Source organism: Lontra canadensis, unplaced genomic scaffold (genome assembly GCF_010015895.1).
Source record: "Lontra canadensis isolate GAN:19392208 unplaced genomic scaffold, GSC_riverotter_1.0 scaffold1, whole genome shotgun sequence".
Lineage (NCBI taxonomy): Eukaryota > Metazoa > Chordata > Mammalia > Carnivora > Mustelidae > Lontra > Lontra canadensis.
The window spans coordinates 11,082,614-11,154,702 of record NW_022630995.1 but is presented as its reverse complement, the minus strand read 5'-3'; the positions used below and the strand labels follow the sequence as shown (position 1 = coordinate 11,154,702).

The 72,089-nt window shown below is 38.8% G+C and overlaps 2 protein-coding genes across 2 annotated transcripts in view; both read left to right on the top strand.

Moving 5' to 3' along the window:
* The window catches only part of AMTN (amelotin), a 14,304-nt gene extending 7,672 nt beyond the window's left edge, over positions 1-6,632 (top strand). The window contains exons 6-9 of the mRNA XM_032863036.1: positions 1,292-1,327; positions 2,631-2,657; positions 5,578-5,842; positions 6,525-6,632. Coding sequence (XP_032718927.1) covers positions 1,292-1,327; positions 2,631-2,657; positions 5,578-5,842; positions 6,525-6,535 — 339 coding nt within the window. The 3' untranslated portion in view covers positions 6,536-6,632. The remainder of the gene's footprint in view (positions 1-1,291; positions 1,328-2,630; positions 2,658-5,577; positions 5,843-6,524) is intronic.
* A 43,694-nt stretch (positions 6,633-50,326) lies between these two features.
* AMBN (ameloblastin) lies at positions 50,327-58,971 on the top strand. Its single transcript, XM_032862909.1, has 9 exons — positions 50,327-50,411; positions 51,693-51,740; positions 52,240-52,350; positions 53,805-53,996; positions 54,890-54,928; positions 55,193-55,252; positions 55,346-55,390; positions 55,787-55,831; positions 57,962-58,971. The coding sequence occupies exons 1-9, from the start codon at positions 50,391-50,393 to the stop codon at positions 58,496-58,498; spliced, it is 1,098 nt and encodes a 365-aa protein (XP_032718800.1). The 5' UTR covers positions 50,327-50,390; the 3' UTR covers positions 58,499-58,971.
* Positions 58,972-72,089: the final 13,118 nt, after the last annotated feature.

Here is a 72,089-nt window from a genome sequence, read left to right as displayed (position 1 = left end):
GTGTGGTCAAATGACATCACCACTCCGTGGCTCATTTTCCTCATGATTTAAAATAGTGATTAAAGTAGAACCTACCTCTAGGGTTGTTCCAAGGATTAAATGAGCAAATAAACATAAAACACTTAAAACAGTACCTACCACATGGTAAACACTCAGTGTTAGCTATTTTTACTTCAAACAATATCTCTACCAAAAGCTAATAAAAAATTTTTCTCCTTTTTGTTGTGTCAGTGAACAAATAAATTATCTTTTATTCCACTTTTTATTGACACATTTGTGGTTTCCTATTTGTATCTTTTTGTTCCTTTGAAATGGGCTTTAAAGAACAAATCTCAATTATGGTTTTTTTCCAAATCCTCCATGCCCCTTCCCTTCACCCGACTTTCCGGTCACCATTCTAAAGACTGGTTGGCTTTTTTTTATTGTCAGTAGCCAAGGATCTGACGGACAGTAAGGCTTTGTCTTAAATGTGTATACTTAAATGTACGTACCTTTTGGCATTCTGGGTATTACTGAACAAACTGTCTTGGGAAATAACAAAACTAAGAGTCTGTTTCTTAAGACTTTCACATCTTTTGCATTGGTTAGTGTTAGAATTCCCATTTAGATGACTTTCATGGCACTAGGAGAATGTCTATAGAAATAAAAATAAACTTTAAAACACTAGTTCACTTGGACAAACTCTAGGTTAGTTCTTCGAGGACTACAGCATGCCAACACCTCACCCAAACCTTTTCAACTAAAACTTCATAACATTTAAGTGGTTCTCAGTGACCAGTAAAGTATTTCTCATTTAGTTCTAAGAACACTGCCAGTATCAAGATGATAGACTATCATCCATAATTTTCCACCAGTTCTCTATTTTAGCAGCAAAATATCCAAGTAATCATTATGAAACTAAACATATATGCTTTGATAAATCTTTGTATTTCAAAAATCCATTTTTAACATGTCTTCTACTGTCATTATTACTTGTAATAACTTTCAGTTTGGAGATAGCTTGAGACCAAAATTATTTTTTGCCCGTCCAATTCTGTAACTTCTACCTCCTGAATGTGTTTCCGTGTACTAGTTTTAAATCTCTCTGGGTCTAAACCTGCTTTTTACAAATTGGTTGAGTTCCAATTCCCAAGCAACCCTGTGGGTTTCTATCTATGACTATAGCTGATACATTGGTAACAAATACTTCTTCAGTGAATATCGTATGCTTTTAAGAAAATCTCAGTATCTGTGTCATCTGCTAGAACTTACCTTTGGATATATTTTAATTGAATTTTTCACTCTTTTTCAGATGTTACCAGTTATTGTAGCACACGTTGGAGCCCATGTAAGATTATTTTGTGATATGATTTTTATTTTAAATCATCTTAGTTTGAAATATGTCATCCTCCCTCAATTTACCAGATAATTGCCAAGTTTTCTATTTACTTTGCACTGTGTGAACTGATAATAATGAGCTAGCCCTTACTGAACATTTACTAAGCACCAGGCACTATTGTAGGTATTTTATTATTTGTTACATATTATCTCTTTATTCAAAACAACTTTTGAAGATAATATTTTTTGAAGATAATATTTTTATTTCTAATTTGAAGGTGAGTAGTTGGAGATACAGTTATTCAGTTACAATCACAGTTAGTAAATGTCATGGGTAAACCAGTCAGTCCTTCAAAGCATACAGATAATAAAAAAATAAGTTAATGGGACTGATCTAATGATTGATGATTTGGGGAATTTATTTTTTAATCTCAAATCTATTTATTAACTATGTATCTTTTCCCTAAAAATGATACAAACATTTTCCTCTCTCCCTATTTGCTTTTATGAAAGGCAATACTTGAGATCATTGACAAAGTTACCAAGGGTCAAGATCATATATGACCTGCATGGGATGGTAGCTTTTACTTCTGAAAGCAGAGTCAGATATAAAGTTCTTATCAATTCTTAATTCCACAGCTGGAAACACATCTCAGTGAAATAATCTGAAATACAGCAAAGGTCTACATATGAATACATCTCTCAAAATAATATCTGTGGTAGAGAAAAAAAATTGGGTGCCACTTAAATTTAAACAAAAGGAAAGTGATTGAGCAGATGGTGCAAAAGTAAAAGCAAATATTTTGAGAACATTCAAATAGTACATTTATTTGAATTCATCATTACTAAGGTTAAATGATTGTGGGTATATTATTAAAAGAAAAAGTAAGACCCAAATTATATGACTTTATAAGTTATATAAATAGCTTCCATTATGTAAAAAAGAAATGTGTGAAAAACATCTGGAGGAAAATCCATCAAACTCTGTATGATGGGATGGTATTTTTTTCTTTGTTGCCTTCTGCATTTTCCAAGTTTCTTCCAATATGCATGTATTACTTAACAATAGAAAAGTATATAACTTTTAAAATGCAGAAGATTTCACATCACTCAGATATTAGGTATTAGTCCAATATCATATGCTGACTTGAATTATGGGAAACAATCATAAAGGCAATTAAAAATTTTTTTTAAATTTAAAATGTCTCTTTACAAATTTTACAAGTGTTTTAAGCTTTTAAATTATGTTATACATATCTTGCTTCAAAAAGGTTAAAATTTGTCTAATAACTTGTGTATTATTTTTCTTTTAGGGTGCTATCATAAGCTCAGAAGAATTGGTAAAAAGAAAATTAATTACTGGCATTTCAAATTCTTCTCACTGCAATCACAGTCTTGCTTTCTGTCCCCACACAGTCTCTTTTGACCACAACCCCTAAACCTGATGCCTGCTATAAACTGAACTTTTTTATAGATCTTTGCATTAAGATACCTTTGTCTAGTTGAGGATTTCACTCTCCTTCTACAACTACTTTTCCGTTAATTTGACTTAGCTTTTTTTTTCTATATATTGATATTAGATTCAGTTCTATCCAGAAATTCAATGCATATTTTTAACTTTATATGATTAAAATCTAGGATTATAAATTATTTAAAAGCATACGATGTAGAATAATATATATATTGGTATTTATTGCAGGAAAGATTAATTTTCTTGGCTTAATTTTTTTTATTTTTATAGGAAAATATGTTCTTTTGTTAGCAACCCATAGTGACAGATGAGCTTTTCCTGCACACATGAATAACTAGAGGGCTGAACTAAATAGTAAGACTCATCTTACCATTATCAGACACTTCTATACATTTTCCCATAAGTCATTTTTAGGAAAAAAATGACTTGAATTACTGTGGTACCTTAACATGACACTGAAGTTAAGTCAAGGTAATATCTGGGAAGACAGGTTTGTTTTTAAATCTTTCTATTGTGAAAAAGGTAGAGATTTGCTAGATTGTTCACAAAATCAAGCAATGGGATTGTTTTGCAACAATGGTACATGAATGCCCACATCTACCACTTATTTAGCCAATTTTGTGTAATAGGCACCTTGGTAGATCTTTTACATACATTGCCTTTAATCCTCACCAAATTACAAACTACAGATTTTTTTTTTTAAGTAAACTATGCCCAACGTTGGGCTTGAACTCATGACTTCAAGATCAAGAGTTGCATGCTCTACAGTCTGAATCTGCCAGACACCCCACAAAGCACAGATTTTTAACCCAGCTTTATAGATAATAAAACTGAGGCTCAGAGAACTTAGGCTACTTAGGTCCCAAGGTCAAGAAATAGTAGATTCAGATCAAAAGTCATTTTTCTATCTGCTGTACCAGTGGTTCTCAAACTTTTTTTTTCAATTTTATTTTATTTTTTCAGTTTTCCAAGATTCATTGATTATGCACCACACCCAGTGTTCCATGCAATACGTGCCCTCCTTAATAACCATCAAACTTTTTTTAAGTAAAACCCACAGTAACAGTTATTTTTCATGCAGCTAACATACACACACACACACACACACACACACACACACACACACTTCCTGAAATAGTATTTACCCTTACCACATAGAATACACTCAGTAATTTATAGTCTATTCTTTATGTCTTATTTTTTAATGATGGGCATTACCACCTTCTTTATTTCAAATCTATAAATGCCATGACCCCCTGCTTGAAAACATCTATATTCCACTCCTGTCTCTCTCTGGCATAAGTTTAATTCTAGCTATAGAACCTGGTAAATCTAAGACAGTGTTTCCCAAACTTTAGTCTTGGACCACCAAATCGAGACAACTTGGGGTACTGATAAAAAATGCAGATATCTGGGGTACCTGGGTGGCTCAGTGGGTTTAAGCCTCTGCCTTCGGATCAGGTCATGATCTCAGGGTCCTGGGATCGAGGCCAGCATAGGGCTCTCTGCTTAGCGGGGAGCCTGCTTCCCCCTCTCTCTCTGCCTGCCTCTCTGCCTGCTTGTGATCTCTCCCTGTCAAATAAATAAATAAAATCTTAAAAAAAAATGCAGATTTCTGGATCCTGCCCTAGATCAGCTCAATCAGAATCTCTCTAGCAGTGAAGCCTGGGAATTACCTTTTAAACAAACGTTTCAAGCAGTTCTTTTTAAAAAAAAAAAAAAAAAGATTTTATTTATTTATTTTAGAGAGAGACAGTGAGAGAGAGCATGAGCAAGAAGGTCAGAGGGAGAAGCAGACTCCCCATGGAGCTGGGAGCCCGATGCGGGACTTGATCCCAGGACTCCGGGATCATGACCTGAGCCGAAGGCAGTTGTCCAACCAACTGAGCCGCCCAGGCGTCCCATCAGGCAGTTCTTATACAAAGTAACAGGAACCATGCCCAAGGAAACTGAACTGTATCTTAACTGGGAGATCTCAACCCTTTTTATTCTATTCTGTTCTATTCTTTTTATTTTATTTTCAGTTCTAATGAGAACTGAGGGGTTTCAGAGAACAAGTCCCTGCCTGAACTTTTTCCAAATCCAGTTTACACTAAATTATTTCTTCTTAAGAGGAACTTCTCATGGTAATTTATTCCAGGAAAAAAAAAATAAATGTAGGCAGCAACAACATTTATTTCTAGTATGCAAATCATTGACAGACCTACACAGAGCAGTTCACTGAGTAACCTCAAGGAATATACAAGTTGCTGAATTGATAAGAGAATTATTTCTGCCTGAATATTCCAATGCCTTCAAAAAATAAATCAAAAGAAACTTGAAGAGACGCAAATCATAGGATGAGGGTTGATTGACTAATTAATTTTCTATTAATTTTTAGTTTTTTAAATTACTTTTAAAAATTCTGGGCAAAAGAGAGACTATAATTTGGGTCAATAGCAGAGAGATAACCCAGCATAAGTGTATGGATTTCCTGCCCTCATTCTACCTCCAAATACACCCAAGATGAACAAATTATTCATTATTCCTTCTCCCATGATTGTGACTTCCTTTCTGAGAGAAATAAAATACAGCATCGAATTGTAGTCATGAAACCAGCATCAGCTTGCTCAGGAGAGAGAGGAATTTCTTCTGAAAAATGCCCAATCTTTATTATTTTTCTCTAACTCTATCCTTTCCATCCTACCATTCCTGTCCCAACTTGCTGCCCTCAAAGAAGAAAAAGCTAGTTGACCAGCATTAAAATGTGTCCTTTTGACTTTGTTTGCCTTTCCTTTTTCTCCTTCCAGCCGGTGGCCCCACAAATCTTCACAGGACTCCTTTTTCAGCCACTGTTCCCGGGATCCAGCCTGCCTACCAGTCCAGCTAATCCAGAGGCCCAGAATGGAATCCTTCCTGCAGGGCAAGCCGGAGTGAATCCTGCCGTCCAGGGAATTCCAGAGGGCTTTTCCACAACTCCCAGTGACATAGACGATGACTTTGGAGTGACCGCCCCTGCAGGCATCCAAAAGGGCATGCACACCACCCAGGAAACCACCACTGGGTCTCCAAATGGTAAATTCTCTGAGCCAGGAAAATGCCTCAGGAAGGTCACCCGCAGCGTGGAAACAGCTCCTTGTCTTGCCTTGCCCAATGCAGATCCTAATAAAATCAAGGATTCCTTTTACTTAACACTCACAATCGATTCCTGCAATGTGAGGGAATATTTTTACTGGGCCACCAATCCTACTGTATCAACCCAGAAAGGAGACACTTAATTGCTGGCATAAGATATTTTCTATCTTACGTTGGATGGAGACGTCTTTGAAAACAGACTGTGCTCTCCTTTCCTCATCGTCTTCTGACCCCCAAACGTATGCAGGCCCACAGCAGAGACAGTTAATCAATCATTATATTCTTGTCCACTCACTGATCATGGATCAGCCTAAATCTTCTTAACATACTGTTGCAAGCAGCCACTAGTCATAGATGGGAGTTAGCACAGTAGGGGAACACATGTGCCATTCTCCTGAGATGGGACTTAAGAAATGTTGCAAAACTAAGCTCTTTAAGCACCAAGAAGCAAAGATAATCATTTAACATGCAGGGATGTCTAGAATCAATGTCCTTGGAAATAACAAAAGAATGATTTGATGTTGATACTCTTGCTCTTAGGAAAGAAATTTGATCTCAAGTAAAAATGTTTAAATCCAATATACCCTTACCTACTTTTAAAAAATGTTTTATCTTCTTCCAGGAATTCAGTAAGCTGTTTCAAGTTTTTTCAACTAAGCCTCCTCACATGTGGTGATACATGAGAATCTTCCTCACTGATCATGTCATGGAGACACACTAGAGAGTATCAGAAGAAACTCTTAGTTTACCTAACATTCTTGAAATTTCAGAAAACATACTCTTAATTAATGACTTCTGAAAAAAATAATTAAATGGATAAATTTGCCTTTGAAATGTAACATTATGCCACCTTGGATCTGGAAGATAGACATATTAAACATATTTTGAAACTGACCCTTTCTCTTCTTTGGGGATAGAATGGCAGACCCTTGCAGAAACTACATTCCCCAAGGACACTTAGATCCTGCTGCAGGTGGAGGACTTTCTCTGGAGCAGGGAGCAAGGCAGTCATGGAGTGGATATCCAGCAATGTAAGGATAATTTCTGATTTCTTCAAAACCAACAAATTACCCACTCTTTCCCATAAGCTTTAATTATCTATAAGCACATCTAAAACGGGAAGTGGAAACAAAGAATTATAAATCATACAGCCTGGCCTCAGGTTGCCTATATACAGAATTAGTGATTTGGGCATGTAATGCTTAATTTGGGTATATCTAAAACTGAGAAATGACATGAAATAAACACCAAAGGTGATTCTTTTGCTCCACATATCTAAAAAGTAGAATTTAATCCTATTTAAGTTTATCATTCAGAGTGGGAGGGAGTGGAAGGGATTGACACAACTCCAGTAGAACTCTCACCAAGGAAAGACATGGATAGGTTTAGCAACATTCCTCACTATGGGGCACCTGGGTGGCTCAGTGGGTTGGGGCCTCTGCCTTCAGCTCGGGGTATGGTTCCAGGGTCCTGGGATCGAGCCCTGCACTGGGCTCTCTGCTCAGCAGGGAGCCTGCTTCCTCCTCCCTCTCTGCCTGCCTCTCTGCCTACTTGAGATCTGTGTCTGTCAAATAAATAAAAAATAATCTTAAAAAAAAAAAAATTCCTTACTATATTTGAATCAGCCCTATCAGTATGGAACAAATCCAAATATACACCCACAAAATATATTCCATGTTAAGTTTTTCAGGTAAAGATTTCTTAAATTTTTAAATTTTTTATTTTTTATTAACATATAATGTATTGTTAGCCCCAAGGGTACAGGTCTGTGAATCACCGGTTTACACACTTCACAGCACTCACCATAGCACATACCTTCCCCAAGATCCATAACCCCACCACCCTCTCCCTACTTCCTTGCCCCCAGCAACCCTCAGTTTCTTTCATGAGATTAAGAGTCTCTTATGGTTTGTTTCCCTCCTTGGTCCCATCTTGTTTCATTTTTTCCTTCCCTACCGCCCAAACCCCACACATTGCCTCTCAAATTCTTCATATCAGGGAGATCATATGATAATTGTCTTTCAAAGAATCTATACTAAGAAAACTATAAAGTACTCGTGAAAGAAATTGAGGAAAACACAAAGAAAGGGAAAAATGTTCCATGCTCATGGATTGGAAGAACAAATACTGTGAAAATGCCTATGCTACCTAAAGTAATCTACATGTTTAATTCAATCCCAATCAAAAAACCATCAATTTTTCTCAAATAAATGGAACAAATAATCCTAAAATTTATATGGAACCAGAAAAGACCTCGAATAGCCCAAGGAAACTTGAGAAAGATTTTCTAGTGGTTAAACGTTTGTTAGCCACAGTGTTTCAGGTTTGCAGAATCTGAATGGCACATTCATGAATTGTCAAGATTTTCATGGCCAAATGAGAGTAAATCAGAATTCAATTTTCCAAAAATATTTTTCCATTAGTGTCATGTAATACTAATTCAAAGTGCTATCAAATGTTTTCCTAGGGGCGCCTGGGTGGCTCAGTCGATTAGGTATCTGCCTTCAGCTCAGGTCATGATCCCAGGGTCCTAGGATTGAGTCCTGACCCAAGCAGGGAGCCTGCTTCTCCCTGTTCCCCCCTTCCTGTGCTCACTCTCTGTCTCTCTGTCAAATAAATAAAATCTTTTTTAAAAATAAGATTTCCTAGATGACCCTTTATCAAAAAAAAGTTTCTCTGAGCCTCCTTTTTCTCATCTATAAAATGAGAACAAAAACTCCTTTTATAAATGTCCCATAGGTTAACACAATTATCGAAGTAGGTAGTGCCTTCAAGTGCTCTGCAAACTCTGCCCCACTATCGAAAGTCATTTTACTGACTTTCAGTAGCCTTCTAACCAACTGAAATTACCTGTCCCTCCAGCCCTACCCTTCATTCCTATACTTCCTCACTGAGCTTTAATTACTAGCTTAGGTGTATGATTACCAGCTAGACCATCTAGCCCAGGTGTCTTCCTGGAGCATGCTACTCCTGAGGGAACCTGAAGACTTTCCAAGAATTACAGGCAAACAGATGGTTTTGAGGGCACAATCTCCATTCTTAACCCCCATGAGTATACTTTCCAAAGACTGACCTTGTCCAAGAATGTCTCTTCTTCCTTCTCTCCTTATGTAGCCTCTTTTCCAACATCAAAAAAAAAAAAAAAAAAAAGCCTATGTCTCACCTACCATAGATCTTACTGTGGAAAATTAGCCATAGAAAATCTCCAAAACACAAAACAAATGAAGAATTTCAAATATCAGTGCTGGTGTTGAGAATGAAAATAACCTTTGGCAACTCAGTAGTTTCTCATTCTTAGCTTTCAACAAAATTAAATGAAGACCTAATGGAGTTATCGGGTAATTAATCATTGAGAACATTTTTGATAGTAGAAACTAAGAATGCAAAATTTAAAATGTTTAGTTATTCATTCATTTAAAGATATCAGTAATAAATAAATTACATTTTGATAGGAATAACACATTTTATATTAAAAATACTGTTTTATAAAATTCAATGAGAATGCTTAACTTAGTTAACAAAATTTAGTGAGAAAAAATGGGTTTATCTTTGAAATCTCCCTCATGTCTGACTTAATAGAAGATAGGATTCTCATATTTGCTTCTGCATTCAATCTGTACCTATCACAATATCACAAGCTGTTGGAAAATTCCACTATATACTCTTCAGAAATGAGAATGAGAAGGCAATATAAGATCTTTACATTATTAGAAGAGTAATCCACTGATACACCAAAATTATATCAGGGACCCCCAAGAATCCTCACCACACTTTAAGAATAATGTTGAGCAATGTCGCATCCATTTTTTAAAGACTTCTCCCGGGAAATATACTGAAAATACATGGTGATCGGTCACATGTGTGTGACTTCCAAAAGAAGCCTTCTTGTTCTTATTGTATTGCTTCAGTCTGTGCCCTACAAATTCATTATGATACAATCACTTTCATTCTATTCCCACCAAAAAAAAAAAGAAAAAAAAACCTATAGTAAATGTGTAAATGTATGCACTGTAATACAGAATATATTCCTGGCAGAACAGATCTTAACTCTAAACAAGAAACCGATGAAAACTGAAACATCCACTTGCAACTTTACTGTCTGATTGGTAGACTTTTCCACAGACCAGCTTCTGGCTTTAAATATTATATAGAGCTTTCTCCTCTCCAGTTACCACATACTTATGCTTCCAAGCACCACGAGACAAGTTCATATTTCAATACCAACTCTTGCCTTTCACTTTAGTGTCCCAACATTTGGGGGGGGTGCGGTGAGGAGTATTCCCAAGAGCCATTTCTGAAATGAAACAACCAGAGCAATTTCATTATTCACAAACCACATAAATATACCCTGCTAAACCTAATTTCAATGTGTCCCTAAATCAACCTATCTTAGGCAGATCCCAAAATTGCCTGTGATCACCCCGGTGCCATTTGACAGAAGGTAGAGTAAGACAAAAGGAAAACCAAGGTGGAGAGAGTCAGATGTTTTCATTGGTTGTGGTTAAAGCATCTTGCTATTTCAAGAGCTGCGAAATACAAGACCCTCTGAACACATTACTAGCATCTTCTTAGGGCCTTGGAAGGAACCCACACAAGTGAAGAGCACTAAACCTTAAACTTAAACTTCATTACCTCTATCAGAAATACATCTCTGCCTCCCCACTTCTACTCAGATCTAGACAAGCTCTTTGCCCTGTATTTTGTGTTATTTTTACATTAATCCTCTTTATGTCCTTATTAAAAGGCAAATTGTCATCATAATATCTATCTTGTTCTAGTTGACAAATCCTACTTAAAGCCCAAAGAAGGGGGAAATAATATGTACTATGTGGAATTCTATGTGGAAAGTACAAAATATTTTTAGAAAACTGAATTCTAATTTACTCTTGACATGATAATGGATACCAAAGTCTAAAGAAATAACACCCAATAGAAATACAACATCAGCCATACATGTAATTTTAAATTTTCTAGAAGCCACATAAAGGACATAAAAAGAAGTAGGTGAAATTAATCTTGATAATACATTTTATTTAATGCAATGTATATAAATATTGTAATTTGACATACATGAAATACAAAAAAATAATTATCTGCTTTAGATTCTTTTGGGGGGTTCTAAATCTTTATAATGAGTATTTCCATTTATATCTCAGTTTAAACTAGTTACACTTCAAGTGCTCAGTACCACATGTGGTAGGTGGCTACCATATAGGCCAGTGCAAGTCCAGATTTAAGGAAAGAGCCACAGGTTAAAAGTGGAACTCCCATTTAACTGATGAGAAATCTAAAGCTTGATAGAAGTCACATATCCAAGGTCACGGAAGAGCTAGCATTTGGTGGAGATGGCATTTGAACTTGGGTTTGCATAATAAGTTACACAGTTGAGAGAAATTTTTTTAATTTCCAAAAATAAAATTTCATCAATAATGCTAGAGGAAAGACCAAATAATCTTTCTATTCTCTCTATAAAAAAAATTTTTTTAAATGGTACTATAAAAATCATTGTCACATAAAAGACAAAAAAAGTCTGAGGTAAATAAGGATGATCTTTTCGGCAATGGGGCTGGAGCAACTAAGTTATCCATAAGCAGGAAAAAAAAAAATTAGACACTGACCTTACAACTTTCACAAAAGTTAACTCAAAATGGCTCATCTACCTAAATATAAAATGCAACACTATAAAACTCCCAGAATATAAAAGCAGAAAATCTAGGTAACCTTGGGTATGGTAATGACTTTTTAGATACAACACCAAAAGAACTATATGAGAGAAAAACAAATAAGTTGAACTTTCATTAAAATTAAAATTTTCTGCTCTCCAAAAGACAATGTTAGAAGAATGAAAAGACAAGTGATAGACTAGGAGAAAATAGTAGCAAAATTGATAAAGGACTGTTATCCAAACTATACAAACTACTTATAAAATTCAACAAGACAACAATCCAATTTTTTCGTGGACAAAAATTTGAACAGATATTTCACCGAAGAAGGTATACACTTGCCAAATAAATATATGAAAACAGGAAAAGCTCAACATCATATGCATGAAATTACAAATTCAAAAAACAGTAAGATAGCACTACATGCTTATTAGGAAGGCTAAAATCCTCAACATGGATAATACTAAATACTGGCAAGTATGTGAAGCAACAAGAAATCATATTCATTGCTGGTGGGAGTGCAAAATGGGATAGCCACTTTGGAAGACAGGTTAGTTGTTTATTCCAAAACTTAGCATACTCTTAAATGACCCAGCAATTACACTCCTTGGTATTTACTTAAATGAGCTGAAAACTTAAGAATCTTCATACAATGTTTATAGCAGCTTTACTCATAATTGCCAAACTTAGAAGCAACCAAGATGTCCTTCAGCAGAGGACTGATAAGCAAACTGTGGACCATCCATATAATGAAGTATTCTCCAGCTATTAAGCCATGAAAAGCTAACCTTTTGAAGGAAACTTAAGTAAAAGAAGCCAATCTGAGAAGAATATATACCATGTGATTCCTACTAGATGACATTTTGAAACAGACAAAACAACGGAGACAGTAAAAAGATCGGGATTGCAGAGGTTCAGAGGAGGGGAGAGATTACTAGGTGGACCACAGAGGATTTTTAGGACAATGAACCTATTCTTTATCATAAGAGATGATAGATACATGTCATTAGACATTTGTCAAAATCCATGGAATTTACAACATAAAAAGTGAACCCTAATGTAAACTATGGAATATAGTTAATAAAAATGTATCAGTATTGGGGAGGCCCTGGGTGGCTCAGCCAGTTAAGCAACCAACTCTTGATTTCAGCTCAGGTCATGATCTCAGGGTCATAACATTAAGTCCCTCATTGGGCTCTGTAGGAGCCCTGCTTCAGCAGGAAGTCGGCTTGAGATACTTTCCCTCTCCTTCTGCCCTCACACACACTTTCTCTCAAATAAATAAATCTTTTTTTTTTTTTTAAGTATCAGTATTGGATCATCAATTGTAATAAATGCACCCACCAATGTAAGTTATTAGTAATAACATTAATGGTTGGGGTGAGGGGAAAAGGACAAATGGGAAATTTCTGTCCTTTATCCTCAGTTTCTCCATAAACCTGCCACTTCTTTAAAAAGGGTCTATCAATGTTTTAAAGATACCAAGAAAACATTTGTTGGTATTTTAAGATATTAACCCACAGGTTTGCAAATTGATAGAAATGATCCAGCCAAGAGATAGAAAATACCTCCCCCTAGTGGTCCTGAGACAGAAAAGCTAAAAGTATAGGGAACCAATAGCCCTTTTAGGAAACAAGGCACTTTTAGAAAAAAATTTAGTCTCTAATCTGATAACCATCCATAAAATCCATGTTAGAACTCACACAGTCAGGAAGAAGGTAGAAGAAAGACAACACCTAAGGAAAATCAGAGAATGTATGAGCAAAATAAGTGATTGATGCCTTATACCACTGTGAAGGCCAAGAAAAACAAGGTTGTATCCACCTCGAGTCTAGCCCTGACATAAGTGCACCCATCTTGATGTTCCAGATTATCACAAAATATTTCTTGGGTTCTGATCTACTCAGGTTAGCACTTTAAACAATCCCTCTCTCCTTTAATGATTGATTTAAACCCCTGGACTGGAAAAGGGTTTTTTGTCAAATAGCAAAAAAAAACTTATTTGAGTTTCATTTTCTTTTTGTAACACTAATCATGTTTTGCTATTTTCTCCCATGTCTCCTCACCTGACTCAACTCCTTTGCTGTCATAACTTCCACAGATGATCCTTTCCAGTTGGGAAGATCACCTGAGCAGCCTCCCCTGGACTCAGCTGCCTCTGTCTTTCATAACTCCCCTACACATTCCCCAACTGACCAGTGTTGACCTGAGTAGGTAAGGACAACTCTACACCCCTATTCAGCAGGAAGAAGTTACAGAAGATGAGACCTTCCACCTTCAACAACCTTAAAGATTTAAGGGTCAGAATTGTTCAGGGTGGAATGATGTGGGAAACAGAAGCAGAAGAAAATCATTAAAATTCCTTACCTCCTGACAAGTCCTTGAAACAGACAGAGTGGCTCTCCCCTGGGGACTCAACTGTCCTCACCTTGAGGTTTTACTAAGGACAATCCTAGCCTGACCAACCCCCTACTCCAACAGGTCCAACCAGGATCCTGTAAGTCTACTTTAACAATTCCTTTAGGAAACTTTATCTCTAAACCGCCAAGATAGTGTCAACAATAATCCCCAAGCATATAGCCCACTGATATACATCTAAAGGGTCTCACGAGAATGATTTATTACTGGTAATGAATAACCTTTTCCCCAGACAATAGCTAGCCCCGCAAGGTCCTAGAAACCTTGCTTCCAAAATTCCTTAGAGTCTTACAACATCCCTAATCCCCTTTGTCCTCACCCACCACCAGGTCCACCCCTACTCTGCTTTTAAAAACTCTGACTGTAATCTAGTTCAGAGTCCAAGTCCCTACTCCGCTATGTCGGGTATACTTGGGCCCAAGCTTAAGCTTGTTAAATAAACCCTCGTGTGATTGCATCTGTGTTGGCTCCTTAGTGGTCTCTCGGACACGAAAACTTGGGCATAACACATATGTGTGACCTGGCAAAGAGGAAACAAAATTCCATAACTCCTCCAATTATCTAAATATCCCTTGGGTAGGAAGATCCCTGCAGGTCAGGAAAAGAAATCACACTAAAAGAGCATAAACAATGAATCTTGGAACACTATATCAAAAACTAATGATGTATTGAATGGTGACTACCATAACACAATAAATAAATAAATAAATAGGAAAAAAATTTTGAATAAAAAAAAATAAAAGAGCCATAAAAATTCAGGCTTATTCTCCCAATGAAATATTGGCAGACCTCACCTGTAAGCATCTAATCTAAAGTATTAGAAGTCACATTCAGGAAACTTACCAGAACTAAGCAAGCATAGGTTGAACTTTCAATTATTAATATAATTAAAACTTAAAATTTGTGAAATTGAAATTATATACCTAGCATGAAATGAAAGTGTGATAGATTTTAGACCAACACATAGGACAAATAATTACAATTATTTATTTCAGACTAAAACTTAAGAGAGAGAAACAAACCAAGAAGTAGATGCTTAAATACAGAGAACAAACTGATGGTTACTGGAGAGGAAGTGGGTGGGGGGATGGGTGAGATAGGTGATGGGGATTAAGGGGGCCACTTGTGATGAGCATCAGGTGGTGTATGTTAGCATTGAATCACTATTTTGTATACTGAGACTAATATTACATGTATAGTAATTAACTGGGCTTTAAATGAAACTTTTTAAAAAATTTAATAATTAACAAAAGAAAGAAAAAACTAGTTTGAATTAAACTTCCTTTAAATTTATAACCACAAGAAAACATCACATTAAGAACATCTCAACAAGTCGTGAATTTATGTCCCTTCTGGAATCTACTAAACATTTTTAGAAACTAAAAAGCCTATACCATTTTATTTTAGTGTCCCTGTGTATCTGAGAATAAGACAATTTGAAAAGTCATAGAAGACAATCATGGAAGGAAGTTAGCACATATAAGATCACCTTCTGTGGTCTGCAGATAATCACACTCCTACCCACCACCATTCCAGATGGATAGTCACCACTGGTTTGGGTGGATGCATTCATGTTGCAAGTTGTATCCTCAGCACCTTGGGGGCAACTTCCTGAATGGCCATATGTATTTCTAAAAATTCTCAATGTCACCCTACATTCTAACTCCCTGATCTATGTTTCATTTATTAGGGCTGGATTGTTTTGTTTTGCTTAGGTGTATCTAATCTACAGCTGAACCCGTCTATTGTTTTCTAATCCCGTTTACTGACATTTTTAATTGCAGAATTTCTGTTTGGCTCTTCTTGAAATCCTCTATACCATCTTTATAGTTTCTGGTTCCTTGACAAATTTTATCTCTTTGAGTATTGTCTTAGTTTTTTTTCAAAACAAAGTATAATCCTAGTTATAGTGATTCTAATTTGGTCTCTCCTATTTTGTTTTTCTTCTCTTTCTTACTCATGTGATCTTGCCTCCTATTGAATCAAGTTATCTTTGATAGCATGTCAAATGTTGTTTCTAAAAATGTTTGTAGAAACAAGGCCAGAGGGTATTTTTGTTTGTTTCTGACAGGAGTCCAGGGGAACATCAATTTGGAGCATCTTCGTTCAGTTTTAGAGTTTGAGATTTTTCTGGTCCACTCAAATGATAGAAAACTTGACTTCAATTCTCCCAGGACTTGCTTCCTTCTAGCTCACCCCAATTGAGCCACTACAACAGCCGACAGTAGCTCTCCAAGGCTCCCAACTTTGGTGGGCCCTAGACTTTGACTGCTGTCTGTCTAGCCTAGCCAGTCTATTGAACATGCAGGTCAGCCACTTCTAAATTAGCCACTAGACCCAGGGCAAAATGGCTCCAAATATTGGACCTCCCCCCCCCATCCAAGATTTCCTTTCCTAGATCTTGACCTAGTAATTCCTCACTATGCAATTAAATCTTTGATGGTTTAAAATTTTTGCAATATATCATTCATGTCTTTAGTTTTCTCAAACAGAGAGAATCTATCCAAATGACTTAATCTACCATTACTGAAACCAGAAATCCATTTCCAGTCTTTATTACAAATCCATTCGACAGTATCTTCAACAGGGGAGAGGTCTACTAACAATCAAAAGGTGTATAGTGCTCATCTACACATTCAATGTGATCCCTATCAAAATATCACCAGCATTTTTCCAGAGCTAGAACAAATAATCCTAAAATATACATGGAATCACAAAATACCCTGAATATCCAAAGCAATCCTGGAAAAGAAAAGCAAAACTGGAAGCATCATGATTCTAGACTTCAAGCTCTATTACAAAGCTGTAGTAATCAAGACGGTATGGTACTGGCATAAAAACAGACACATAGATCAACGGAACAGAATAGAAAACCCAGAAATGCACCCACAGCTATCTGGTCAACTAACTTGTGACAAAGCAAGAAAGAATATACAACGGAAAAAAGACAGTTTCTTCAACAAATGGTGATGGGAAAACTGGACAACAACACACAGAAGAATGAAACTGGACCACTTTCTTACACCATACACAAAAATAAATTCAAAATGGGTGAAAGACATAAATGTGAGATAGGAATCCATCAAAATCCTAGAGGTAAGCACAGGGAGCAACCTCTTTGACCTCAGCCACAGTAGCTTCTTACTAGACACATTATCAGAGGCAAGAGAAACAAAAGCAAAAATGAACTATTGGGACTTCATCGAGATAAAAAGCTTCTGTACAGTGAAAGAAAATAAAACTAAAAGGCAGCCTATGGAATGGGACAAGATACTTGCAAATGACACATCTAACAAAGGTTAGTATCCAAAGTCTATAAAGATCTTATCAAACTCAACACCCAAAAAACAAATAATCCAGTTAAGAAATGCACAGAAGATATGAATAGACCTTTTTTTCAAAGAAGACATCCACATAGCTAACAGCCACATGGAAAAATGCTCAACATCACTCATCATCAGGGAAATACAACTCAAAACGATGTTGAGAGACCACCTCACACCTGAAAGAATGGCTAAAATTAACAACGGAAACAAGAGATATTGGCAAGGATGTGGAAAAAGGCAAACCCTCTTGGACCGTTGGTGGGAATGCAAGCTGGTGTAGCCACTCTAGAAAAGAGTATGGAGGTTCCTCAAAAAGTTAAAATAGAGCTACCCTATGACCCAGCAATTGCACTACTGGGTATTTACCCAAAAGATACAAAAATACTGATTCAAGGGGGTACATACACCCCAACATTTCCAGCAGCATTATCAACAATAGGCAAACTATGGAAAGAGCACAAATGTCCATTGACTGGTGGATGGGTAAAGAAGATGTGGCATATATATACAATGAGATATCATTCAGCCATCAAAAAGAATAAAATCTTGCCATTTGTTATGACATGGATGGAACTAGAGAGTATTATGCTAAGCAAAATAAGTCAGAGAAAGACAAATACCATATGATTTCACTCATGTGGAATTTAAAAAGCAAAACAGACAAACACATGGAAAGGGAAGAAGAGAGAGGAAAGCAAACCATAAGAGACTCTTAAGGATAGAGAACAAACTGAGGGTTGATGGAGGGAGTGGGTGGGAGATGGGCTAGATGGGTGACAGGTACTAAGGAGGGCACTTGTTACAATGAGCACTGGGTGTTATATGTAAGTAATGAATCACTGAATTCTATTCCTGAAACCAATATTTTACTATATGTAACTAACCAGAATTTAAATAAAAATTTGAAAAAAATAAGAAAGGTGTATAGTTCTCAAGGGAGTAGCTATCTGGTCCTGATAACTGATGATTGTCTGAAACAAAATTGTAGATACTCAGCTTCTGTTCTCAATTGAGGCTTAGTTGCTAATTCTGATAAAGTAGGAACAAGCCCCACATGGTACCTCATCTGATACCAATTGAGAAGTGATTATTGATTAGAAATACAATGCGTCTGAGAAGCAGTCAAACTCTCTCTTCACAGATAACATGATACTTTCTATGGAAAACCCAAATGACTCCACCCACAAACTACTAGAATTCATACAGCAATTCAGTAATGTGGCAGGATACAAAATCAATGTACAGAAATCAGTTCCTTACTTATGCACTAACAATGAAAATATAGAAAGGGAAATTAGAGAATTGATTCCATTTACTATAGCACCAAGAACTGTAAGATAGCTGGGAATAAACCTAACCAAAGAGGTAAAGGATCTGTACTCGAAGAACTACAGAACACTCATGAAAGAAATTGAAGAAGACACAAAAAGAATGAAGAGAATTCCATGCTCATGGATTGGAAGAATAAACACTGTTAAAATATCTATACTGCTTAGAGCCATCTATACTTTCAATGCCATTCCAATCAAATTTCCACCAGCGTTTTTCAAAGAGCTGCAGCAAACAATCCTAAAGTTTGTATGGAACCAGAAGAGACCCTAAATTCCTAAGGAAATGTTGAAAAAGAAAAACAAAACTGGGGGCACCACATTGCCTGACTTCAAGCTTTACTACAAATCTGTGATCACCAAGACAGCATGGTACTGCCACAAAAACAGATACATAGACCAGTGGGACAGAGTAGAGAGCCCAGATATGGACCCTCAACTTAGTGGTCAAATATCTTTGACAAAGTAGGAAAAAATATACAGTGGAAAAAAAAAAAACATTCTCTTCAATAAATGGTGCTGGGAAAATTGGACAGCTATGTGTAGAAGAATGAAACTTGACCATTCTTTTATACCATACACAAAGATAAACTCGAAATGGGTAAAAGATCCCAACGTGAGGCAGGAATCTATCAAAATCCTAGAGGAGAACATAGGCAATAACCTCTTCGACATCAGCCACAGCAACTTCTATCAAGACATTTCTCCCAAGGCAAAGGAAACAAAAGCGAAAATGAACTTTTGGGACTTCATCAAGATCAAAAGCCTCTGCACAGCAAAGGAAACTGTCAACAAAACAAAGAGGCAACACACGGAATGGGAGAAGATATTCACAAATGACACTACAAAGGGCTGATATCCAAGATCTATAAAGAACTCAAACTCAACACACACAAAACAGACAATCATGTCAAAAAATGGGCAGAAGACATGAACAGACACTTCTCCAAAGAAGACATACAAATGGCTAACAGACACATGAAAAAATGTTCATCATCATTAGCCATCAGGGAGATTCAAATCAAAACCACATTGAGATACCACCTTACACCAGTTAGAATGGCCAAAATCAACAAGACAGGAAACAACAAGTGGAGAAAGGGGAACCCTCTTACACTGTTGGTGGGAATGCAAGTTGGTGCAGCCACTTTGGAGAACAGCGTGGAGATTCCTTAAGAAATTAAAAATAGAGTTACTCTATGACCCTACAATTGCACTACTGGGTATTCACCTCCAAGATACAGATGTAGTGAAAAGAAGGGCTATCTGTACCCCAGTGTTCATAGCAGCAATGGTCACAGTTGCCAAACTGTGGAAAGAACCAAGATGCCCTTCAATGGATGAATGGATAAAGAAGATATGGTCCATATATACGATACAATGGACTATTATGCCTCCATCAGAAAGGATGAATACCCAACTTTTGTATCAACATGGACGGGACTGGCTGAGTGAAATAAGCCAAGCAGAGAGAATCAATTATCATATGGTTTCACTTACATGTGGTGCATAAGGAATAACATGGTAGACACTGGGGGATGGAGAAGAGAAGTGAGCTGGGGGAAATTGGAGGGGAAGATAAACCATGAGAGACTGTGGACTCAGAAACAAACTGAGGGTTTTGGGGGGCTGGGGGTAAGTCTGGTGGTGGGTATTATGCAGGACACATATTGCATGGGAGCATTGGGTGTGGTGCATAAACAATGAATTTTGGAACACTGAAAAAGATAAATTAAAATTTGAAAAAATCAAGACAAAAAAAATACAATGCGTCTGGAATTTTCACAAATTAAACATTAATGGTCCCTTCTTGTCCTGAATAAAGAAAAAAATTAATAAGACTTTGATAAGGAGGGTGTGTATATCTGTATATGTGCAGACTGAACTTCAAATATTATACTAGTTATTCTGCTTACTTTGAATATGTTTGTGCGTTTTCATTTTAAAAGTAAAAAGCAAAAAATTATACCAGGACTGTAAAACTATCCCCTGTGTTTTGGAGCTTATGCACTTTTTCCAATGATGACACTTTACAGCCAGTCACCAATTGATTATTGTGACTTTGGGTTTTTTTTAAAGTGGAAGCTGACAGAAAATTTTCTAAATGCAGAAAGTATAAGAAAATTAGTCACTCAAGTGGTGCTCGGTCAGTTAAGTGTCTACCTTCAGCTCTGATCATGAACCCTCAGCAGGAAATCTGCTTCTCCCTCTGCCCCTCTCCCTGCTCATGCTTGTGCTCCCTCTCTCTTTGAAATAAATATGTATGTATTTTAAAAGGAAATAAGTCACTCGAATTTACCATTCATCTATTGCCATTAACACTTTGATGAATATTTTCTAGTCACTTTTCTCTGTATATATTTTGTGTATTTTTTTTCACAAAGTTGAGTTTTTGCCACAGTAGCATATACTATTATGCTATTATGTAACATGCTTTTCCCCCCTTACCTATATATCATAAATGTTTTTCCCCATCATTATTTTGCCCCAAAACCCCATCCTCTATTCCCATAGATTCTTAAAGGGACTTTGTACCTTAAGAAAATCCTTAATTATCTCTGTTACCTACATAAAAAGTGGAATTGGAATTCCCTATCACTGTGAGCACATTTTGCTCCTTCTCCCTACCTGACACTGGTTATCAGTGGGATGATAGTTGGAATTTTCTCCTTCATCCTTTCTCCATGGCTGTGACATTATATATATGAAGAGTAACAGAGTAGGGATTTGGTAAGAGAAGGAAGGGAACAGAGGAGAACGATAATAGGAATCATATCAACTGAAAGACAGAGTATGATGTGGTCCTTTCCGGCAGTGTGAAAGGTCTGACTGGCTCACAGCCCCTCACCATGGGACAAGATCCCCCGTCAATTACCCCCATCCTGGGAGAAAATCAGATGGAACTAACAAACAGTTCTGCAAACTTGGGACCAAAAAAGGTGAAACCCTACATTAAAGGAATCTAGAGGCCACAGGAAAGATTTAAGTCCAAGTGGAAGGTTTGTTTTCTCTCCTACAAACAACTATAAAGCAATATGGAATCATCAACTATTATTTCCATGAGATATGGAGGGACTCTTGTCTGTGAGTAATAGTGTTGACTGCAACCCACACACTACACTAGTGGGTTGTAGGACTTGACCCTGACCAGGACTGTTTTGTACATTCTTTGGAGGCTGTGTATGTGCTTTCTCGGCTGATGTTGGATTGCTCAGTAACATACAGTCTCTCCCCACCCTCTCCCACTCTGAGGGATGTAGTTGTGGGGTTGCAGAGGGAGAAAACTCATATTCTATAATAACTATAGACCCGTTTCTTTATCATTGCACAAATCAGACTTGGTGTCAGCAACCTTTTCCTAGTTAATTATCAATCATCTCCCCCCCCCTCCACGCCCCGTCTGCCCCACACACTGTAATTGCAGTCTGATTCGCCTCTCAAAGGAATGTCTCACTAGACTAATTGAAGCTAGTTGCACCAGTGCAATCCTCAGAAACATGCGTATGGAAGCTTTTAAACCATGCCAGGCAAGAGGCTACTAGACAGGTTTGCTGGAAGTTATGAGCTTACATTCTCTTATCTGATCAAATCTCTGAACCATTATAATGGCATGCACATTTAAATTTTTTTGAATCATAACAAATTAGTCTAAGTGCTCTAAGAAGTCAAATAAGGGCACACTGTAGAGTTCAGAGTACGCATACGACATAAACAGAAAAGAAATCATCTTATTTCATATTCCTCTTTCTTGCACCCTCTATTTTTGTTAATGGCACCTCCATATTCCTGATCGTCAAAGCTGATAACCATCCTGACCCTTTATGATTCCCTCCTCTCCTGCCAATCATATCCAGTCAGATGCCAATCCTCTCTATGTCTGCCTCCACCTGCTTGAAAAATCATAAAGAAGATTACGTGAGATTACCTATTTAGAAAACATTCCACAAACTCTCTAGGATATTGTATGAATGTAATAAAGGGGGTGCCTGGTGACTCAGTTGGTTAAGCATCAGACTCTTGGTTTCCATTCAGGTCATGATCTCAGGGTCGTGAGATGGAGAGCCCTGCGTGGAGCTCTGCGTTCAGTGCAAATCTGCTTGGGATTCTCTCTCTCTCTCTCCCTCTCCTTCTCCCCCTCTCTTCACACATGCTCTCTAAATAAGTAAATAAAATCTTTTAAGAAATGCAGTAAAGTCTGGATAACAATGATGATGATTGCATAAGGATTACACTGTTTTCTGACCTGTACAGGCAAGAGAAGTTGACTCTCCATTTTCACTTCTGGAGAGTATAGGAAAGTGTCAGTGAGGTAGAAAGGAGTGCCAGCCAATACCTAACTGTGGCCTTAGAACTTAGAGACCATCATAGAGCCTTTATTCTGAAATCTATTAAGTAGAGATGCTAATAATGATTACCCTATCGCTTACTGCTGGTGAGTATAAAGTGAGATCTAAATATAAAACTGTTTTTCAAAGTATAAGATGATATATAAACATGTACTCTTATTTACATGCTCTTTTTTTAACTATAAAATGAAAATAAGCAGGTTGGACTATGTGATGTTCCAGATGCAACTATACTGATTGTAAAGAGACATTCTGGAAATGCCTATGCCAAAAGTGATTCAGTAAATTGTATAATTTTTGTTCCCTGGAAACAGTGCTTTGCAGACCTGACCAGGAAGGAGAGCCGATATACAGCCAAGGCCTCTGTGTTCTGTAACAGAAATGATGACTCTTCACAAAAGGAAAACCTAATCATATTTTTTTTTATTTCTTCTTTTTTATACCAATGGTTAGGGTCGCAGTCATGGGTTGAGAACTGAATCAAGATGAAGAAGCATACATTTTTTTCTTTTGTTGTATAAATAGTTTTTTATGTTGCAAGTTTTTTTAGAACTAATTTTAGGCTTATGGAAGTATCACAAAGTGAGTTTCCAAATACTCGTCCACCAGTTCTGTATAACACCTTATGTGACTATGGTACGATTATAAAAACTAAGAAATTAAGATTAGTACACTATTATTAACTAAACTACAGACTTCATTTGGGTTTCACCAGTTTTTCTACTACCATTCTTTTTCTGTTCCAATTCAATTCAATTCAAACCAATCAAGGATCCAGTTCAAATTCCACATTTCATTTAGTTGCCATGTTTCCTTAGATCTCCGAAGATGGGTGACATTCTTCAGCCTCTCCTTGCCCTAAGCCCCTTTAAAGAACTTTTGCCGTGTATGGGTAGATATTTTGTAGACTATCCCTCAACCAAGTTTTTCTGATGTTTTCTCATGATTAGACTGACATTATAATTTTTTAATTTGCTTTTTGTTATTCCAGTATAACTAACATACAGCACTTTATTCATTAGAGATGTACAATATAGTGATTCAACAATTCTATACATTAATTAGTTTTCATGACAGTAAGTCTAGTCTTTAATCCCCTTATCCTATTTCACCCAAACCCCCCTCACTATCCTCTGTAACCACCACTTTCTCTATACTTAAGACTCCATTGTTTTGTTTGCCTCCTTTTCCCCCTTTGTTCATTTATAATGTTTCTTAAATTCCACATCTGAGTGAAATCATATGGTATTTTTCTTCCTCTGACTTTTTTCACTTAGCATTATACCCTCTAGATCCATCCAAGTTGTTGCAAATGGCAAGATTTCTTTCTCTTTTATAGCTGAATAATATATATAAAAATATATATATGTGTATATACATATATATATATATACAGATACATACACACCACATCTTCTTTACCTATTCATCTATTGATGGACATTTAGGCTGCTTCCATATTTTGGCTACTGTGAACAATGTTGCAGTAACCATAGGGGTGCATATATCTTTCCAAATTAGTGTTTTCACATTCTTTGGATAAATACCTAATAGTGGAATTACTGGATCATATGGTAATTAATTCTATTTTTAATTTTTTGAGGTATCAGATTGAGTTTATAATTGTGAGGCAGAATACCACAGAGGTGATGTGCCCTCCTCAGTGCATTATTCAGGGATGAATGATATCAATATGTCTTACGTGATGTTGAACTTGTGTCTGTTAGGTGTCTCCACCATAAATTTACGATTTTTCCCTTACTAAATATTTGGGGGAAATTATTTTAAGCTATCCAGATATCCTGTTTCCCCTTAAAATTTTTACCACTAATTTCAGCATTTATCTGTGGATTTTTCCCACAGCAATGGTTACTGTGAGATTCTAATGGTGAATTTCTCTTTCCTTCATTTCTTCTCCATTTTTTTAATTAGAATTCTTACCTAAGACAATGTTGTCCTTTTCTACCCCCAAATAAACTTTGGTTTGTCACCAAGAGCAATCATCCTTCAACTCTTCACATGGTTTATGATCCAAATGTCCTGACCAGCTTACAGAGTTACCATGAGAACTGAATGAGAAAGAACATGATAGGTACTCAATGGATGTGAGTCCCCTTCCTTCCACTACCCATTCCTTAATGAATGCCCAGAGGAGCCTAATGTCTGAACCATCCAGTTAGCACTCAGTCAGTCAAAATGAACAAAACTTTTTATCATTAGTTAACTTTGCATACATGTAACCAGACCAGATAGATTATAAGGCCCTAGATGATCAAACAGATTTCTTTATGGGCACATAGACTCATAGCATTATGAGTATACCATATAAAGTATACCATATAAAGATAATCCAAGGGGCACCTGGGTGGCTCAATCAGTTAAGCAGCTGTCTTCGGCTCAGGTCATGATTCCAAGGTTCTGGGGTCAAGTCCCACGTGGGGCTCCCTGCTCCTCAAGGAGCCTGCTTCTCCCTCTGTCCCTCTCTCTCTCTCTCATGAGTGAATGAGTAGATAGATAGATAGATAGATAGATAAAAATCTCGTAAAAAAAATAATAAAGACAATCCAAAAATGTATTGAATGAATGGATGACTGGGTATTTGATGAATGCTAAGAGAGATACAAATGCTAAGGTCCCTAAATAAGGATTAGCTTGACTATTCTTCCCTCACTCAGGACATTCTCCTCTATCTCTCTTTGGTGTCATTCACTTCTAGTTAGATTTGAATTTCAATGCCAATAGATCTCTACTTCATAATTCAGTCATGTCCCTCATTAAGTCATCAGTTTTTTCATATATCCAAACATCCGAGAAAACAGCCCTAATTTAAAAACAGGCAAAAGATGGAAACCGACAATTTAAAATGATGATCTAGAAATGAACAATAAACATATGGAAGAGAAAGTTTAGCCTCAGAAATTGAATTCCTGCAGGTTCAAATAAAAGCAACTACTATTTTTGCCTTATCAGAGTATAAGAAAATGTATTACATCAGTGCATCTCAAACTTTAATATGTGTTCAAATCACCAGAGGATCTTGTTAAAATTTAGATCCTGATTCATTGGGGCAGAGAAAGAGCCAGAGAGTCTACTTTGCATTACCTCCAAGCGATGCCAGTGCTGCTGAGCCTGGGGGCCACACTTGGAACACTCAGGCCGTCTCCAACCGGAATGATGACGAATGGTGGAAGCATCTGGTGCTCCTTGTCACTAATTTGGTTGTAAATCAGTACAACCTTTTTGGAAAGTAGTTTGGCTGTGTACCTTACAGCAATGCTTCCCAGGTCCTAGCTGTACATGAAAATTTCCTGGCGAGGGGCGCCTGGGTGGCTCAGTCTGCCTTCAGCTTGGGTCCAAATCTCAGGGACCTGGGATTGAAATGCATCGGGCTCCCTGTTGAGCCGGGAATCTGCTTCTCCCTCTGCCCCCCCTCCCCCAGACATGTGTGTGTGTGTGTCTCTCTCTCGCTCACTCTCTCTGTCTCTCAGATAAGTAAATAAAATCTTTAAAAAATAATAAAAAATAAAATTTCCTGGTGAACTTTACAAACTATCTATGCCCAGGTCCCATTCGAGACTAATTAAATCAAAATCTCTGGGAATGGAGCCTAGAAGTGAGTATTTTCTTTCTTTCTTTCTTTCTTTCTTTCTTTCTTTCTTTCTTTCTTTCTTTCTTTCTTTCTCTTTTTAAGGTTTATTTATGTATTTGACAGAGAGAGAAAGAGGACACACAAGTGGAGGGAGGGACCCTCAGAGAGAATCTTTGAGTGGACTCCCTGCTGAGTGGGGAGCCCAATGTGGGACGGCAGCCCACAATGCTGACATCACAACATGAGCTGAAATCAAGAGTCAGAAGCTTAACTTGACTTGACTGAGCCACCCAGGTGCCCCAGTAGTGAGTATTTTCAGTCAAAAGATAATGAATATTTTACTAAATAGATAAAATTGTGATCCTATGGATAATTAATGAAATATATATGTGATAAAAATATAAGGTAGGAAAGTGTTTACAATATAATGATGAATTTTTTTCATCTTTATGGAGGTGAATTAACCTATAGAATTGTAAGATATTTAAAGCATACACTGTGGTGATCTAGTGGACACACACATTGTGAAAGAATTCCCCCCACCTAGTTAATTAGCATATCCATCTCTTCACATACTTATCTTTTTCTTTCTTTTTTTGTTGAGAACAGGTAACTTTACTCTTTTAACAAATTTCAATTATACAGTACAGTGTTATTAACTATAATCACCATGTTTTACATTAGATCATCAGACCTTATCCATCTTATAGCTAGAAATTTGAACCTTTTTACCAAGCTCTCCTAGTTTCCCCTCCGTCTACCGCTTGGCGACTAGTTTTCTACCCTCTATTTCTGTGAGTTTGATGGGTTTTTTAGGCCCCACATATAAGTGATACCATGCAGTATTTGTCTTTCTCTGTCTGGCTTATTTCATTTAGCATAATGCCCTCCAGTTCATCCATGTTGTTGCAAATGGAAGTAAGAAGGATTTCCTTCTTTCTCGTGGTGAATAATATTCCTTTGTGTGTGTGCATCTCACATCTTCTTTATTCATCCATCCATTGATGGACAATTTAATACCAACTATATTAAAGTATAATTTTAATTACTGGTTAATTAACTCAACAGCTTAATTATTTAATGCCTATATGTGCCAGACAGTATTCTAATAGGCACTTGGAATAATTCAGGAAATAATACAAAAATCCCTTTCCTTAAAAAGCATACATTCTATGTAGTATGTAACAAAGGTAAAATCAGAGACAGTTAAATGTGAGTCAAAATTAGTTTTAAGCAATCTTTATTTTCTCCTTTAAACTCTCTGGGAGCTCCATGTTTCAAAATCAGATAAAAATATTTTCCTCCAATATATTATCCACATGGTATCAAGATTATTTAGCACCCTAAGAATGATATATTGTTGGAAGACTTAAATTAACCCCTGTTGGCAACTTCAAATTATGCTTCCTTTTTTTTGACTGTTGCTTTCCTATACTAAAAATGTCCTCCTTTCCCCTTTTATTCTGATCCTGACGTGGATCTTGGACACCCTCTGGTGGCCAGATGGCACTGGAGAAGAAGACAGAACTGAGAACAAACCTGGAAAATCACAAAGCACCCTAACCACCTTACGGGTTTCTCCCTCATTCACTCAATCCAAAGACACTGATTGAATGCCTACTATGTACCAGCTAGGTGCTGGAAACATAAATAATAATAATAATAATAAGTTGCAATCCCTGTCCTTGAAACCCTCCTATACTTTTCTCCAAGAAATTACCAATTCCAGAAGATTTCTTGTGCATAGACTCAAGAAAAAGCATCCACTCTCTGCCTAGAAAGGAAGATTGGTATGTATTCATGCTGGGTTATGAAAATAACTTACATCTCTGTGAAAATCAGGGACAGCCTTCTACAATACTCTCTAGAAGGTACGGAAATACTGAAGCTTCGATTTGTTCAAATGATAGCAGTCAGCATGAGGTAAAAGACCTAGACACTAAAGGAAGGGATCCCAAACCATGGAAGGCTGGGGTAAAAATGTGCTCAGTTGTCCCAAGAAAAACTGGGTATGTTCTTTTTTCCCCAAACTCAGACATAAATATTTGCATTGTTGCAAAGCTATAAAATTTCACAAAATGAAAAACCTAGCACTCTCTCCTTAACCCCTTCATTACCTGACTGGTAGCGATCGATTTGATGTGGTAAGAAGACATGGTATTCTAGGAATGACATTCCTGAGATGAGCATTCCCTGCAACTGATGTTTTAGCCACAGATGCCCATGGCAGACAGCTGGGCGTTGAACTCTGCTTAAATATCTATTAGCGAGTCAGTAAAACTTGAAAACTTATTGTTTTTTATCCAAGGAGTTTGATCCTTTAGAGCTGTGATACTATAATAATTACAAAAACATGAAAAACTACAGATGAACAAATTTTAGACTCACTTAAGTCATTAGAACATTCCAATAACTTCTCAAGACTTTTTTTTAAAGATTTTCATTTATTTATTTGACAGACAGAGATCACAAGTAGGCAGAGAGGCAGGCAGAGAGAGAGGAGGAAGCAGGCTCCCTGCTGAGCAGAGAGCCCAATGCAGGGCTCCATCCCAGAACCCTGGGATCATGACCTGAGTCGAAGGCAGAGGCTTTAACTCACTGAGACACTCAGGTGCCCCACTTCTCAAGACTTTTGAATAAAATCTGTAGCCTTGTGTTTAAAAGTCTCTCCCAGTTGGCTCTACCCAACAGAAGGTCTTCTCGTTCCCCTTCAAATCCACTGTACTGCATTAGTTTTAAGTATAACATAACTCAGCCTAAGCCTTTTCCATTGCTGTCTAGTGACGGAATCTTGTAATGGAGATGGGAAATATGAGGGTATTTTGGCAGTTTTGCGGGCATTTTTCACTGTCATACGATTGAAACTGCTCTTGCTGGGCAGCGTCAGGGGACAAGTCCTGCTAGACGTCCCGCGGTATGTGGGGACATGCCCAACACAGAAGATTACGTTCACATACTACAGGACTTTCAAGCCTCCCACCAGATTTTCGTGGGAGTAAGTAAAACAATTTGCATATCTAAGCCTAGGAGTCGACTCTTTTTGATATATAACACAATGTATTTTTTGCACAGTGTTAACATACACAGACCATTTTAGGCTGGCAACTTCCCTTTAGGCATGAAAATGGTATACTTCGTTTTTGTTCAAATTTGTCCCAAGGTTGCTAACCACATGGGAAATCTTGTTCCTAAATACAAGCACCACTCATGGCATTTGAACCCATGGTCCACACTTGTACCATTTGCATTTGTAGTTGGGGGGTGGCAAATATTTAACAGGGACGATTTGAGGCAAATATTTACATTAATTGAAATATGTGAAATGGGAGCGCCTGGGTGGCTCAGTGGGTTAAGCCTCTGCCTTCAGCTCAGTTCATGATCTCAGGGTCCTGGGATTGAGCCCCACATCGGGCTCTCTGCTCAGCAGGGAGTCTGCTTCCCCCTCTCCCTCTGCCTGCCTCTCTGCCTACTTGTGAGCTCTGTCTGCCAAATAAATAAGTAAAATCTTTGAAAAGAAAGAAATACGTGAAATGTAAAGACCACACCACATTTAATAATAAGTCTATTACTTTAATTTTTGGCATAATGGTTTCTTGTTACTTATGTTATGAAAATTGCAACTTGAAATTTCTTGAAATTGCTTGCTGTTCTTCGATCTCACTTTCTTTTCAAATTTACAGCCCCAGAGACCCACCACAGTACACCTGGATTGTCCCTTGAATTGCTGTTTCTTTTTTCAATAGATCTCTCATTTCCTACTGACTCTCAGAGCATCTGGTCTCTGTGGTCTCTTTGGATAGCCTAGACAGAACGTACACCTCCGCATGTGGTCTCATGACAGAATTTATTTACTTCAAGATTCTGTCTCGCCTCCATCCCACGCAACACAGGGAATTATTTTCACACACACTTATAAGTAAGGTCCTGCTCATTTGCAAGAGTATCATACTTCCTCATTTTCTCACATCAACAATCTATGATTTGTCTTGACGTGTTATCCCTCCTGCAATTAAGGGTATTTCCCTCTTTCTCTTATCCTATAGAGACAGGTCTGGTCTGTCATTAGCTACCCGGGAACTAGTTTTTATTCTCTGTCAACTTTACCTCTGCTCTTTCATTTGCCTCCACTTCTCGCTCAGCCTGGCTTCTAATTTTGCTTTGTCTACCTTCTCTCTTAGTCATTACAAGTGGCTGCAAACCCCTGACTATTCCATTTTGGCTACTTGTGTAGTCGTGCTCAAGGGTGATATATTGAAATGTATACCACTTATCATACTTCTCTTTCTCCTTTAAATTACAGTAAGAACATTATATTTGCATTCAGTGTACTGTCATTTTTAAACTTGCATGCATATAGGTTACAGAATGAATGTAATTTCAGAAAAGGAAATATTTATTACAGGAAGGGGGCTTCAGGTCTGAAGAGAACGATGAAAGTACACGGTTTGCCACCGCCGACTCTTGGATACCTTATCCCTCCTCTCCGTCCTGTGGTCCTATCTGGTCTTCAGGGCTCATTCAAGGGACTTTGAAATTAGGTTTTTGAAACTGCTCTTGCTTATGGAGGTCTCTCCTCTGAAATACTATGGTTCTATTTATGATAAATAGAATTTAACCTCACACTGCCACGAACTCCCACTGCTGATCATTGGTGTGTGTGTGTGCATTATTACCTCTCCAACTAGACAGTTATCTTCTAGAAGACAAAATTAGTTGCCATTCCCTACACGCACTAGCACTATATTTTGCACAAAGTTGAAACTCAATAAATTCTGGTTCGGTAAATAAAGCAACTTTTAAACCGTACACGGTAGCATAGCTCTTGGCACGTCCCTCTGCTGTAACACATACCAGACCAAATTAGTTCTTTATGTTGGACTCTCTCTAGCTCCTTGAGGAAAGGGACCGTGATTCGTCACCTCAGCATCTGAGGTGAGATAAGAGATCTGAGAGACGACATTCGTCACTCAGCATCAGAACACACTGACTAGTTCGTAGAAACCATCCAGGGAGTGTTTGCAAATGACCAGATGGAAGCATTCATTAGGTCCACGAAACAGAGTCCAGCGTGATTGTGGGTTATGTGGAAACAACTGAATGGGAACGAATACAATTAAGGTCACCGCCACAGAACATCCCAGAATAGAGTTTCCCAGAATTTTATTTTTAGATTCAGTATCATTTTGTCATGATATCATGCCTAATATTCAATCCTTTCCTCTGCAGAAATTTTCTAAGGGAACTCCTGAGAAAAATCTGAAAGAAAACAGAGGGGTTGTGTGTGTGTGTGTGTGTGTGTGTGTGTGTGTTACGTTAGTCACCATACATTGGTTTTTGATGTAGGGTTCCAAGATTCATTGTTCATATATAACACCCGGTGCTCCGTGCAATATGAAAATAGAGTTTTAAAATAAAAATAAAAAGGATAAAGCCCACCCCGAGTTAGAAAGCTTTCATTATTTGAATATGAGAAGAATGTATTTTGTAGAGTTTTGTAAAACTGAATTTTGTAGTGTTAAAAATACCTAAGGGTTGCCGGGTTGCTCAGTCATTTGAGCTTCAGACTCTTGGTTTCAGCCCAGGTCACGATCTCAGGGTCCTGGGATCAAGCGCTGCGTGGGGCTCTATGTTCAGTGGGAAGTCTGCTTAAGATTCTCTCCCGCTCTCACTGCCCCTCCCACTGCTCTCTCTCTCTCAAATAAATAAATAAATAAGTCTTTTAAAACAATAATAATAATAATAATAATAATAGTAATCCTAAAGGTCTGAACAAGTTTATTCTGACAGTCATAAACCTTTCTGGGCGCTTCTTCAAAATGTCTGCCAGGCCTACCTCCCCTTGTAAAAGTTTCCTTAATCAGGCCCTCCTCCATCTTTCTCCCTGCCTCCTGGGACAGCACTGATCAGACTAGGGATGGATACTTTTCTGGCCATCTGTGGAGTGAACTAAAGTCAAAAGCTCTGCCCAATGCAAACCTCCCGTATGGAGAGATGACTAATGGAATCAGGTCCTATCAGGAAATCCACACTGGAGACTTTGGAAGAGAGGATTAGTAGCGGCCAGATCATTCAGACAATAGCTATGTCTCCCTGCAGGTGATTGCTACTAGAAGAAAGAGCTAGAGTGACACAAAGTCTTGAAACTGCCAACAGAAGCCAGAGCAATCACAGGCTGTAGGATGACAGCCCATCTCCGTGAGCCCTGAAAATACATCTGTTCCTACTTTGCTTTCATTACTTAAGAAGCATATTTGGGGGACGCCTGGGTGGCTCAGTGGGTTAAAGCCTCTGCCTTTTGCCCAGGGTCCTGGGATCAAGCCCCACATCAGGGAGGGGAGCCTGCTTCCCCTTCCCCCCCTGCCTGCCTCTCTGCCTACTTGTGATCTCTCTCTCTCTCTCTCTAATAAATAAATAAAATATTTTTTTAAAAAAGCATACTTTGCTCTTATGGTTTACAGCAGTGTAAGCCATATTACACTGCAAGCTCCATGAGAGTCCAAAGACAATTTAGCTATAGTTACCCTGCATGCTGCCGTGAAAATCCCTTCAGGTTTAGAACAGGCATCACAAACCATGATGCCTTCGTAGGCAAGACAGGTAGCATACACGAGAGAAGCCAGCCAGGTGTAAGACGGAACAGGAAAGTGCTTATCCCATCGCACCCCATCTTAGGTCAGAGCGGTCATTCAGAAGGAGAGACACTGTTTGCTACAACTTCCAACAACCTATGTCTGCCTAGCGTATTGCAAGACCTCATGAATATTCATTATTATAGTTCTATGTCCTTTAAAATCATTATCAGCCACCACACTTCTCTGGGAATCATCTGGAGAAATGAAACAACATGGCAAATGTACATTTTTGAATTCTTTAATGTGTATCTCAGAAATATTTTTAGGTCATGCTCTTTGAGAAATACTGCTCCTGTTTTAATGGGTCTCTTAACTGAATCACAAGAAGCCTAATATTTAAGGTGCGCTGACTCTACTGGTTTACTCTCTGTTAATGACCATTTCTTTGGTTTTTTGGGGAAAGATGGCCTATCCATTTCTTGGTTTCTCTAGCCTATGTTTTCCCCGGGTAATTACCCCAGAGACACCTTCAGACATTGCCTATCAGACAGAAATGTGGATTGAACATAATGTGATATTCTCCAAGTTGGTTTAGGCCTTTAATCAGAGACGGCCAGTTCTGACCAGCTCTTGCAAAACAAACCAGTACATTTTCCTGCCTCTGAATGACAGGTACAAATGATGAAGCTTAGCTAATGCACAAGGAGGGGCGCCTGGGTGGCTCAGTGGGTTAAGCCTCTGCCTTTGGCTCAGGTCATGATCTTAGGATCCTTGGATCGAGCCCTGCACCGGGCTTTCTGCTCAGCAAGGAGCCTGCCCCCCCCACCCCGCCTCTCTGCCTACGTGTGATCTCTCTCTCTGTCAAATAAATACATAAAATCTTTTAAAAAAGAAAGGAGGAAAAGAACAAGGAACCCATACCTGTAACACTAGTATGTCAACACAGCATCCACACCTGCAGACCTCTATGCCATCACTTGCAACTCCACACATTAGTGTGGTAGAAACTGCCTGCTTTTGTCTTGTTTTCTTAAAAGAAGAGAAGAAAAGAAAGGAAAAAAGGAGGAGCCCATTACCAAAATGAAAGTAATTCAGTCAAATGCCCTAGGCTTCCTTCTGTTTTAATAACTACTATGAATTAATATTGTGAATTAACATTATGAATTAATATACAACACCTCAAGGCATGTTAAAGTCTCAATGTAAATAATGCTGCATTAATATAACCTATTGAGGTCCAGTTTCCTCTGGGGCAACAGCACCGTGTGAATTTGGGAGTCCAACTGACCTGGATTCGAATTCTGACATGCTTATCAGATAATGTATCTTTAGAAAGTCCTTAACCTCTCAGAGCCCATGTTATCACCTCTAAGGCTGGGGAAAATAAGGCTTACTTTATAGATCCGATATGAGAATTACATGAAATAACCTAGGAAAGCACCTGTCCACTTTCCATCATTGAGCAGACATTTAACAAGTGGTAGTTTTTCTCGTTTCTATCCCCTCTTCCCCCAGTGCAATGCAAGGATCAACCCGGTTGCACACGCACAGGAGACAACACAGAAGTGACCAGACGTCACTTAGACACAAAGCTGAGGATGACGGAGAAGGACCTTCGCCCTGATGCCTTGCTGCCCCTTCAGCTGAGGCAGATCTGTCTGCAGCAAGAGTGGCCAGATATTAGTTTATTTGTTGGCTAAATCGTTTATTTAACAAATATCAAGTCACTGCTATTAAGTCACTGCTACATATCCACAGTGAGAGAGCTGTGGGCTTCGGACCCAGATGAATCAGCAATTTGATTCTACAATTTATCGGCATGGCCTGGAGCTCCTTGATGCTTATTTCTATATCTAAACAGGGACCATAAAAATACTGTCTCCTGGGGTTCTCGTGAAGAACGAATATAATATAGGGACAGTACGGGGCAAAGAGTGAAAGTCGAATCTAACAGAGAGTCTTCCCCTGCCCCCCTCACTTGACGCTAGATTTTGTAACATCCTGGGAAGCACAGAACAACCGGTCAGGGATAAACACATCCTGTGGTTTAAGGAGCAAATACATGTGATGCATCCTGTGTACTTCCTCTATTATTTTTGAGAGCAGTTTTGTATCTCTCTGCACTTCTGTGTTTCAACCAGAAATGCTGAGACAACAGAAGGAAAGCAACAGGATCTTGGTCTTGTCTGAATACAAAACCCTGGTTGCCTTCTGGAAAAAGTCGTTCTTACACTTGAAGGTCAATTGGTTTCGAATCCAACTTTTTTTTTTTTAAGATTTTATTAATTCATTTGACAGAGAGAGATCACAAGTAGGCAGAGAGGCAGGCAGAGGGGTGGGGGAAAACAGGCTCCCTGCCAAGCAGAGAGCCCGATGCGGCCTCGATCCCAGGACCCTGGGATCATAACCTGAGCCAAAGGCAGAGGCTTTAACCCACTGAGACACCCAGGCGCCCTGAGTCCAACATTTTTACCAATATCAACCAAACATTACCTATCTCTATCTACAATTCAATAAAATCCTCCAAACTCTTCATTCCTGGGACTCCTATGGTCAGGAAATTAAAAAAAAAAAAATTAATGACATTTAACCCAACATTTCATACATGCTGTGAAATATAGTGTCTTAGAGTCAGAATAAGATTCCTGAATCACTACCATAATCCATATCTGTCTGGAAATAGTTGAAATCACTTCTCAGAAATGTACTTCTCTTTAATTTAAATTAAAATTAAATCTGGAGTAAGTAATCGTGTGAAACACAAGTTCTCATATACATCACAGAACCAGGAATGCTGCATTCTTTGGGCTTATCAGAGAGGGAGTTATGTCCCATGAGTGTGTTTTCAAATAAGTGAAGTTTACAGTGGTCCCACTTCCTGCTCCACTCACCTCAACTTATTTAGAAGTGAGATCTAGAAAACGGAGAAGAAAATGCAGACGTGGGGGAAGAGGGGCAAACGTGACATTCCAAATACAGAGCAGTATAGACAGGCTGAAAATGGAGGTGTTTCGAGCTGGAAATTTCTGTGACATATTAGTCTATAGTTATTGACCTAAAACTGAAAGATTTTTAAGAACTTAGTCTTACGAGTCTCTGCGGCATGTGCAGTCCTTTAGAATGTGTCCGTAAGGGACTCAGAACAAAGGAAACAAGGAATTCACTGATATGCTTGCTCTAGTTTCCAATTTTAAAGAAAGGGGGAGTTAAAAGAGTCTCGTCAACTTCTTCTGGTTTGTTAAGCCAGCCAGGGATGGAAAAGAGATCATAACTGGAGGCCCAAGCTCTTTTTATCTACTAGAATGTTGCTTGTGGTTGCCCTTCAAATGGATAAGAACTCCAATACATTCCATTATTTTAGAGGCGAAACATCTATAATTCTACCTCTCTGCTTCCTAGACTAAAAGATAAAAATACTATCTAACCTAATTGTATGTCACAGTGACGATTACAAACACGTGTTCCTGTTTCAACAGGGGCTTCTCAAGCATTAAGAAACAGTAGACTCTGTATCAGGTGTCCCCGGGCTGTGTTTTTATGTTTTCGTTTTGTCTGTTTTTTATCTTCATTGTTGGTCTCAGCTATTATTTCTGATGACTCTACGTGTCTCTAAAACTAGAAATATCTCTCCACCCCTTCTGATTTTCTTACGATCTGAACATGATAAAATGGTGACATGTATTGGAACTGTAACTCATATTAGGATAAAAGGAGCCAACAAAATCTCTCGTTAAGTACATGGGCTTTAGCACTACGTGCTCTCTGTTTTGGTGGCTTTGAAGAATTTTTTGTGTATTTCTCCGTTCTTGAATATGTTATGGATAGTTGCATTTAAAGATAAAAAAATGCTTGAGTTAGTGAAATATGATTCCACTGGATAAATATCACGCTACCCTTTGTTTGATTCCTTTCATTTTCTCACATCCTACATACACTCTAACAGAGGATTCTATAAGCTTTACCTTGAAAAATATCCAGAGCCATGTTTCACCACTTCCGCAGCTACTATCATGACCCAAGCCACCACCAGCTCTCGCCTGGATTACTGTAATCTCTCCTACCGTCTCTCTGTGCCTCTGCCTTTGTCTATTGAACCTGGCCAGAATAGTCCCAATCTGATGGCAGACCATGCCCCTCATCTGCGCAAAACCTCCCACTGGTTTCCTACTTCACTCAGAGTAATAGGCAAAGCCCACGACCTACGAGTTCCTACATGACTTTTTTGCGACTCTTTCTCAACTCAACCAACATTGACCTCTGTCACCTGTCTTTAAACACACCCAGAAAAATTGCTCTGTGCACAGGCTGCTCCTCTGCCTAGAATGGACTTCTCCCTCATTTCTTTCTTCCTCATTTCTTCCTCAGATGGCCTCCTCACACGGAGGCCTTCCATGGCCACCCTACCTAAAATGTCAACACACTCCTAGCGATTTTTATGCTCCTTTCCTGCTTAACATCTAATTCTTTCTCCTTGACACTTATCTGAATTGTATGACTGACCCGCTAACAGGTGAGCTCTGTGAGGGATTTTTGCTGGATTTGGTCATTCTGTGCCCAAAGCGCTGCCTGGTACACGTTAGATGCTCAGTGGTTGAATGTGTAAGTGAGCGATTTCAACCTCTTATTTAAATTGCAATGGAATTCAAGCATCCAATTAATAATAATTCATCTTTTATATTCAGCTCCTTTTCACTGAGAAGTTTTAAATGTTTTGGTGCAATTTGGCACCAGCATCAGACAGATATGGATTGCATCCAAACTGCCACATATTAGCTGTATGACTTTGGGCAGTTTACTTAATCCCACTCAACTTAGTTTCCTCAACTGCAAAATGTTGACAATAACAGCACCTGCCTAATGGAGTTGTTATAAGTACAAATGAAATAAATGTCCAGGGCCTTGGACATAGAAAAGACTTAATAAATATAATCTATTATTTTTGTATGCATTAACTTTTATCATGTGTGTATCCAAATATTAGATGTTTACTCCGCAAGAATGCATCTATAAGTCTCTCCCGTTCTAATAACCTCCTTATATGACATTCCTTTAATATTTATGCTACATCAGGAATATTTTGCATTAATTGCATGTTTGCAATCTATCAGACACTGTTCATTTTCTACTGTGTCAATTCCTTTACTGACAGTCTTTCATGGATGTGTCAATTCCTTTACTGACAGTCTTTCACGGATGAGGAAACTGGGCCACATAACGCTGAAGTAACTTGCGCAAGACACACAGCTACAGAATCATGAAGCTCTAACCCAGTTTAACCAGTCCAACCCTGGAGCCCACATTCTTTGCAGTTAAGCACTTTGTAACTTATTTCCTCTTACATGATAAGACTTTTCATAATAAGGCTCATGCTAAATCATGGATCAGTGTCAAGTATGGTTTCTTCAACTGGACTATAACTATTTTTGAGGAACAAGAGCTTGGGTGTCTCTTTATTGTCATTGAATTTAATGTGACAGTCTGTTCATAGTGAGACTTTAATAAATATTCTTTAACAAACTCAGCAACTAAGTGACTGACACAGAATATTTTCCTGACTTGCTTTCCAATGATCTATACAGAGACTTCTTTGCGCAGGGTAAAAAAATTGCCATTTCTGCTGGAAAACTGACTCTGATGTCATCAGGCAAGGTCAAGTTTTGAAGAGCTGAAGTCATTCTGTATTGGCTAGTGGTCACCTTTCTCATTCTTCCAAAATCCTTCTGAAGTGGGTTTATAATGGTTGTCAACTGGCAGATAATAATCCAGAAGAGAAACAAATGAATCATCATTCTAATATACAAAGCAAGCAGGTGTGTTACTTGGCAAGCTGCCAAGAACTACTGCATCTGTTACACAGATTTCTGTTTTAAGCTCCCTTGTTTGCAAAGGACCAATGCCAAATTTACTCACTGTCAAGAGTTTCCTGATATGTGACTTTGGAATCCACTATGCAAAGAAGGCAAAAGGAATGGAAAATGAGCTCAACTTGACTCTAATAAGTATATTTGAAATAAATTAGTGAGAAATGACTGCGAAATACAAAGCCTTTATATGGAATGCATTTTAACTTACATATTTTTTAAATGTCTATCAAGAAATTTATATCAAACATGGCAAGAGATCAATTTGTTATATAAAATGTTTTATAATAAATGCTCAATGATATGTGGAAACACATACAAGTTAATAAGAATATCAGTTTCCCTCTGGCTAATAAGCAAAAACATGAACAATTTAAAAAAAGTGGAAATATGGTAGTAAACAAATATGTGAGGAAAATATTTAAACTTGATAATGATCAAAGAAATATATATTAAAACACCAAGTCATCATCTCAAGGAAAAATTATGTAACTATGGTGACAGACGCTAACTTAACTTATGATCAGTTGCAATGTCAAATCATTATATATTATACCTGAACCTAATTTAATGTCCCATATCAATTATATCTCAATCAACATCAACAAAAAGAGCAAAAAAAGAAAGTTAAAAAAAAAAAACACTGTGTTAACCTATTAAATTATGGGAAAAATTAATTAGATGAACAAATTCTGACAAGTGAACTGCTCTGCATAAATCATTGGTCGTATATCAACATGGACAATTCAGCAATACTTACTAAGATTCATATAAATATGCATGCGTTTAATAGGGAAACATATTCATGGTAAATTATACTAAGAAATTAATTCAAAATATAATTTTTTAAAGTATCTACTAATTTTTACTTACGGTGAAAAATTAGAAATGATCAATGATCAAAAACCAGGAGTCTTGGGCACCTGGGTGGCTTAGTCGGTTAACCATCTACCTTCAGCTCTGGTCATGATCCCAGGTTACTGGGACCGAGTCCCACACTGGACGCCCTGCTCTGTGGAGAGCCTGTCTCTGTCTCTGCTTCTGCCTGTCTCTCTGTGTCTTATGAATAAATAAATAAAATCTTTAAAAAAAAAAAAGGAATCTTGAGCATCAGTTTAAAGAGCTATTACTCAGACAATTTAAAATATAAGATTTATCTCTGTAGCTAGTTAGTATTTATAGAGCATAACACCTGATATAAAACTATACTTAGACTATAATTGTAACTATGCTACATATGAGTCTAAGATGTATAAGTATTGTCAGAGAAAAAAATGAAATCAGGTGGTGAGGTAGTAATATCCTATCTAATATGTCTTTGTTTTATATGTATATAATTATTACCATCATCATGTTATTTTTCTGGTTATTGTTCTTGATTATGAAATAAATAGAAGCCAATAAAAATACAAATTTCTAATATTGTCTGCAATTTTCAAAATAACTTTGACTAGCAGGCAAAAATAATTCAAATTTGACTCCTATAAGACCATATGGTAACAAAGTATCAATAGATTTCACAAAACTTTATTATCCATATTTTGTAAGATTAAAAATCAGACATAAACATCAACCCAAAACAACATGATAATGCATTTTACAAAACACTGAGTAATACCTGTCAGTGTGGTGGCCTTGAGTCGGGAGCATGGTCTTTGGAGATGGACTGCCAGCTGTGCTATTAACTCTGAAGGACAGAGTTAGAAGGAAGTACCCTTCCCAAATTCCTTTTTTCGCAGTACTTCTCTCATGAGGTGGCTCATGAAAATGAAGTAAGAGAAGGAACATAAAGTACAGCATGTGGCACATGGTAACTTGTCAATAAAATAAGCCATTAATAGCAAATATAGTAGACTTTAGCAGAAGATCCATGAAACCTCTATTATTCCTTTTATTATTCTAACATATAAAAATCAACTTTAAAAATTGGCCTTCCCTGACATGATGCTACTCTCTGCTCCTTGTTCCATTCCAATAAAGCTTAGTGCATGACACGCCGTCAGATTCTTTCCCTGGAAAATTAATTCTTATCCATTCACTCAGTGATCAGCTATTGATTGAGCATTTTGACAAATATCCTTCCTTCAGGGCTCAGCATGAACCTTTGTCCCTCATGTCTGACCCCAAAGCATCCAAAGGATTTCTCCAACCTCAAAAATTTTATGGCAAAGTTTCCCAACCTCAGCACTATTGATGACTCAGGCCGGATCATTACTTTCATGAGGGGCTATCCTGTTCGTCATAGGATGTTTTGCAGGATCTCTGGTCTCTACTCACTAGATGCTAAGAGCTAATCCCTCCCCCGCCTTCACTGCCAGCCAACTGCCAGAACCAGAAATATCCCTTTATCTCCCAGACATTTCTAAATCTTCGCTGCTGGGGCAAAATCATCCCTGATTGAGAATCACTGTTCTGAAGCATTCTTATTTTAGCAGTTAATCCATGTGGGATTATGCCTTTTGATATAATATATGATTTTTAATGAAATTATTGTTGGTGTGCCATATTTTCATTAACTATTTTTTGTAAATCTCTCTTCTTTGAGTAAATAGCTGATAAATCCCCTACAGACAGGCACGCTATATTGTACTTCACTGCATCTGCCAATGATTGAATGGTCAGGGTCGCCTGCTATTGGATGACTAATTCCTTTTGACATGGTGCATAAGAGTGAGATGCCTGTGTCTACATTCTGGTTCCACCACCCACTGACCATCACTTTGGGCAAGTTGGCTCACATCTCTATAGATCAGTTTTATCATGCATAAAAAGAGAATAGTATCTTCTTCATAAATTCATTGTGAGGATTAAATAAATTAATATCTGTAAAACACTAAAGTAATGCCTGCCCACAGTAAACACTATCTGAATATTACCTATTATAATGCACATATAAAATCAAAGGATGCAATTTAGTGGAATGAGTGATTTCTGTTCCCACAAGAATGTTTGATATGGCTTACAAAATATGAGAATCTATCCAAAAAATTAGAGGATCACATGCAAAAAGTGATCTGTAACAAGCAGTTTGTCAAAATGTAGTACATGAATGATTGCCAAATGACTAATAAAATATTTGGTATCAGAGAAGGGAAAATCACAGTGGAATAGAATGGGTGGGGGAAGGAGTCACAAAAGAGGTAAAATTTGACTGGAACTTTGAAAACCATTTGTGAAGAGGTAAGAAAAGAGTTTAGGAGAGAAAAGTTCAAACAAAAACTCAAAAAGGGAAACACCATGGCATATTCTAGACAGAGTGAACAAACAAGTCTGGCTGGAGTAGAAGGTTGAAAAGGACCATGTGCTGGAAAAATGTTCACATTGCTCAACCATCAGGTAAATTGAAATACCACCTCACACCAGTCAGAAAGGCTAAAATTAGTAAGTTAGGAAACAACAGATGCTGGCGAGGATGCGGAGAAAGGGGAACCCCCTACACTGTTGGTGGGAATGCAAGCTGGTGCAGCCACTCTGGAAAACAGTATGGACGTTCCTCAAAAAGTTGAAAATAGAGCTACCCTACGACCCAGCAATTGTACTACTAGGTATTTACCCCAAGGATGCAAATGTAGTGATCTGAAGAGGCACCTGCACCCCAATATTTATAGCAGCAGTGTCCACAACAGCCAAACTATAGAAAGAGCCCAGATGTCCATCAATGGATAAATGAATAAAGAAGATGTGGGGTGTATATATATGTATACACACACACACACACATAATGAAATATTATTCAGCCATCAAAAAATGAAATCTTGTCATTTGCAATGACATGGATGGAACTAGAGGGTATTATGCTGAGTGAAATAAGTCAATCAGAGAAAGACAATTATCATATGATCTCACTCATATGTGGAATTTAAGAAACAAAACAGAGGATCATAGGGGAAGGGAGGGGAAAAATAAAACAAGACAAAATCAGAGAGGGAGACAAACCGTAAAAGACTCTTAATCATGGGAAACAAACTGAGGGTTGCTGGAGGGGAGAGGGTAGGGATGGGATAATTGGGTGATGGACATTAAGGAGGACACGTGATGTGATGAGCACTGGCTATTATATAAGACTGATGAATCACAGAACTCTACCTCTGAAACAAATAATACACTATTTGTTAATTGAATTTAATTTTAAAGAAAAAGAAATGGACCATGTGTGAGAACAAAGAAAAATTCAAAGTCCATGTTTTGTCCCATGCAATTGACATGCTCATTAGCAATCAAAATCATTCTCATACATTTTAGTTAGTCGTTATAATTGCCCTTGGTTGCTAAAATATTTGTGGCAAGACCCATAGTCCAATATGAAGCAGATTTGCAACATATATTTCTTTCAACAAGAACAATAATAACTCATGGTCTCTGAATATTTTCTGCATATCAGATAGTGTGCTGAGCACTCATTAGTATGGTTAACTTAAATAAATTAAATTAAATCAATGCCATCCTATGGTAGACCACATTTCACATATTAAATAATTATATGAAAATACTATATATATTCAAGTTGAGTAGCTCACCCAATGTCACACGATCAGTGTCACAGAAAGGCTTCAAAAGCAGTGCTCCAGCTACTATACGGACATTTTCCACAGGATATTCTCTCTGGGGTTTTTTCTTTGTAACGTTTTCTGTGGTACATGTGTCCTTATGTATCTCAGATCTTCTGTCATTCTGAGCTTTCTTATTTTTGCTATATGCTGGACACGGCATTTTTTTAATTGGTGCTCTCATTTTTCTTTATACAGTTATAGTCTTGATTAGCATAACATAGCTTTCATCAGCTGTAGTATTTCCTTAATGTCTATAATCACTGTCACTCATTCATATGCTGATAATAAAATCCATATTTCTTTGAAACTAAAATATTTTTAATTTTTAATTACAACATAAGATGTAATGGGATTATATTTTATATTTGCTAACTTTCCTGTAACATAAACCAAAAATAAAAAACTGCTTACTAGATGCAAAATGAAACCAACTTCAACTGATGACAACAATCATGATTATATGTATATATACCAATGTATAGTCTCATGTAAAATGAGAGATAATATTGGAGAAGTAAATTGAAATGTTAATTTAGCTGTCTAGTTACAGAGGGCAAACTTTACATTATAGCTTTAAGAATCTTAAAAAGTCTTTGAGCGGAGCTGTGAAATGCTGAAACCAATATTTTAGGAAGATAAGTTGGGTATACAGGAAATTGGAGGAGAAAGAAACTAACAAGTAAACATCTGGAACACAATAATCCAGGACTGAGTGTGAAGGTCATTTTTGGTAAAAGCAACATCATTTATAATATATCAGATACCTGGCTTAAGAGAAAGGCGGAATATGTGAATTCTACCAAAACATCATTATTAGCAGTCATGATCATGCTCATAAACCATAAAAGATATATACACACACATCCCATTTCCCTGGTTAACCAAAAACTAGGAATCTTAATCCCATGAATTTACATCACCTATGCAGGGGAAATGTCTTCCCTCAGGTCCCTTCTCTACTCTCCTTAGAACTCATAGACCTAACTGCCACTGCTTCTCCTTTAACACGCACACACACTGAACGTTGTCTTTGTGGTCCCATGTTTCATGGGACCACATGCTTCTCCCATGCAAAGGACAATCACCCATTTACTGAGGACCCACTGTGTGGCAACTACTATACCTTTATCATCTCACCAAATCTTCAAAACAAACCAATGGTAGTAAATGATCATCTTTATATTGCAGAGGATTCTTCCTCTGTAGGAAGGGCTCAGAAAGATTAAAGGACTTGATTAGCACCAGAACCAGAATAAAGAGAAGGGGAGGGTGGGGTCAAAAATAGTACTTTTTATTTCAATAACACTTTTTATTTCAGTAACACTTTGCTATTTACAAAGCATATCCACATTCCTTATTTCTTTGCATCCTAAAAATAATTCTGTTATCAATAGGAGATGGAGTTTTTCAAGGACAATTTCTTGGATAACATTATTTGAAGATGTTGGGCCTACACGTAGGTATGAAGACATCTTTCTCCCAAAATACCAGCTTCTGCAGTGTTCCCTGTAATTGGCAACATCCCTACTTCCCTAAAGAGTGTACTGACTCATCCTTTCTTAAGAAACGAATCTTAAATTCGTATCCCTACCATATCTGAAATCACAGCTTTGGAAAGATCAGGAGGGGCAGAGAAATAACAAAAGAAGTTAAAGTTCAATCCACATCCAAGACATTCTTATCTGCTCATGGAGAAAAACCCATCCATGTTGATGTTAGCCTGTTAAGTGACACAAATATGACGAACCTGGCTTCCTACTGAATGTGTGAAAGTGGGTCTGTCTGAAGATGAGTGAGGTTAGATGAGTGCCCGTTGACTTGATTGTTTCCTGGAAAATATTTTGATTTATACCCCTCTCCCTGCAAAGAACATGCACCAAAGGTTTACCTGAAGTGATCCTCTCAGAGGGTCCAGTTAAAATTTCTTACAAAAGCCTGGCTAGGGCACTTGGGTGGCTCAGTGTGTTAAGTTTCTGCCTTCAGCTCAGGTCACGATCTCAGGGTTCTGGGATCGAGCCCCGCATCGGGCTCTTTGCTCAGTGGGGAGCCTCCTTCCCCCTCTCTCTCTGCCTGCCTCTCTGCCTCCTTGTGATCTCTCTCTCTCTGTGTCAAATAAATAAATAAAATCTCAAAAAAAAAAAAAAAAAAAGAAAGAAAAGAAAAAAAGCCTGGCTAATTCTACTCTATTATCTTCAGATATAAAACTATCTAGGAAAATCTGAAGAAAAAAATCACAATGTATTCGTTATCTGTCTAATACTTCCTTGTTCTCCTTCAAGCTCAGAACATTATTTTACGTTTCCTTCTAGACTATGTGTGTGTTAGGGTAAGGGAGGGAGGATACTTTTACGACAACAAATATGAGGGTGAACATCTTGAAAACAGGCACTGGGTCACTAGCTTTATCTGCAGATAAAAACCTACACAAACAGATAATGGTTGATTTTACACCTATTTTTTGTATATATTCCCTTCAGCTCACCAAAATGATTGTCTTCAGAACTTATGTCCATTATTCCTTTACTGTCTTGTGCGCAGTTGAGTTCCCTGAATATATACAAGGGTTGGTTTACAGTTAAAAATAACGAGCCTCCACAGGGCCAATGTCCTTGCATGCAATAAAAGGGTGTGGGCTAATTACAGGAGCAGAGTTTGGTTTTTTCCCTGTTTCGCTCCACTTTGATTGGTGGATTGGCACTTTAAATAAAGGTTTCTGGTCTTCCCTGAATGAGAGATACAGAGCGAATCCTAGGCACAGTCCAGAAAAAAATTTAGTCTTCTTAGAACTGTCTCGGTTGGCATCACCAGGCCCTGAGAACACAGTGCATGTCAGCATTGAAGGTAAAATGTGATTTTTATGATTTCCATGTGATTCCTATACATTCTTTTTTTCTATCTCTAGGAAGCTTTTATAAAGAGGATTTTTATATGTCACCAGAAGCTGAATAATAGTTTATTGTAAACCAATAGCATGTTCCAGAAAAGACATGTCTTTTATACCCTATCAGCTAAGGAAAACAAATCTATAGACTTTTTTTTTTTTTTACTGTTTGTTATTATTAGTGAGAGGGCCTAATTTAGAAAGGTATTAAAAGAATGAGCAAATCTCTTGGCTAGTCAGATTTCTGTTTGTGTAAGAGTAAAGAGGCTTTCAACTTAAATAAACTTAAAGAGATAATTCATTTTAGGAAGAGGAAAAGTCAGGGTACCTGGGTGGTTCAGTTGGCTAAGCATCTGCCTTCAGCTCAGATCATGATCCCAGGGTCCTGGGACCCCCGCACTGGGGGGGATTCTGCTTCTCCCTCTGCTCCTACTTGCTTGTACTCTCTGTCCTGCTCTCTCTCACTCTCTCTTTAATAGATTAAAAAAAAAAAAAAAACTTCCTAAAAATGAAAAATAAAAAGAAAGAGAGAAGCTCAGTTTTGAGACATATTTCCCACTGATGTCAAAGGCGATTAAAAAAATCAGTGTATTCTTGTCTTTAAAAAGATAAATTTTGGCATGGTTATCTGGGTAACTGGAGCCTAGAGTCAGATGCTCTAACATACCTGCAAATAAAAGTTTGCTTTAAAATAATTGGTTCATTATATTTTGAATGCATTTCAAAATTTACTCTGGAAAGAAAGCACATGGATGATATTTAATAGACCAAAATTTCACATAGTGGAAAGGGTTTTCAAAATCATAATTCATTTTACAAAATGGAATACAACATTTAAAGAGCACAGCACTGAAGTTGTTCCTCAGGTTCATTTAGGTTGTAGCTCCATTAAAAAAAAAATTACTTAGATACTTTTTAATTGATTGCCAATTCATTCCAAAAACTAGCAAATACAAACACGCTATTTAGAAACATTTAGTTGTATTTTTTGTTTTGTTTTTTGAAACTGTTTTGGCAGAACAGGGATGCGGCTCATTTGAAGTATTGTCTTTTAACCACTCTGAAATAAAAATGCATCTGATTTAATTCTCCGACTTAACTCCGTTTCAGATCCCACTTTTCAAAATGAAGGACCTGATACTGATCTTATGCCTCCTGGAAATGAGTTCTGCTGTGCCGGTAAGTCAGAGTTTTTTAGACTGTGCCCTAAGAGGGATATTGTTGGATCCTAGGCAGTGCTGAAGGACGTGGCCTGAAGTCCATGCATGGACAAATCTGAATTAACCCGGTGGCAGACTTCCTACTGAGTCAAAGTCATAGTTGCCCAGACATCAGTCTTACCATCCAAAAGGAGTAATTCAAATATATAACTTTTCTATTCAAAAAGATATTATAATATTCCAAAGGCAATTTTGAAGTCTTACTCCATTCATTCAAAGATAAAGGACTTCTGTAGCCTCCACAGGGCCAGGGCACCCTTTCATTGTCAACTACTCGCTACCTTTATGTAATTGAAATGGAGAAGAAATTCCTCCACAAAAGCGAAGTATGTTTTCTTCATTCTTAAAAGAATATTAGCCAAGTTATGATGATTCCAAAACAGAGCTAAAGAGATCCATTTGAATCTAGTAATTAATCAACAGATTTGTCTTATGGGGGAGATACTGTGTGACTGACAGCTTAAGTTTCTTGAGTCAAAACATGCCACGGCAATGGGGCTAATTGTGTGTTACAGTCGTACACCAGGTTCACTCTATCACTTATTGATCTGATTTTCTATGAATGCAATCCTCTAAGTCCTGAACTACTCTGCCAGTAGTATGTGTTTCTGTTTTCATGAAGACTTTCTTCAACTTCTACGTGCATGTGGCTGATATTGATTGAGCACTTGCCGTGTACCCAGCAATGTGCTGGTCACTGGAGGGATGAAGGTAAATATGACGTGGTCTCCCCTCTTGAGGGACTAACTCATAGTTGGACTCCAGTGAACTTTAAAATATTCCAGTTCCCTGAGAAAAGAGCTTAGCTACTTGGGTTTCTTAAAGTTAAATGTCTGGGAGGAAAGGGATAAAACTCGTTACAAGGATGAAAATCTCAATTCTACAAATAAAAAGAGCTCTATTCTATTACCCAACGTGAACCTTAAGTGAAAGAAAAATTGAAGCCACCACCCTAGCTTGCTTTTCTGTGATACTGACATCGGAGTCAGCCTCAGCCATCAACTATCTGTCTAATACTTTGACTCCTTTGACACCTCTGGAACCTATGCTGGTCCACACCTGTGTCAATCAGGTGTACCCCCAAGGGACACAATTGCTTGGGATTGCCAACTGACTGCCTGTCAAGTTAGGTGTTCTCCTTTTACTTCCTTGTTGGAAATGTATCCTCTGTCCATTTACATTCATGTAAATATTGTTTAAACCCTGACTTGGAGCAAATGGAAAGCAAAGTAGACTTTGTCCTGTAGTTGGATCTGTCCAGTGTACCCTATTTGTGTACTGGCCAATGAGAGGATGGAAGACTTTACTCTCGCAGTCCTCTCAAAGGCCAAACAACCTGCTCACGTCCCCACCACAAACACACACATCACTCTTCCTGTCTACACACCTGATCTTTTTCTCTGCCTGGAGAACTTGTTACACATTTATAATTCCTTTCCTGTGATCCATTGCTAAAACTGAATTCTTCGGAGAAATTTGCACCAGAGGGTGAGGTTTTATCTGTCTAAAAAAGCAAAAGGTGGAGGGTAGATGACATACTCAAGAAACTATCCCTGAACTTCTTACTCATAAAAAATAAATAATCCCAATATATTTAGTGGACACTCTGTCAGTATTTGGGGTATAAATGAAGGCAGGAAGGAGTTAAGAACCTGTGACTCTCAATAATAAGGATTTCCAAAGAACTAGAGACCGTCAAAATGTACCCTAATTCTTACTCCTCCATTCTCCATATTTTTCTACCAGTATTTGTGCCTATTAATAGGGATTGCTTTAGAAAGAAAAATATCTCCCACTTTAAAAAGTGTGTAAGTATATGGGCGCCCGGGTGGCTCAGTGGTTAAAGCCTCTGCCTTCGGCTCAGGTCATGATCCCAGGGTCCTGGGATAGAGCCTCACATCGGGCTCTCTGCTCAGCAGGGAACCTGCCTCCTCCTCCTCTCTCTTTCTGCCTGCCTATCTGCCTACTTGTGATCTGTCTGTCAAATAAATAAAAATCTTTAAAAATAAAAAATAAAAATAAAAAGTGTGTAAGTATAACTGTATTTTTAACAAATTTAACAACTTTTAAGTGAGCACATTAAGTATAATGACACTTGACTAGAATTTTTAAAAATTTTTATTTAAAATTTATTTTAAAAAATCATATATCGGATATGACCCCAAAAATATAAACACAGATCAATAGATTTTTACATAAAATAACCTTTCATGAAAGATGACGGAGGATTTGTTGAATCCCCTTGAATGGGTGGCAAGTTAGGTTTTGCATTTGGTTTTGCTGAATGCCATGATCTCAGCCACATTCCATTAACCAGAAGCAGGTAAGTTTGCCAAATGTGCAAGAAAATTAAGCTTAAGTTTGTCCCTTTTGTTGTCCCATGGGATAAATTTTTAGAATACAAAGTACTCTTGGTATTCTATTTTGTAGTTTTATTTTATTTCTTGTTTTCAATGTAACCTCCAACTAAATCAAATTTTGCTGCATTAAGATACAGACAAAGGATAGATGGTTCATGTGGAAACAAAATTATTAAATATGGTGTGAATTCCCCAAATTATTTAAATTCCTCTTTCTTCTGCTTAAAGGCTCAAGTCAAAAGCCCTCAGCTGACCTCTACGTACTGGGTTAGCTTTGTATTTCCAGAGTGCATTTAAGGAAGGTTCTCAACAGAGATCTCAAAATTATTCTTATTTCCATCTAGGTGTTTCCTCAGCAACCTGGGACACCAGGCATGGCTAGTTTGAGCCTGGAGGTATGTATTGTCAGTATAGTCCTAGAGAGAGAGAAACACCATGGGCTGGTTCTGTTTTCCTAGCTGCAAGTCAGGACTTGTCTAGAGAAGCTTCAGAGAAGTGTATGATATTTATTAGAGCCTCATATTATCATTTTACTGCAATTTTAAACTCTCAGGTATCTTAGGAATGTCATCTGTGTGTGAATCAGAACAATACTAATATTTAATACCTAATATATATCTATATAATAACTATATTAACATAATTACTACATTAATTAAAACATTGTTCTGAAGCCACACGTGGTTTATATTTAATTCCATCACCTCATGGTATTTTATATGAAAATATTCCCATGAAGAAAATTTACCTTACAAAATGTAGTTGTTTATAAGAACTCCTATAGATCACACTAACCTTGTTCTATAGTTCTATAGTACCTGTTTCCCACCTTGTGTGTGCCTTCCTGCAGTTCTCATAACTAATAATAGTGCTTAGAAAAATCTCAGCACTGTAGAAATATTTGACCATATCAATAGAAAATATTGACAGTTCTGAATAGAAAAATATTTCTGAGATCACAAATTTTACGTAAGACCTTGCAGAATTTATTTGTATCATGACAATCTGGGGGAATCAATACTTACAAAGGCTAGAAGCTTATTTTGAAAGGAAGCTAATTTCACTGAGTTATTTTTTTTCTCACTTTCTAGCTTAAAAATCAACTCAAAGCACTCTAAATCGCTTCCCATTAAATTGAGATTGACTTTTCGTTGAATTGTCAGCATTCTTGGTCATCTATCCAGATGGTCACCATTTTCCCCAAGATTTTTTGTATTCATTATTTTGAGGCCTTTTTTATTTGGAAAGGAGGTAGGGTTTGTTTTGTTTTGTTTTGTCTTTTTTTGTTTGTTTGCCTATTTGGGGGCTGAATTTATAAAGGCAAAATAAATTAAGTGTGGGGGAGTCAATGAAACAATATTCTCACAGTTAAATTTCTATTTCAATTGAATGAGCTATTTTCCAATGTTTCAATGAGAGCTCCACTTAAATGATACTTTTTGTCTTATTTGATTAGTGATTTAAAAAGCAAGCTTACTAATTTAATGGCAATAACAACAACAATAGCAAAACCACATTTAACATTTCCACTTCTCAATAATGATTTGTGTCTATTTTTATTTTATTCAAAATGACCCACCACAAACTTTGTGCTAATAATACCGTATGTTGACAAAATAGTTGTATCATACAGAAAATATATGTGGCAAACGCTAACCCACTTTTTTTCTTGCTAGACAATGAGACAGCTGGGAAGTTTGCAGGGACTAAACATGCTTTCTCAGGTAAACCGCGTTTCAAATATCTCTTATTGCAAGAATTAATGGAGGTGGTGGTAGTGATATTAACAACATCATAACTCTTAAAATGTGTTAGTGAGTAGACATTATCCTAAATATTGGAAGAAAAAATGACTAACTGAAATAACCTAAAACAAAATAAGATCCTGGGATGGGATGGTAGGTAAAACAATATGGAATTTTCTTGAGTAAGAAAAAAGCTCAAATTTTGTGCCATTAGTTTTATTAAACAGTCCAAAATATGGGGGCTTAAAAGGCTAAATGTCAAGTAAGTTTATGGAAATGTTGAAGTCTGGCTCAGAATGGAAGGGAAGTCTGTTGGAAGAGAATATTTACCCACCCATATTAAATTCATTGATGTCACACTTACTTTTGCTATCTCTACACTTTCTGTGGATTTTATAGAAAATGATAACCAAGTTTAAGCCAATACTGAAATAAAAGCATGTGGTCTTTTTTTTTTTTTCCCCCTGCATGTCTTTAGTATTCAAGATTTGGTTTTGGAAAATCATTTAATTCTTTGTGGATGCATGGTCTCCTCCCACCACATTCTTCCTTCCCATGGATGAGACCAAGGGAACATGAAACTCAACAGGTAGGTTACTTATATCAATGTGCTTGAAACTTCAAGCTTAAAAATATTCCCCTCTTGGTCTTCTCTAAATTGTCATAAACTAGCTACAGACAGATAATACTAATGAACAGAAAGTGATCCAAATATTAATAAATCAAATCCTATAATTGTTTTCAGTACTTGGGAAAATTTTAAATAAAGAGGCCCAAACTTTCGACCTATGTATACATTTATTTCACATAGGAAGATATGGCCTCCAAAATATAGTAAGAGACTTACATTAACAACACGAACAATAACAACAGATTAACTGTCTTCAAGGTGGAAGCAGACGATGGCTTGGACAAACTCTCATTTTAGTCAAGATTTCCCAAATAATTATTCAAAATCGTGTTTAAAATGATGCCAAAGCCCTGGGTAAAATACCACAGACCCTGGAGCAATCAAAAATACATCCTTCAGTTCACCATTAGTTGTTAGGTGTCTGAGAAACGCGTAAGCCCAACCGTAGAGTGGAAGGGAAAGTGAAAACCTTTAAGAATGGCTCCAAGGTCCATGAAGTTTCACATCCGCCTGGGGGATAAGACAAGACACTGCAGGACAAGGTGCCAAATTGTGAGGAATAAGTAATAAAAGCCGTGGGCGTTTCGAGATAACGCAGTAGCTGGAGAGGCAGAGAAGAGCCAGATTAAGGAGAGACTTCCAGACACTCTGAGGATCTTGCAAAGGATTTAAAAATAACAGGGAGCCCTTCACCACAGTTAATTTCAAAAAGGAACAAATAAACACGGTTGTTTTAACCAGAACCTTTGATTCCAGTAGGCTTTCTGTGACAAGCAGCATTACTCACTAATCCACATTTCACGGGACCATAAATTATGTTAATAGTGACTGTTTCTCCACTTGCTTGTTTCCAGAATGCACTCCATAATGCAGGATCTTGGCATTTTATTTAATAATTCATTCTCCTTTCATTAACAGAAAAATATATATTATTTACCTATGCCAGGCATTTGTTATGAACCACGTTAAGTCCAAGGCCAAAAAGACAAGAAACACATATTATTGTGTATCAGTGGACTAGGGGCAAAGATAACTAACAAATCTCTGTGATCCAGTGAGAAAGTGGTAGAACAGACATGCCTGTAGGAACTCAGAGGAGGAAATGACGACTCCACCTGGAAGTCCAATAGTTCTCCATATTCTTGAGCACAGGTAGTCCCAAAGGAAGCAAGGGAGACACAACAGACCTCCCCAGATAACACTGCCTGCACATAAATCGGTGCTTCCTACACAAACAGAGCTCCGAAACAATTCCCCTAGACTCTCCTGCAAGCAGAACTTTTCTCAAGCCCTTTGCTTTAGAACTTCTAAATACCACAGCTCAGAGAGCTCTCCCTTCCTGACACTCCTCTCAAATTTCTCTGCAGTATGAATATTCTTTGCCTGTGCATCCCCCACCTCTCCCATCGCAGCCATCCCTGCAGCCCCAACAGCCAGGACAGAAACCCTTCCTCCAGTCCGCTCTTGTGACTGACGTCCAGGACACAGCCCCGAAGGGAGGACCTCAGCCTCCGGTTTACCAGGGACAACCGCCCTTGCAGCAAGCAGAAGGGCCGATGGTCGAACAGCAGGTGGCGCCAACAGACAAGCCACCAAAAGCCGAGGTAATTCCCTTTCTCTGAAGTCAAATCAGGGTTCCCCACTAACTCAGAGAAGGAAAACTGATTTGCAGAGCCCGTTTCAATCATCAGAACTTTCAGGCATAATATACGACAATACAGATATGTTTTTAAGCAGTTGACATATCTGGGAGCAGGACATAAATTTCCATTCCTGTCTTTTGTCATCAGAGACAAGGCATGGATCCTAAAAGATACCATTCCTATAAGATTGTTCCTTAGTTGCAAAAAGATGAAAGCTTTCAGAGGAAATAGGACAGCCCAGAGAAGCCCTCTCTTCCTATCACCGGGATGTTTTTCTTTGTTGGAAGGACTGAAAGAAGTGATTGATCCCACAGCATTGCAAGTAGCATCTGGGATTATTATTTCTCTGGCTGGTAGAGAGAAGGTGATCATGTAATAACGTAGAGACAAGAGCAGTGGGAAGAAAGGAAGGTACCATGTAACAAGTATGTGGCAGGCGTTTGACAGTCCCCCATATCATCCTGATGACATTCTTATAAAGATAGATATTATCATCCTTTTTAAAAAGAAGACAGACTTTGACAAGTTATAAAATTTTCCCAGTATTACCGAATAATTCAGTGGCAGCACCAGGATTCAAACCAACCTGGCATGCTCTGATTCCCAAACTCATTATTTTCTACTCTGCAAAACAAGGCAAATTCGTGGTAGACAAGCCCTGTCTCCCGGCCCGCGCACTTGAGACATGACAGTAAAATGCAATTGTTATCTCTTAGGTGTACTGTCCAAGACTAAATGAAAGTGAAAATCAGGAAACTCATTTTAGATTGTTTTCTCATAGTCATAAATAAGGTAAGAGTGTATCCAGTTCTCTTTTTATGGGTTAGTAATTTTCATGTTTATCTGTGATGCAGCTACCAGGAATGGATTTTGCTGATCTGCAGGGTCCATCGGTAAGTACAGATCTCAGTGAGACACTTTCTTGGGGGAAATATCTATACTTCAAGAAAGAAGAGTGCAAAATGTTCATTGCCCCATTTATCCATGAATATGAAGTATAATGCTTTCCTTTGTTTTCTTAAATATTAAATACTTATTTGTTATGCTAATGCACCAGAAAATGCTATTTCCTGTAACTCTTAGAAATGGCCATAATGGGAGGCTTTCCTAAGTTATAGCAAAAATGAATTACTGATTCTGATTTCTACCACTTAAAGGTGTTCCAAATAGCCCGTTTGATATCTCGGGGACCAATGCCACAAAATAAACCATCACCAGTAAGTTTTTTAAAAATATGTCTTTGCCTACAATTTACTTAAAATTTTATCTTGGAAAATGCATTTTATAATGATTATTGCATTTATATTTAGCTTTATCCGGGAATATTTTACATGTCCTATGGAGCAAATCAACTGGTAAGTCTGTATCCTACAAAAAATACCATTTTAAATTAAATGTTATCTTAAGCTAAAATTACAAAATCTAGGTCTCACACAAAAGAGTCCATATTCTCTGAACGCCTAAATGGGCAACTGAAATGGCAAGGAGCCATACTTTCTATTTTAATAACTCTGGCCAGACATGCGCACGCACACACATGTAGCGGCCTTAAAGAAAAGGTACATTTTCTATCTGAATTATCCAAATTGGCCACATTTATTCAATAATGACTCATCTCTCCACTTTACTCTGCTTCTGGGCACAGTATTAACATTAAGTCTTCAGGAAAAGCTAAGTGACTTTTAACTTTGTCTTGAGTAGCTAATAGGATAATAGGAATCTGCTATTGATGCCTGTTTCTTTTTGAACAGAACACTCCTGCCAGACTTGGCATCATGAGTTCAGAAGAAATGGCGGTGAGTAATGTCTTCAAATTCTTATTAAAATAGTGGTCTGGGGAGAGTAGTCACAGATGACTTCCTGCAAGAGGCATTGGCCATGAATGTCATTGAATATACTGCACAGGACTCCAGATGGTTCATCTCCAGAACCAAAAACTTGATTCTTATGCAACAGGCAAAGATTTCCCCATGTTTCCCATATCATCATTTCTGAGCAATGGCCATTCTAGAACATGGGATTTGCCCCATTTCTTGAATATGCGCAGGGCAGAAACCACTCTTGAAAAGCCATTATCACTGAATAGCATATGCTCAAACCAAAAGAAGAGATATATCATTTGTACAGAATTCCCACTTCCTCTTGGACTATTAACCCCTCGAGACAACAATTCAACTGCGTTGCAAGTCATTTAGACCTCAAAATTGAGAGGTCAAAAAGAAGAAGAAAATGAACAAGTTTATATATTGTCTCATGTTCACTACAAGTGTAGTTCCCCATCTGTCACCATACAACACTTCACAATGTTATACACATGAAACCAACGTGACATTGGGTGTCAACTATATTCAGATTGAAAAAAAAAAAAAGAAAAGAAAACCAACTAAGTTTAAAATGTGATCAGTATAAAATCCAAAGTGCATGAATGAGTTCATGTGAGGATATTCTTTTTCTACTATCCATGCATATGACCACTTTGAAATTTGAGACCGATAGACTTGCACAATTTTATATTTTCCCTCAGCGATTTCTACCAGTTACATCTGTTAGAGCACAAATCAAGACAAGCACCATACTAAATTAAGTCATTATCCACTACAGTCCTATCAAATTAATAAATACAGATACACGCTATCAGTGACAGAACACTCACATCCCAACATTCTAGAGGGCCTTCTGTGAACTAAATGCATAGAAAGACGCTACAGAGGCAACAAAAATTAGATAAGGTTTCTGTTTTCAAGGAGCTTACTGTCTCACCAATAGAAAATGTAGATATAAGGGCAGATAGTGTCAAAATGATGGGATAAAGGGCAACAGGGCTATGAGAGAGGGAGGAGGGAGAGGAAGTTAGCCCAGCCTAGGGGCTCAAGGAGATGATATGAGAGGGGAGATGTAGAGAGTGGAGATCCAGGGGAAGGTAGGAGAAAAGAATACTGGATCCACATACCACCAACTCAACTGGCCGAAAATTCAAGCGAGTATTAATTATCATCTTATAATTTTAATTAATTTATAGTCTGCCTCAATTTATAGTCTGCTCAAAAGATTTTGCTGCAGCTTATGAAAAAAAAAACACAATAAATGTAACCAAAAATTGAAGATAAAATTTTAAATGAGTCAAAATTGTAAGAGAGATTACAAAAATGCAAGTTATAAGATTCTGCACAGTCACTGTAAATAGCCCAAGATGTTGGGTTCGGCATTTTTGACAGCAAAGGCAGAAAAAGGAAATATGGTCAGTTCTACAATTCTAACTGTCCACAGGAAGAAAATATTTCCACCCCTCCGGAGACATCAAGCTTCTTTTTCTTCACATGTTCCGAAAGGAAGAAAGGGAGGGAGGAAGAAAGAAAGGGAGGGAGGAAGGAAGGGAGAGGGATGGATGGAGGGAGGGAGGGAGAAAGGAAGGGAGAGAGAGAGAGAGAGAGAGAGAGAGCAAGGAAGGAAAGAAGGAAATCTTATGTGAGGTTTCATTTATTTTAGAAATGATGTTGACCTAGTTCTCTAAAACATCCCTCAACAAACTCAGCAACGGATCCATTTTTCTTTGTTTTATGATGGTATTGTCTATTTTGCCTGCTTATTGTATTCTTAAAATTAAATTCAAACTATCTTTTGCCTATAGCCTTGCTTCTGCCCTGCTTCTCCACATCTCTCCTTCTCCCGCTTTCATCCAGACATGGCAAAGGGTGTCCCCCTGTCTTTCACAGAAGTGAGCAACCAGAAAAGTACAAAGTTCTCTCCTTTCTATGTCAAAGCCATTTTAGTGAGAAGTGTGCTCACACAAAGCTCTAAGTCAGCTTCTGTGAGCTGTTTCCTATCAGCTTTTTGTGGTTTCTTGGTGAAGCTGACCACGTATGATTGCATAGTATACTTCATCATATGTGATAATGGTGTCTTCGGTCAATGGATTTTTTCCCCAGGGAGGCAGAGGAAGCCCCATGGCCTATGGAGCCATGTTCCCAGGATTTGGAGGCATGAGGCCTAACCTTGGAGGGATGCCCCACAATCCAGCTATGGGTGGAGACTTTACTCTGGAATTTGACTCCCCAGTCGCCGGAACCAAAGGCCCTGAGAAGGGAGAAGGAGGTGCCCAAGGCTCCCCTTTGACTGAAGTCGACCCAGCCAATCCAGAAAACCCAGCTCTCCTTCCAGAGGTAGCACCTGGTGCCCTGGGAGGGCTTCTTGCTCATCCAAAGGGCAACGACCCCAACATGGCAAGAGGCCCAGCTGGGCAGAGTGGGGGACCCCTCAGGGTCACCCCAGCAGACGCTGACCCACTGATGACCCCTGGATTAGCTGATATTTATGAGAACTACAGTGCTGATGTGACCACACCTCTGGAAGAAACGCCCACAGATACCACAGCGACCCCAGACACTCAGCAAACACTGATACCAGAAAACAACGCACAGCAGCCCCAGATTATGCACGATGTGTGGCATTTCCAAGAGCCCTGAGAGCCTGGAGATTATCAGCTACCTTCTGTATGCACAAGCTCCCCAGCTTTGTCCCCATAGTATATCTTTTTGCTAACACACTTTCTACCCTTCTGCAGCAAAGGCATTGAAAATGCTAAGCATATATTAATAAATATAAGTGGCTAGAAATAGTGTAGGTCCCCTTTTTGCTTTCACTCTCTTACTGAAATAAAATGTGTCGACCGTCTCTGTGATTTAGAAACACTATTAATGACATTAGAGCAAGTCTAAGGGTCTCTGCATTGGAAAATCACTGTTTCTCAGCTGTCTTTGGTATTACAGAATTTCTCTAACTAGCATGACACTGTTATATCCAGGAAATGTGACATTGCTTCGGAAATGTTTCTCTAGGCAAAGGCACATATTTGCAGAATTATGAGATATATCATTCAAACATTAGTAAACAGGGATTGGTGAGCAATCCCTGACTGGTATTACTGGGTTTGGTATATTGGATTTAAAATTCTCATTTGTAGAGTATTTTATTTAATCTAGTAAAAACACTTAGCCTGTTTTAAATAAAGAATTTTTCTCATTGGAAAATATCAGGAATTATACGTTCATTATTTACATATATTCAAATGGTTAAGAAAGGCGTATGCATTCCCTTTTCATGCTATTCTTTAGCCCATTTTATCTGAGTTGTTCATTCTTTCATAGAAAGTTTACTGAGTATCTACCAATGTCCGGGGCCCTGGCTAGGCAACAGGGACACAGTCCCTTCCCTAGTGCTTACAGTGGGAATGTTTGGACCGCAGACAATCACAATTTGTTCTGCTATAGAAACAGCCACTCGGACCAAATCACCTACTTAACATATATTATCTCACAACAACACTGCAAAGTAGATATTCCCAACCCCACAGCACGTGTGAAAAGTGCTATGAAAATGCCAAGCCCGGGGTGCCCCCAAAGCCACAGAAGCCTAAGAAGCCTTGGAGGGCCTGGGAGGGGTCAGATGAGTTTTCTCAGAACAGTATTGAAAGCATTTGCAGAACAAGGCCTCCAGGAGGAAGAAACCCAAGAAGAGTCATGTGGGTGCCGTGTGAGAATTAGCTCATTCCTGTGAATTGCTCTGGATAAAAAGGGAACCAGAAAATGATTGTTACTTGTCACCGAAGCTAGGTATGGGTCAGTCAGGACTATTGGCCTAAATGAAGAGGTTCTGAGACCAGATCTGGTTGCCTGTGGAAAGTAGCCTCCTGCCCCATTCTGAGCACCTCCTCCCCAGTTGCCTGGCCAGCTCTTAGACTCTACAGAACTCAGAACCCCCTCTATCCCCTATAGAGATTCTGGGGATACAGCCCAGGAAAGACGCTCTGAGGCCTCCAGACCTTGGATACTTCAGGAGTCTTAGCAGGAGCACAAAGTCACCCCCTGTTGTCTCCCTCTTTTCAGGCAGAGCTCTGCTCACCCCCACTCTGTGGCGGGAGACCTGCAGATTACAATTCAGTGTGTGTCTTGTAGCAGCTCTGGCAGAGGTGTGAGGGCAGGAAAATGAGGTCCAAGTGAGCCAGCAGACGCCCACTGACACCCCGTAGCAGGCCAGACCGTCTCCGACCAAGAGTGCGGCAAAAGATGTATGGACAGATCTGGGTTCAACCTTCATCTATGAGCCTTTGGAAGTGAGACTTACTTCTCTGATCCTGTGTTTTCATTTCTATAATGGAGCTACGACCCAACCCACCTCCCAAGGTTGTTGTGAGAACTATAGGACATGAAGTTCTCAGAGAAAATCACTGAGTCCCAGCAGTTTCCTCCTTTTCCTACTGGTCCTTCTCATGAAGAGAACCCAGCAAAAGCGCAGCAATGAGAAGGGAACCGAATTGTTCCTGTTATCTGATGAATTGTGCTTTTCCACGTACACTCCGCACACCACCAGCTGCTTCTTTGCAGTTGAGAGTGTGCATTTGTGAGATCGCACATGCTAGTTTCCCTGGCGAATGTTGTCATACCAAGGTCTCAAAGGTGGCCTCCCTATTGGCAGACCGGGCACTGAACAGCACTGATAGGTAGATCAGCTTTGACCAGGGGGATACTGTGTTGTTGAGCCCTTGAATAGCCTCTCTCCCTGCCACCATGTCCACCTCAAACACGGGTCCCGTGAGCAAACACCAAGTTGGCCAAGGATAGAGGCTAAATGTCACCCACAGGAGCCACCCTAATTATTGAGAATTCCTCCACGGTGGCTCCCCTCTATCAGGCATTTACATGAGAAACAAATATTTTCATAATAATGAGAAACAAATATTTTCATAATACATCCCATCGCGGGAGGCCCATGCTGATAGCTTGCCGTCTAGACCTCCTTATGGCCAATTTTCCAATTTTACTCTTCAAGGCCCTAACCCGCTGAGCAATATGGCACTGAGGCTGAGGCAGGATGAATCTATCTCAGGTCATCTCTCCTTCCAAACAAAATAGACAACCAGACATACCTTTCAGCGTCCTGCCCACTGAGCAGGATTGTGGCACCCTGACTGTGCACTTGCAGCAGATGCTAGAATCCCATACAGAAATCCACAAACCAGGGGCATACTTTTTCCTCTCCATTAACCGATCATCGATGGGGAAGGCATGAAATTGATTCTCCAAACTGGGACACTTTTGATAATGAAAAGACGTGTCATAGGGCACCTGGATGGCTGAGTCCCTGGGCATCAGCCTTCAGCTCAGATCATGGTCTCAGAGTCCTGGGATGGAGCCCACATTGGGCTCCCTACTCAGCGGGCAGCCTGCTTCTCTCTCTCCCTCTGCCTGCCACTCCCCCTGCTTGTGCGATTGCTCTCTATGTCTCTCTCTCTCTCTCTGTCAAGGGAATATATAAAATCACTTGAAAAAAAGAAAGAAAGAAAGAAAGAAAAGTGGTGTCATGAATGATAAATGAATGCTGACAATGGGTATAAACCAGTACTACCTAGGGCAAAGCGGGACATCTGTTTTCGGGTCTTTATTTTGTTTTGGTTTGTCTGTCTTATGGAATCCCCATGAAGCTAGAGGTGTGCATTGAGGGAAAGGCATCCAGGTCACAAAGAGGAAGTACGTGGAAGTCTGACTCACCTGCTTGTACAATTTGCCAGAGTCCTCCAGGGCCTGCTGAAACCTGGCGTCATATCCACCATCTCCACGTACAGGGGATGCTGCTGCCCGTATTCTGTTTTACGGTTTCAGTGGAACATATACCACCCAGTTCAACAAGCAACTCAACATTATCACTTGGCCTCCCATAGTCAGGCACACTGTCTCAGTCAGGGTCCAGCAGCAAGGCAAGAACTTCTTTTCACAAAGAAAACTCCAAAGTTCTGTGCTGTTACTCCCCTGCTAGGGCAGAGAATTCCCTACAGCCACTGATAGTTCCCATCCATGTGGGTCCCTGAGTCACAATGCCCCAGGGACAGGGACACCTAGGCTACGGCATGGACCCCTTTCTTGCGCTAAGTTCTGCTCAAAACTGGCAGGCTTTTGAGTGATATGTGTTACCTTCGAAACACAAAGAAGTCCAACAAGCACTCTGGTTTCTCTTCCTGCAGGGCGGTGGAAGCGGCGGCAGCTTGCTCTCCACTATAGATCTCCTGACATGGCCCAGACAACCCGACCTCCAGAAATGTCAGCATCCCTGTGAAGTTGTGCCATATTTATCTCCCACCTTCCGGCTTGTGGTTTATGCCAACCAGAACCTGATGAGCTGTGCCTTCAGTGTCAGGGACTAGCATGGCTCCTATGGGATAGAAAGATGGTCCAGCAACCTTAGGACTGTGTTATGAAAGACTGTAAGGAAAGTGACACAGTCCTGAGACAACACAGTAAAGGTTTGTGTTGTCCCTGACTTTTTTCTTTTTTTTTTTTTTGGCTTTGTAAATGTATAATTTTTTAAGTTTAAATTCAATTAATTAACACATAGTGTATTATTAGTTTCAGAGGTAGAGCCCAGTGGTTTATCAGTCTTATATAATACCCAGGGCTTGTTACATCATGTGCCCTCCTTAATGTCCATCACCCAGTTACCCCATCCCCCCACCCACAGCCCCTCCAGCAACCCTCAGTTTGTTTCCTATGATTAAGAGTCTCTTATGGTTTGTCTCCCTCTCTGACTTTGCCTTGTTTTATTTTTCAATCCGTCCCCTGTGATCTTCTGTCTTGTCTCTTAAATTCAACATATGAGTGAAATCATATGGTATTTGTCTTTCTCTGATTGACTTATTTCACTTAGTGTAATAACCTCTAGTTCCATCCACATTGTTGCAAGTGGCAAGATTTCATCTTTTTGATGGCTGAGTTGTATTCCATTGTATAGATACACCATATCTTCTTTATTCATTCAACTGTTGATGGACATCTGGGCTCTTTCCGTAGTTGGGCTATTGTGACATTGCTGCTATAAACATTCGGGTGCACGTGCCCCTTCAGATCACTACATTTGTATCTTTAGGGTAAATACCCAGTAGGGCGATTGCTGAGCCATAGGGTAGCTCTATTTTCAACTTTTTGAGGAACCTCCATGCTGTTTTCCAGAGTGGCTGCACCAGCTTGCAGTCCCACCAACAGTGTAGGAGGGTTCCCCTTTCTCCACACCCTCTCCAACAACTGTCATTTCCTGAATTGTTAATTTTAACCATTTTGACTGGTGTGAAGTGGGATCTCATTGTGGTTTTGATTTGTATTTCCCTGATGCCGAGTGACATTGAACACTTTTTCATGTGTCTGTTGGCCATTTGGACGTCTTTGCAGAAATGTCTGTTCATGTCTTCTGCCCATTTCTTGATTGGGTTGTTTGTTCTTTGGGTGTTGAGTTTGATAACTTCTTTATAGATTTTAGATACTAGCCCTTTATCTGATGTGTCATTTGCAAATATCTTCTCCCATTCTTTCAGTTATCTTTTGGTTTTGTTGACTATTTCCTTTGCTGTGTAAAAGCTTTTTAGCTTGATGAAGTCCCTAGAGTTCATTTTTGCCTTTGTTTCCCTTGGCTTTGGACACATGTCTAACAAGAAGTTGCTGTGGGTGAAGCCAAAGGGGTTCCTGACTGTGTTCTCCTCAAGGATTTTGATGGATTCCTGTCTTACCTTTAGCTCTTTCATTCATTTTGAGTCTATTTTTGTGTGTGGTGTAAGAAAATGGTCCAATTTGATTCTTCTGTGTGTGGTTGTCTAGTTTCCCCAACACCATTTGTTGAAGAGGCTGTCTTTTTTCCATTGGACATTCTTTCCTGCTTTGTTGAAGATTAGTTGACCATAGAGTTGAGGGTCCATTGCTGGGCTCTCTATTCTGTTCCACTGATTTGTGTCTGTTTTTGTGCCAGCGCCATACTGTCTTGATGATGACAGCTTTGTAATAGAGCTTGAAGTCTGGAATTGGGATGCCTCCAGCTTTGGTTTTCTTTTTCAACATTCCTCTGGCTATTCAGGCTTTTCTTTTATGGCTCCATACAAGTTTCAGGATTATTTGGTCTAGCCCTGTGAAAAAAGGTGATGGTATCTTGATCGGGATTGCACCAAATGTATAGATTGCTCTAGGTAGCATAGACATTTTAATAATACTTGTTTTTCTAATCCATGAGCATGGAACATTTTACCATTTTCTTTGTGTCTTCCTCAAATCCTTTCATGAGTGTTCTATAGTTTTCAGAGTACAGATCCTTTGCCTCTTTGGTTAGGTTTATTCCCATGTATCTTGTGATTTTTGGTGCAATTGCAAATGAGCTTGACTCCTTAATCTCTCTTTCTTCTGTCCATTGTTAGTGTACAGAAATGCAACTGATTTCTGTATCCTCCCCCTTTGCTGAATTTCTGTATGAGTTCTAGCAATTTTGGGATAGAGTCTTTTGGGTTTTCCACATTGAGTATCATGTCACCCGCAAAGAGTGGGAGTTTGACTTCTTCTTTGCCAATTTGGATGCCTTTTATTTCTTTTTGTTGCCTGATTGTTGAGGCTAGAGCTTTTAGCACCATGCTGAACAACAGTGGTGAGAGTGGCCATCCCTGTTGCATTCCTGACCTTAGAGGAAAAGGCCTCAGTTTTTTCCCATTGAGAATGGTATTCATTGTGGGCTGTTCGTATATGGCTTTTGTGATATTGTCCCTGCCTTTTAAAAACAAACTGCTTCTGATTTTTTTTTACTGATTACAACAGAAAGAAAGCATCTGCTGGATCAATAACTACATACTAGATGCCATGGATTATGCTGATTTGCTCCAATAAAGGTGCCATATCTACAGCCATCTACAACTGGCATCATCACCAACTGAGTTTGTAATAATCTCCAGTGATTTCCCATGACCCATAAACCTTTTGCAAGAGCCAAACAAGTGAGTTAAATGGGGATGTGGAGAGATACCTTCCCTGTATCCCTCGAGTCTTTAGTGGTGACACTAATCTCTGCAACTTCCCCTACAGGACTTATTGTCTTGTTGGCGGCATTGCAAGAAGGGGGACAGTTCCAGCAGCTTCCTTCTTACCATTATAGCTTTCATTCCATTGATGTAGGAAACTATGTGGAATTCTGCCCGTTACCACATACACCTATTCTCACTGTACATTCTGGGACTGGAAAAATAATTATAAGATACATCCATTGGATCCACTGCCAGATGGATAGGGACAAAGAATCCATCTGTCATCTGACTTCTTTAAGCTTGAATTGATAAACTATGAAGGCATTGCAGGTTCAGAACTACCATTTAATAACCTGTTTGCAGATTGGGTATTTTCCCTCTCCCCCCCCCATCCCATACACCCTAGGAAACTGCTTCAGGTTCCTCTGGAAGAGGCTTAGGGAATCTTCCATGGCATATATATGTAGTCTTTTCTCACAGAGACCTGGTGTCCCCTCAGGTGAGGGGTTGGGAACTAAATAAGACACCATGAATCCTACCAGGTGATTTGAGTTAGGCTCAGTGAATAATAACCTTTTGTCTTTTCACATCAAGCAATATTTTAATGAATGTCCATCTATTTTTACCTAGAAATCTATCATCTATTAGTTATCATCACAGATAGCTGTTGATCAAAGAACCTTGATACCCATTCCAGCCTGCAGCCTCTCGTGATAATCCCATCACCCCTCACCTGGCCTCTCCTGTGACAGAATCCTATATTTCGCATTGAGACTCCCAAAGTAGCATTCCCCCATTCACGTATCCACCCTCCAGAGGATAAAACTACAGAGGTCTTCATTATGCCTTAGTGAAGGAAGTGTTTTCTGGCACTTCCTGGGGAGAGAAGGGAGGAGAACTCATCTGGAGTGGTAAACATAACAGATCCACAGTGCCCATGTGTCTCAGGGGTCACACGCCTGCCAATGGTAAAATATTTATGTAGTATATACATAATAATAATTTTTACGTAGTGCATAAGTAACTTTATTTTTACTTAGATCAAGCGATGCTGGTTTCCCATTCACAGATGCAAAACTGAGGTTCCTTTAAAAATAAATTTTTTCAGTGTTCAAATAAAAATATTAAGTAGATAGCACAGGTTATAATAAGACATAATAATCACAGAGGCAGTACATAAATGACTATGTACATGAATGAAATTTGGGAAAACACTGATTTAATTCACTTTTCTCACCTATGGATGAGAAGACTCGGCGCCCAGAAGAGTAATGTTTTCTTTTCAAGTTCTAATTGCTGTTAGAAGCTGAAGAACCCAGGCCTCAGAAGCTCCATTCAGGGTTCTCCCCCACACGCCGCTCAGAGCAGTTGAGCATTCATTTGAAAATCTAACAAAAGCTATGAGACACCTTTCCTTTAAAAATAAATAAATAAATGGAGAGAGTGCATAAAATTCTGCCAAAAATTTCAGTGATTACTCAGATGGCCCAAAGTGTAATCATTCAAATACCCACCAGTACATGGTAGTGAATGAGCTGAAGCAAATACTTCCACTCCCCCAGACTCACAATCTGAATGTCTTTAGAACCTGAAAATACTTCTCTTTGGGAAAATAAATCTCAAATACATAAAAGCTTTGAATCCCTAAACACATCCCGCTTCCCTCCGAAACTGCTCAGCACGAAAGGGTTGCCTTGTACAGACAAAGCGCAGCGACCAGCCAAATGATGTCAACACAGACGGTGCTGTGTTTGGCAAAGCAGGAGACCAAACCAGAAGTTTAGACAATTCCTTTCTTCCACAAGCACCAGAGACTGGAGAGAGAGCAGAAGTACCCCACGGCAACCACATGGCTCGGAAGCCAGACGTTAGAAACACAGTCCCCAAACACTGAGAAACGGTCATTATGGGGCCGTTGGTCATAACACGCTTGCTGATGCCTTCAGCTTTCCACCGCACTTTCATCTTTCCCCAGGCTTCAGCAGCTTTCGGCCCAGAGACCCACCTAACAACAGGGTTGAAAATGACTTAAAGATTAGCTGCAGTGAGCGCAGGGAAGGAAATGAGTGTGGGTTTCCCAGAGTGGATGGGGATTTACATTCTAATTTATTCACAAACTAGAAATGTGCAGGTGATATTTAAAGATGGGTTTGGAGAAACTGACATAAAAAAGGTCAACCCTAGAGTTAAGTGTCTAGCACACTCTGAACATCATTTCAACACGACCGTCTAGGACTATGCGGTCTCTGAGCAGCGAGGAGGGCTGCGTCCAGGAGAACCAAAGCTACGGCAGCAACACAGGCAGCAGCCCTGGCAAAAATGGAAGACAGAAAGGAAGAGGGAAAGAGAGAAGGAAGGAAAGAGGGACACAGAGAGAGAGAGAGAATGGGAGGGAGGGAGGGAGGGAGGAAAGAAGAGAGGAAGGAGGGAAGGAAGAAGGAAGGAAAGGAGAAAGGGAAGGGAGGAAGAGAGGGAGGAAGAAACCCTGACTGAGAGGGTCTCTCAGTCTGGGATTTCTAGGGCTTTCTTTCGTTCCACCCAGTGCACAAATATGCCAAGTGAGCTACTTTCAAGCCAAGTTTATGAAATGTAGTTTTCCCTTTAACAGCAGATTTTCAAAAACATAGTATTTGCTTTCTTTTTTTTTTTTTTTCAGTTTTAGAAACGTTAGCACAAAGCATACATTTTTGTGGACGACACCACAGCAGGTCGAAGGACTGTACCCTAGCCCAGTCTTCTGGAAAACATGTTTGCTCAACGAAGCTTCCAGCGAACACCATGCATGAAGCCCTGTTCTAGGCATTAGGAAAACAGCAGCGAGCAGAAGGTCGAACGTGTGATACAGTGTCAAGCAATGACAAGCCCTGTGATGAAAGCCAAGCAGGGGGAGGGAAGAAAGAGGAAGAAGGGAAGACAGGGTGGTCGGGGAGCGCTCCCTGAGGAGGTGACATTTGAATGCAATGGTTTCAAAACTGAAAGGTCCTTAGAGAAAAACTAGTCATACACACACTTTTAAAGTCTTAAAAATAGAACACTGAATTCTAAAGAAGCTGAGTAACTTGCTCAAAGTGACACAGAGAAGACTAGGGGACCCACAGTTGGAAGCGAGCCTGAAGAAAGCATTTCTAGTCTGGTACCCTCCGCTACCTTCTACCACAGTCTAGGGCGCCTTCCTAGTCTGGGTGTTATACAGATGAAAGAAAACACATAGATTAACCCTCACTTTATGCCTGGATTTCATCTGAACTTGAAAACATTAGTTCTTACACAAATACTATACAGCAATAGAACATAGTAGTCTAAATCCCAATTCTGTCCTTCCTGACCGTGACCCCATTACTTAACCTCTCTGTGCCACAACTTCCTTATTGAAAACAAAACACTCAAGGGTAAAAGAGGTAATGACTTGCATATTAGGAACCCAATAAATACTAGGTATCACTGTGCTTTTTAGAACTGTTGATGTATATAATATCATCTATCATGACTACTAGGACAATGAACTATGTGTTTCATATTTGTTTAAAATCTGCCTCCCCTGCTAGCTCTCTGCTGGATAAGCTCTCTGGTAGCAGGACTATATTTGTCTTTTTCCCTCAGTGTTCCCAGACCCCAGAACAGTACCTGACTCAGAATGTGCTCAAGAAGCATATACTGAATAAATTAATGAATTTAAAATGCACAATTACCATAGTCATTGGAAAGGAAGTAAAGCCAATGAGACTTTTGCCAGGAAAAGCTGCCAAATCCCACTTTGACTGGATAAGGCTTTAATGTAGAACGTGTTATTTGTTGTCACAAGAGAGGGCTTTAAGTAAGCCATAGCCTGGCTTTACTTTACACAAGCAGCTTCCTCTATGTGGCCCCTACTTCATATTCCCCACAACCACGTATCAGAAGAAGCACGCTTACTTAAGCTGCTGCAATGTTCTAAATCCATTCAGCTAAGATGTTCTGAGCACCTTCTCGGCCCTGGCACTCTGTCTAGCCCCTAGAGATGCAATGGCACCAAGACGAATCAGTCATTCAGATGCTGTGGGAAATGCTCCAATTTAGAAAAGGACTCAAAGGACAGAAAAGTTGACTGCTGGGAGAGAAGAGGGAAGTTTCACAGAGGAGGGGATTTTCCAGCTGGCTCTGGAAAGATACAGTTTTCCAAGTGGAAGAAGAAAAGCAGGAGCTCTAGGCTCAGGAAACCACATTTGCAGATGGGCAAATCTGTGGAGAAGAAATAGAACAATATGGCAAGAAGTATCATGATGTCAGGAAAAATTCTGCTGTGCTATGTTAGGAAAAACAGGAAAAGGCAGATGGTGACCTTTATGCTAAGCTAAGGAGTTTTTATTTTGTTCTGTAGCTCCCAGAGAAGGGTGTTATATGACAGGAACAGGCTTGAGTGAAATGAACCCTGATAGTTGGGTGGTAGGCTGGAGGGTGTCCTTGGATGGGGCATGGTTGGAGGCACATATCCAGTTAGGGCTGTTCTGTCCTCTGAGTCTTTCTTCCTGTCTCTGGTCTCTCTGTCTTCCTAATGTGTGCTTGTGAGTGTGTTTGTGTTCAAACCCTGGGTGTATACCTCTCTTGGCCTCTTGCTTTCTTTGGCTCTCTGCTTTCTCTCATTCTCTCTCTCCCTCTCTTGCTCTCTCTTTCCATCGCTCTGTCTCTCCCATTTCATTATTTGATGTATTGAGGCTCAAACACAGAATATAGCATCAGTTGCTAGGAGTTGTTCAAAACAAAATATCATGTGGTGAAATGGGCACCACATTGAAAGTCAATGCACCCAAACACTGAGACCAACCTGCAATGAAACCCTGGAAAAATCACGTAGTCTCTCTAGGTTTTAGTTCCTTCATCTGGCCGATAATGGGGACACATTACTAGGTTTTATTTAATTCCACAAGTATCTACTGAGGGCCTGCTAAGTTCTAGGTGCTAGGGATTTAGTAATGGAAAAACAGACAGAGGTCCCTGCCTTTATTGTAAAGGAAAGACAGACAACAAAATTTAAGTTAGGAAAATATGAGTGAATTGATGATAAGTACAATAGGAAAAAATAAAGCAGAAAGGGAATTAGGGAAGGTGATGGGATGACAATTTTCATTAGGTAAACCATCACTGAGAAGGTAACATTTGTGAGAAAGACCTAAAGGAAGCAAGAGTGTGAGCCACATCAACTCTGGGAAAAGCATTCCAACCAAAGGGCACTGCCAGTGCAAAGGTCTTGAGGCAGAAGCACACCTGTATCATGATAAAGTAACAAGACCAGGATGGCTGGAGCAGAGGAAGGATAAAAGGCTGGGGGAGATGGACATTCAGTGAGATCAGATCACATGAGAACTTGTAGCCATGTAGGACTATCTTTAATGCAGGCTACGATAAGGAGAGTCATGATCTGACTTATATATGTAATGTGTCACTCTAGCTATTGATTTGAGAACTGAAGGAGAGCAAGAAGCAGAGCAACTGCCAAGGTGGTAAGACCTGGCCAGAGAGGATGGAGGTGGTACAAAATGTCTGATTCTGGGGACGCCTGGGTGGCTCAGTTGGTTAAGCGGCTGCCTTCGGCTCAGGTCATGATCCCGGTGTCCTGGGATCAAGTCCCACATCGGGCTCCTTGCTCAGCAGGGAGCCTGCTTCTCCCTCTGCCTCTGCCTGCCATTCTGTCTGCCTGTGCTCACTCTCTCTCTCTCTCTCTCTCTGAAAAATAAATAAAATCTTAAAAAAAAAAAAAAAGTCTGATTCTGGATCTATTTTGAAGGTGGAGCCGACAGGATTTCTCCAGGACCTGGAGAAGGGTCAAGGACGACCCCAAGGTTTTAGGTTTGTGAAACTAGGAAGATGCAGACACATCCCTTCAGGTGATTCTAAAGTATCTTCTGACTCTGAAACTCTATGATTTGGAGACGCTTCTTCTCTTTTTTCTGCGGTTGGAAACTACCATTCAATTAGAAACTAGTTCTTAAAAAACTGAAAATATATGATATCTTTTTTAAATTATTTTCTCTCCTCAGAAAGCTTTATAATAAAAACAATGTGGCAAAAGCCTTTCTTTAACAATAATAAAAGGAAAATATCCATTGTTTAGAACCCCCGTCTTTTCCAGTTACTTATCCTTTGAACACTAAATGATACTGAGTCCCTACATTTCTTGTAGATACGGCAAGTATTGAATTGCTACTGGGTCTAGAATGATCTCATCATCATCAGAGGAAAGTAAAAGAACCAAGATGGAACTAAGGCCAGAAACAGGGGGAAGTTGCCTGCAGGGAACACTTACTAACTCTGGTGGCCTCAGTCAAGTGGTGCCTCTTGTGTTGCTGTTTGCCCAACCCTGGGATGATGATTCGCGGCAAATGGAAAATGGGGACAGACGGATCTCCGTGCAAACCCACACTCTGTCTTTGGAGCCTCAGCTCATGTTTGTTACTTAATCACCCTGAGCCTCAGTCCCTGTAATCGTTAAATATCTACCATTCCGAGTTTGAGCAGAGAACAGTATATCTGAAGTACATAATTGATCCCTAAGTCACATGCCAAACAAATGAGTGTCAGCCCCTTGAGATCCAAGGAGCTGATCTAACATCCTGTGGGTGGGCTTCTGAGATTCATTCACTGTAAAGAGGTGGGTGAATGTGGGTGGTGTTGGGTGGGAAGGGAACCCATGCTATACAAAAGCCACGAACAGAGGGCTGCAGCCATATATATGAGCCTGTTTAGGGAGAAGAGTTTGAAAGATACCGTTTCAATGTAGTCGTGTCAGTGTAAATGCTAGCATTTTCTGGAAAAAGTGATTAGATGATGTCTGGTAAGAAATGATGTGATAGACTCAATAAGCTTCAACTTACTCAATTATCTAGTCTGCTCTAACTGCTCTTTTAAAAGCTGATTCATCTCGCCCATCATGCACTACATTCCCAATGCAAAGAGACAGCCTCTTGCTTTCAAGAGAAGGGGTTTTTTGGTTGTTGTTGTTTTGTTTTTGTTTGTTTGTTGTTGTTGTTTTTTGCTTTCCATGCAATTGAACTTTAAAAAGCCATAATTTGTGTTGGTATTTGAGACTGAAACTTCACAAACCCACTTCATTTAAGTTCACATCCCACTTCATTTTCCCAAATAAGTCCTTTATAAAATCTTGGTCCTGGTGTCTTGACACCATGGGTGAAAACATGCATACTGTGGAAGTCTACACTATTTAGAGTGACAGGGTTAACCACAGGCAGAGCTGGGTTCAAATC

Excerpts from the sequence above, each read along its gene's own strand:
- AMBN (XM_032862909.1), top strand. The coding sequence starts at position 50,391 with ATGGCTAGTTTGAGCCTGGAG. Across the intron at positions 50,412-51,692 it reads TGGCTAGTTTGAGCCTGGAG|ACAATGAGACAGCTGGGAAG; the intron begins GTATGTATTGTC and ends TTTTCTTGCTAG. Across the intron at positions 54,929-55,192 it reads CTGATCTGCAGGGTCCATCG|GTGTTCCAAATAGCCCGTTT; the intron begins GTAAGTACAGAT and ends TACCACTTAAAG.